The sequence below is a fragment of the Phoca vitulina genome, unplaced genomic scaffold (assembly GCF_004348235.1).
Source record: "Phoca vitulina isolate PV1807 unplaced genomic scaffold, GSC_HSeal_1.0 scaffold39, whole genome shotgun sequence".
Taxonomy (NCBI): Eukaryota; Metazoa; Chordata; class Mammalia; order Carnivora; family Phocidae; genus Phoca; species Phoca vitulina.
In genome coordinates, this window is record NW_022589742.1 from 6,826,258 (window position 1) to 6,898,346 (window position 72,089).

Consider the following 72,089-nt stretch of genomic DNA (forward strand, 5'->3'; position numbering starts at 1 on the left):
AGAGGGAGTCCCCAGTCCAGGGCAGACAAGAAGTAGCAAAGCCCTTACTCTATTTCCCGTGTTCTTCTCATCAGGGCACTCCTCATACCACTGCCAACTAATCAAGAGCCACCTCTAGGTGTCTGTAATGATGGAGGAGAAGAGGAAGGAGACTACAGCTTTGTAGTCTCATCTCAGGCACTCTGGCTTCAGGTAAGAAGTTTAATTTCTGTTCTTACCCACCAGAGCTTAAGTGAGAAACTTAAGAGATCAGGGTTGAGTTGTAGGCTGAAGATCCTTAGTGCTTAGTCAGATGGGGCCGAGGAACACACAGACTGTCACATATATTCTATGAAAGAGAACACTGGCAGACAAAACCGGTTCTGGGGCACTGGGACCAGGTCATGATTTAAAGGTTAAGTAGTGGAATACACAGACAATGGGCAGCCACTGAAGATTTTTGAACAAGCAAGTACCAGAATCAGAACTCTAAACAAGGAATGTTTGTCAAGCAGCAAAGTGCTGAAGACTACCAGATATATATATATATATACACACACACCTACATACACACTAGGACATGAAAGTCTCCCAGTTAAAACAGTAAAAGGGTTGGGATGTGAGTTATGAGGCCACCGTGATCATCCAGGTGAAGTGGTAATGGGGGCCCAGGGATAAGGCAGTGACAGCCCTATTTCTCTACAGATCCAGCATTGGGATGATGATGAGTACTCAGCATGCTGAAAAGCATGATTTTAAACTTCTTGAATGCTATCAGAATACATGAAATAACAAAGATGTTCAGAAGCTAGTTATGAGGAATTGTCCTCACCTAGTAACACTGCTTGGATATCCCAATTTTCTCTCAAAGGCAGCTAAGCTAGTAACTTGGTGGTTTAAGCAAAGTAGGTCCTGCATAGTTTTATCTTTAGCTCCTATTAACACAGTGTGACCTCATTATCTCGAAAGTGGAACCAAGTGGATGGATTATTTTCTAGAGAATAGGAATACATCCATGTGAAAAAAGTCATTAAAAGTAACCACTATATAAATAAATATCATGCAATGATAACTGCATTCTAAGTAAATCACATATAAATGAAGCTGTAGGTCAAAGAGTAACATAGGGACAAAGGAATTACTGTTTCAGGTCTCTTTCACAAGCAAAGAAAAATACTGAAAATCCATTTTTATTCCTTCTCTCTTCTTAAAACCATCATGCTACCATTTTTTGAGGGAAATTAGGTAAAATATCAAAATATTAAAATTTTGCAAAGACAGGAGTAAACTATCATATTTAGCTCTATGATGCTAATAATAATAATAATGATAATAATAGCAACAATTTATTGAGCGCTTGCTATGTGCCAGGCACTGTACTAAGCGTTTCTTATAATCTCATAGCAATCCTATAATGCAGGTATTTTTGACCCCGTTTTACAGATTAGAAACTCAAGTCTGAAATGGTTAAGAGGCATGTCCCCAGTCACATGGCTGGTAGCTGGCAGGGACAGGACTGAAAGCAGGTCTGATTCCACAGCCTCGGCCCTAGGCTGACTTGTCACACCCCAACAACGCAAGGGTTATCCTGCCAGGACTAAGCACCACTCACGCAAAGAGAGGGAGTGCCCCGCCCAGAGCAGACAAGAAGTAGCAAAGCCCCCTTACCTAAGTCCCATGTTCTTCTCATTATGGTCCTCATCACATCACTGCCAAGTGACCAAGAGCCAACTCTAGGTGTTTGCAAAAATGGGTTAATTATATCACTGGCTTTACATAGTAATGCAAGAAAGATGAAGTGCGATGTCTCGAGCACAACTAGATTCATATGTAATTCCTCAACATTCATTGTTCATGGTAATGACATGTACTGTTTAGCCTTTCATCTATTTTCTATTGGATTTTATGGCTCCCAAGAACATATACACTCTGTTCGTACCACAATTTATTTTTGGATTCTTAGGTAAACAAGCATAGCACATTGACATCGAGACCATTAAAAGGTAACTCCACGTAAAGTTCAGTGATCAGTGTATTCCATAGCACAAACATGGTTCACACACTCCTTTCCACTATACACACTCTCCTCGAAGCCCTTTATTAGCATTCAGGTGGTGGCAGCTCTGTAATCCAAATGTGTGGTTTAAAGAGACTTCTCTGCATTTTGAACTTAAAAGATCTTAAACAAACAAAAGCCTCTTTTTAAATGTAATACCGGTTTTCTAATATTCTCTACAAAATTCAGCAACTTGGGCTGTTCTTTCTCCCCACCTCCTTTTCCTTTCTTTTCTTTTTGCCAGTGGTTAAATATGTCTGTAAAGAAGGAAACTGCCATGACCTTCATAATACTGAACACAAGAATTTACCTGAACCATTTGACAACAGGAAGATTCTTCTCACTCAAACTGTGTGTAAAATCTTCTAAAAGAAATTTCAGCTTGTCAATTTTGGGGACTATTCTTAATTTGAAAAAGAAAAAAAGAAACACCCAGTTACATGGCCATGTTGCCATGCACTTCTATTTCTACCACTTAGCCCATACCAACTTTCAAATCTGCCTGTAAGTTCTGCTCACTTGTTAAATTCAGCCATATTGAAATTTTCTGGCTTTTACCCTCATCGATGATACTTCTTAGACTACTTTAACTGGATATTACCTTAAATAAGAATTAGATTTATCTCAATAATTTATTTCAAATGGCCTGGGCCCTAGGCAAACGTTTGCATCTTATCAAGCCAAAGTCTAGGCATTCCTATGACAACTAAACTCATATAATAGTCAGTTACCCATTGTAGCGTTTTCTATTAATGGTTCCCGGTTGCTGCTCTTCAACTTAAATTTGCTTTCTCTAATTCTGGTCAAATTAAGAGAAAAAAGTGCCAAGGCAGTAATCTCAATGAATGGTAAAATTATCAGGAAACCACATTCTCTAAAGGCATATGGAACCACTGATTATACTGGTAAAACAATCATTGACTTAAAACTATTTACCTCTAGATATGATTAAGAATACACCAATTATCCTTGGAACCTTGGAACAGCAACCCTGACAGAGTTCTTTCTGCTTTGGTTTATGAAAACAATAGATACAACATGTTAAGGTGTTTTCCTCATAATATCTATTATTTGCCCCAAGCCCTGTAACTCAGAAGAAAAGTAGCAATTATTACAAATAAGAAGCTCACAGGAGGTCCCCTCTGTCTTTCTTTTCAGGAAATTGATGCTATGTTTGTTTCTCTTTTTTTCTGTGCCTAACTCGCTTTTCTGGAAGGGACTAAACCATGGTCAAACTTGAACCAGAAGCACAATATTTAAAATATCAAGAACACAGCGCAGCAACAATACTACTTACCTTGGTCTCTGTGAAAGGGCTCAGGTACACTCAAAGTCAACCAATGAGACTGATGCAGCTTTCTCTGAAAGTAACAGTGTCAGAGATAGAGGGACCTTAGAGACCAAGTGGTCCTAATCTCTCATTTGACGGATAAGGAAAGAGTAGGGTGCTTTGAATAAGACCATCCATTGAGCTGGTGGTGGAGTCAAAATTTGGAATCAAGGTTTCCTAGCTCCTGGGCCCACTACCATTTGCATTGTATTTTCTAGTACAATTCTGTTTAGACTTAGAACAGCAGTTGGCAACTACGGCTGTATGAAAAAATCAGTTGAGGAGCTTTCAAAATAAACAGATGCTGACCCCATCCCTGATTCAGCACATCCAGGGGCAGGTCCCAGAAATCTGTAATTTTTAAAGCTCCCCAACCTGATCTGGATGCATTGAGAACTACTATGGCTTATAGCAAGCGTGTAAGCTTCTCTGGCACTGTGTGTGTGTGTGTGGGGGGGTCACTAGATCCACAGCACCCGAAAATGAGTTTTTGACTCTCATATGCCTCTTTTGAACCTGTTGAGGAATGTCTGTCATCTCAACTGTAACTATGCAAGCAAGGCCTTTTAACTTTCGTATTTTTTCCCCTTTCCTCTGATCACGTCAAACTCAGGTATAGGTAACCCATCATTCAGACCTCCAGGCTAGGGGTGGGGTGGATTACTGATTTCCACCACCTTTAGGGAAGAAGTTTCAGTCAGAATCACTTTCCCAGAGGATAGTCAAATGTTCAGATCCCCGCAAAGACCAGATATAAGAACAGACAAGATCTATGGAAATGAACTCTAGCAGCTTCTACAAGCTCCTTGATTAGATACCAAAGTAAATGCAGGAGTCCATTCTAAATGCACTGCCCCTCGGGACTGACCAATAGCTACTTCACACAAGCACTGCAAAGCAAGTGCACTGATACCAAACCAGGTAAAAGGCAAGGGTCTGGATTCTTTCTGTTGAAATACAAGTTAGGCTGAATCAGAATTAAAATAAAGTTCAGGATCAAGAGTACAAAGCCAAATTGTACAGCCAAGTAGAGTAGCTCCCCTCCCTAGGTATGAGAGTTGAGTTCCTGAAACCCTCGAAGTAGAGGAATTTGTGTGGGAGGGATTCACAAGCTTTCGGGGAAAACTGGGGCAGGCAAGGGAGTATTAAGACAGCCCAGACAATTGGTTTGTTCCCTCAAATAAAACACCAAGTAAACTGAAGCTTGTTGGTATTTTCCTAATTTTACATTAGCAGTAGTGATTACTAGGCAATTAATTTCTATTTCTCTCTGACCTCAAGGTGAGGACAATCATGGCGTCAATGCAAACGCAGATATGGGGGAAGAATCAAGACCCTTGGGTTTTGTCTGGAGATAAGTAAGCTCAGTCTTCTGCACTACTTTCATCTTCCGCCTTTCTGCCGGCTGTTTGTGGAAAGGGTTGGAATGACGAGGTCCGAAGGTCCAGCCTCTTCTCCCCTGTTGAAGCAAACAGAGAGAAAGGACTTATTGGCCTTCATTTGAAGGTTTCTTATTACTGCTTTATAGGGTTGTGGGTAATCATTTAAATCTTGCCTGTGGGTCAATAAATACTCCGTCGAAGGCTCGCCTTCCTCTGAATCACTACAGCCATTTGATGTGCAGAGGGGCTGCTTCAACATTCTTCGAGTTCTGGATGTTACCCTAAGCTGACCTCTTCCATCATTTTTTGATATGATCATATCTTGGAAAAATGTCTCAACTGTCTTCTGAGGGTGAGAATCTAACAGTTCAGCAAAATGTCACTTCATTCAATGTCTTCAAATCCTACACCCCCCCCCCCCAAATGCTTTGCAGATGCTACAACACTTTCAATTTCTTCTACCAACGGAAGAAAACTTTCACAGTCTGTTACAACCTCGTTCTGAAGTTGCTGCCTGGCTCCATTAGGGGGTGACTGTGTTATTTCTCTCACCAATTCTTCTACTATCGTTAAAGCATTACAAATGGAGAAATTTTGCCAAGCTACTTTCACAGTAAGTTCCGGGATCTCTCTCATCTGATCTGCGAGGAAATCAAATGTACGCCAAGTCCAGGACATCGTGAACAATTTTTAGCACTCCCAGATGCACGGGATGAAGGAGTGGAGTCGTACCTGGGGGAATGGAGATGACTGGAACACGAGGATCAGCATTTACTATTGCACTTTTGTCAGTGGGAGCCGTGTCTGGAATCAGCGACATTTTGAATTCATGATTTTTTCAGTTTAAATATAGTTTAACCTCAGGAACAAAACACTTCAAAAACCAGTCCGAAAAAGAGTTTCTCAGTGGCCCGTATTTTATGGTTTCCCTCCATGTAAACAGAAAAGTGTCTTTAGCATTCTTTTTGAAGAGGGCAAGGATTTCGGAATCTGTGAAGCAACATGGATTTAATCCGAAAAGTCGCCAGAAGCACTGGAACGAAACAGAACTTTGAGCTTGTCTTCTCTGGGCTGGAAGCCTCTGGTCTTTTTTTCATCCTTTGCAATAGATGTGCAAGTAGGCACGCCCTTCCGGTGCGGGGCCAGCTCATCGGCGCTGAAGACACAGCCATTTTCCTCAGCTTCTTCAGGTATTCAGGATACTTGGTGGCAGCTTCACGACCCGCTTCCTCTGCCAGCCATTTCTTGTCACACAGACCACAGCGTTTCTCAAAGCTATCCAACCACCCATTACTGGCGATGAATGTTACAACGTTTGGTCCAGATCGAAACTGAAACTTGCATTTGTGGGATGCTCACTGGCAGATGATGCATACAGGAGGAGGCCTATTCAGCTTTCTCTGCGTTAGAAGCCACCCATGTCCAATTTTTCCATTGTCTCTCCTTTGACATTTCAAGCTATGTATGATTTTCTCAATGATTCTGGTGTGCCCCTCAATACACTGGCCCCAATAGCTTTCTCATTTTTCTTTACTGTGCAAATTATAGATCTATTAACACCCCAAAAACATCCTACAGAGGTCTCAGTTTCACCATTATCAAGCATTTCAAGAACTTTCATTTTGTTTGCTATAGACATCCCTTTTCTTGCCCTTGTTGCTCTTCTTGCGTTTCTATTGTCTGTATTCTTGCTTTGCTGCTTGGATGCCATTCTTACCCAAACTTATGCAAATTTACAAGTATTGAAAGTTTTTAGATCACTGTGCAGCACACGACACTAATCTGTGATGTATACGAAGCCAAGGACAACATTCACAAGACAAAAAAGAAAAGCAAAACAGCTTTTGTATGACAACACGTGTGTGCGATCAATGGCAGCAGAGGGAAGAACAGGTGGAAGACCAAGGGCAGAAGCAAGCAACCCCAGTGTTGGTCTTGTCCCATGAGATCGTCAGCAAGATGACATGATGGTGACTTAAACTTGCATATTGTTCCAAAACTCTCAAAGGTGCACACTAGGTCAACTCAACATTTGTATGAGAATGACTTGCAGTTGTGACAGGACCACGGAACTCGGGAGTTAAGGTCAGGCCACCAGGCTGAGCTGAGAAGCACAAATATCACCATCTAGAAGAAAGCAGACACAAAAATAGGAAATGAAGCCCGGAACAGAGGCAGACTGCCTGAGTAGCTTTCACATTAGCGAGGAAACAGAAATTTGGAAGAATAATAATATATGCCAAATCACCCTTACAAAGGCTGTACCAATTTGTATGCTCGCTAACAGTGGATGAGAGTCTTTTCTCCCATATGTTCACCAACATGAAATATTACCGATCTTTGTAATTTGTGCCAAACAGAAGGTGAATAACAAGGTAGCTCATTTTTGTTTAATTTTCATTTCTTTAATCATCTTTCCATATGGTGAGTCATTTCTATTTCTTCATCTTTAAATTGTCTTTTTATATCCTTTGCCCACATTAGAATGTTTTTCTTGCTGATTTGTAGGCACTATCAGCATATTAGGGAACTCTTATTTTTAACTCTATGTTGCAAACGTTTTATCCGAGCCTGTCATTTACTTTTTAACTTTGTCTTGTGCCATAAAGATGGTTCAAATGTTCTATGTAGTCAAATGTTTCATGCCTTGCTTTGAAAAGGCTTCCCCTCCCTAAGATGATAAAAATATGTTCACATATTTTCCTTCATTATTTTTACAGCTCTGTGGTATTATTTCAAGATATGAGGAAAGGATGGACTACTCAGTGAACGGTGTTTGGAATAACTGAGCGTCCATCTACAAGAGTGTCAGAAGGCCTCTCTCAATGGCATTTCCCCTCCATACTAGAGACAGGGGCTCTGGTAGAGTCAGAGCCCCAAGATGACCAAGTTGGAGGCTCAAGTTGATTCCAGTTGATGGCTCAATGTTCTCTGGAGGTCAGTATAGCTCGAGGAGGGGAGTGTTTCCAAATGAATCATTAACTACTATACATTTTGCTGGCTTAAGTTCTGTTCTGCTACCAGTCTATACTCCTGCCTTCTGTCAACTGAGGGAAAATATCCAGTTCTCAGATCTCTGACCTTCCGATAGTGGCTTCACTAAGAATTACTAGTCACTCACAGTTTTGGCACAACTGGAGAAACTTGGATATGAGTAGGCTGCTGGGTGAGAATAGGTGATTATTGTTAACTCCATTAGGTACAATAACAGAACTGTGGTAATGTCGGCAAATACTTTTTTGGGGGGGAGGGGGAGAGCTGAAGCAAATACACATATAACTAGTCACTTATTTTATGAAAAAATGTTAACCATTGTTCGATCCAGGTGGGTGGTAGGTGAGCATGCATCTCACTATCTCACTTCTCTGTAGATTTGAACATTCTCATAATAAAAAGTGTGTGTGCGTGTGTGTGTGTGCACATGTGTGCATGAGGTAATAATCCCATGCCTCATGGGTACATTTTGGGCACTATCACATAGGTGTCAGTGGCTTTTCAGGTGAAATACAAGATTCAGAATTACAACTAAAGAACAACTGATCACTGGAGCGAAATCACTTTAAATACAATATTTTCCTCGCTTGAAATCAATAGATTAAATACTAAGGCATCACGAAGCCTGAATCCCAATATCAATTTAAAGATATGAGACTCAATTTCCAAGTCTCCTTCTTCTCTACCAAACTTGAAAAGAAGATTTAATAGCAATTTTATCCAAAACCAGATTACCTGAACCTGGGGACTGTTTAACTTTATTATACTAATAACAGCTCTCTTCTATACCATACAGGAGATGGAGATGGGGACGCCTGGGTGGCTCAGTTGAGTGTCTGACTCTTGGTTTTGGCTCAGGTTGTGATCTCAGTGTTGTGGGATTGAGCTCTGCGTTGGGCTCCGTGCTCAGCAGGGAATCTCTGCTTGAAGATTCTCTCTCCCTCTCCCTCTGCCCCTACCCCCACTCATGTGCACGTGCTCTCGCTCTTGCTCTCTCAAATAAATAAATAAATAAATAAATAAATAAATAAATAAAATCTTTTTAAAAAGAGATGGAGATGTATGAAAGGAAATAAGGAGCAAACAAGAGCATAAAAACAGATCACCCAGGGCAGGAGGAATGACTACTATATGTTTAACTAAATCCCTGGGTAAAACTTCATTCAACCAACTTTCAAAGGATAAAATGTGCCTTCTACCCACAACATTCACTTTGGGTCAGAGTTTCACCTTGTGTTCTGTGCCCTTTCTAAGGATATGTCACTTTAGTAAGATGCTGGCATCAAGCTAGTGTGAAGAGTAAAGCCTCTGAAATAAATGTCCTGTTACCTTTCGGTTCTGCGAGCCGTACAGAGCCCGGAAGCTGTTAGGATGCTATTAAATAGCGACACAATCATGTGAACCCCTTCTCAAGTACATGTATCTCAAGGGTTGAGGGTGTCACGTCGTTCTTCTAGCCCTCGTGAGTCCAAGGATGCCCGGCATGTTCTCTCAGGAGAAATAAAGCCTAGCTGATGGAGCTTTGAGTTGAGGTGCACACTGCTCAGGTGCCCAAAAGGGCAGGAGGATCTCAGGATGTTTTTTTCTGTCGGCGGCATTTCAACAGAGAAGGAAGACTTTCTCGACAGGCCCCGCCCTGTGAGGATTTGTCTGGACAACCCGGGATGAGTTCATCACAGCCTCTGCTTTGAAAGGACGTTTGGTCTCAAGGGTTTGCTGTCATACAAGCTGTGCAGAGCGATCGGTTTCCCCCTTCACAAATCTTAACACACACACTCAAGCGGCGAGCTCAAAAAGTGCAGACCCTCTGAATCATTTAACCTTTTCAAGTCTCATACCCATAAAAGGTAGCCAACGGTGAGAGGTCCAGGAGAAATCTTATTTTCTCTCAAAATGTATAAACTACCCACAAGGCGTTTGCTAAGATGATAAGCAGAGCTGTCACGCCGATGACTTTTGAGCCCAAGGAGCCCAAATCGAGCATTTCAAAAGCAAACCCTCATGATAAAAAATTTCAGACATTTTCTCCTCAGTCAACTCATGCTGATCATGTATAAGGCCATGTGAGATGAGGAATAAAGAAATGAACTGAGAAAAAAAACCTGATCTCAAGGAACTTAGTCTCCCAGGGAAGGCAAATATAACACAATAGAAGGTAAAAAGCCACACATTCCATAAGAATTGCAAACAATGTGTTATTGGGGCCTAATCCTCCCCCTTTTGTCCATTTCTACTTCATCTGCCCTGGTTCAGGCCCTTCTCTTTCCTCATCTGAAGAATGGTGTAGCTTCGCAAGTCGTCTGCCTGCCATTCAAACCTAGGGACCGCACTGCCCCCCAAGCAACCTTTCTAAACTACGGGTCTGATCCAATACTGCCTCCATTTTAAACCGCACCAGGAGTCTCGGTGGCTTATCGAAGAACGTCCAACCTCCCTCAGTATGATGGTGCCTGCCTACTTTCCCAGGCTGATCTTTCACGACATCATCGACACGGTAGCCAGATAAGGGGCGATTTCAATCCTCCAGATTTCCTTAACCTTCAACACTAGTTCAAGCACCACCTCTTCCGGGAAGCTTTCCCTGATCTCTCTGGCTATATCCAAAGCACTGGCTGGCTCTGAAGTCCTGACTAGAGCTCTCAGAACCTCCTTCCTGTACTTATTCTGATTTCTTTATGACATTTCACTGTAGTGCCATCTGGTTCCCCGTGTTCCATCGTTTGTGAATGCCTTGGCAGCACTCACAGAAGTCAGGATTTGAATTGGACCTTGAAGAATGGGCAGGATTTCCAGTGTGTGAAGAAGAGGGCACATGCGTGGGAAGTAAGAAGAGGCCATGGTAGAGGCAGGAAAATGCTGGCAAAATGAGATGAGGCCGAAAGACAGGGTGGCTGAAGTGGATAGTAAAGCACAAAGTTGAAAAGTCTGTTGAGGCAAATCACAGAAGGCCTCAGATGGCAGATTTTGTTGGTGAGATGGAGTTAACGTTTAACTGTCCTGCTATTAATGAAAGGGTTTGTTTGTAATAAATAAAAAAAAATCAAAAAGAAGATGTTTCGGATAAAGCAGATCTGTTCTTCCTTGTTACTGGGTCTCAGCACACACATTCCCAGAAGAAAAAGTCCTATTTGTGTCCTAAATAATTTAGGTATATCATGATGATATTTATTATCACACTGCTATTTTTTCTTGCTATTTTAATGTTTGATAACGACAGTTATGAAACATCTTCTTTCCTTCCATGGTTCGATGGGTCATTAATCAAATAGACATCCACAAGTTCTTAATAATAATGTATTTTTCACATTAATATTTCATGGAAAATCATGCATGTTTCTTACTGGATCCAAGTATTTTTTATAGATCTCAAAATTCTACCCGCCCCAAGAAGTCAAACGGATTCTGTATAGCGACAGAGCCCTCTGCTGGCTACAGCGTGGTATAGCTACACCGGGACAGGGAAGGAACGCAACCGCCAAGGTGGTCAGCCATGCGTCCTGCAGGACAAGGCCCCCGGAGTCCGCACTTCCTCAGTTTCTTCCCCTTTGTATTAAGCAGAATGTTGACTCAGTAGCTCCTCGAGGTAAGCAAACTCGTCTCAAATGGCCAGGAATTGGGCAAGTAATCCGACAAATTCCCCTTTTTCCCTGGTCTTTTGAGGGACTGGAGACACCCAAAGCTTCCAAAGATTTTTTTTTAAGAAAAGGTACATAAATATGAACAATAGTTTCCTAATCTCCTTCATTTGCTCTTCCTCTCTACCTCATTTTCACTGGCCTGTGTAAGACAAGAGGGAGGAACCCTTTAAGGAATCCAGCAGTCAGACCTAGTGGCCTTCCATGTCCCAACCTGAAATATAACTAGGCCATCTCCTCAGCCTGGGCCAGATGTGCCCTTTGTCCCTCTCTCAGCCATGAGGACAGCAAACAACACAAGGTCAGCATAAAAACGGTTCTAGGGGATAATGACAATTGAAAGCCCTTTGAGCCAGCACCCAGCACTGTGCCTGGCTGCCGGCTGAGAGAGTTGAATGAGGTATAATAAAGGGGAGATGCACTGTAAAGTATGGAGTGTCATCCTCATTAAAGGTGCCCGTACATTGCAAATTCAGACTGAATTGCAATGCCAGGAAACGCTCATGGCCTGCTGGAGAGGAACAAGGTGTCCCCAAGCACTTTGGATCCCTCTTTCTGCAAAATAATTCCCAAAGCCCTTCCCCACTACTTGTGGTTCCTTTAAAACATTTATATTCAACCCAATTCTGAATGGGTTCCTAAGCCCTAGTTAAGGGAGCACAGCTTCCTCTTGTGCCTTACTTCTGTGGGGTCTTGGTGCCTCCAGTGCAGAGCTTTGCAACCTGGGGCTCCTGCATAAGCTCTTACCTTCGGTCTCCTCCAAACTCCATACTGTTCCCATGGCCTCAGTGAGCCAAGAACCGGGCTTCGCTCCTGGAGGCACAGGGTGGTGAGGCAGCTGGGTCTCCTTCCTGCTGCCCAGCCAGGGAGGGATGTACACAATGAAAACCCAACTCATTGCAGAGAAAGAGCCAATGAAAAATAGGACAGAGGTCCAGGCCTTGGGAGCAGAGAGAGGAGGGAATCACTTCAGGGTTGATTTGCAGAGCCTGGGATTAGGATGAGGTCAGTGTGGCTAAGTGGTGTCACAGCAGGGTCAGATCATGTCTTTATTTCACATTTTCATGTTTTGTTCATCATGTAATGTTTTTTGCATTAACTTTGAATTTTTAAAGATATTGCATTAATTTTTTTATCTTAATTACTGGGTGTCTTGGTGCGCCCCCACCCCACCCCCCGCGCGCGCCTTAAATTTTGCGCCCGAGGTGCCTCACTAGATTTGCCCTAAGCCCAGGCTCGGGGATTGGAGTGAGGGATACGTGAGGGCTTTAATTTTGCAGCTAGAAACGGGGTAAACGACCGCCCCGGGCAGGCGCAGGCGGTGGGAGCCGAAGCCCCGGGCGCCGCGGTTCCGGGGCAGCGGGAGGCCCAAGAGGCGGGCTTGGGCTGGCGGCGCGCGGACGGGCCATCTGTGGCAGCCCCTGGTGAAAGCGGGAATGCCGAAAGGACGCTGCTTTACCAGGCTCTGGCTGCTCCAGCCCCCCCCCCAACCCCCCAAGCTCCTCTCCTAACCGCCAAGATAGATCCGCTTGCTCCCCCGCGGGGACGATGCGTCTCGTCCTCGCACTGCGCCCACCGAAGCCGTGCCCTCCGGCGCCGCCTTTACCAACCGGCTGCCCCGGGGAGAGGCCTGCCCCCAGCGGCCTCCCGCCGCGTCCTGTCGCCCGCCCGACGTCCCCTCCCTCCGCGCCAGGGGGGCCCGTCCCCACGCAGGGATGGGAGGCCGCGTGCGGTCACTCCCCACCCGCCCCGGTCGCCGCGTGTGTTACACCGTTCCGTCCACCCCCTGCCCCGCGGCCCGGCCCGTTCCAGCGGCGGCAGCCGAAAGGCACTCTCCATTAGCCACGTCAAGGCCGAAGTGATGAACCTCCGCAAAGGGTCGTTATTCCACGGCGGTCAAAGTCGCTGATCCGCCTGACCGCTTGGGCAGGCGGCTAATCTAAGGGCAGGATTTAGCAGTCGATGTCTTTTCGTGAAAAGTCAGCAAGCAAATGAAATACGTGTCAACAGCTGCTACAGAAGTGCATCCTAACAGGTGCATACGCAAGAACAAAAACAAGACGTCTAAAGCAAGCTCTACCCATCGCTGCCTTGTGCACACTTGAAATTTCCATCAAGAGGTACGAAAACGTGCTTAGACAAGGGTGGGGTTTCTGCGCGGAACTGGCCGGAAGTAAGCCCAGTCCCCTAGAACACCAGCCTGGGAGGACTGGATTTGTTGTTCCCACGCAACCCTTTTATAAGACCTCAAATTTCTCTGAAGCTCTTCGCAAGTGTCTGTTTACAGGTTACTTGGGTTTCTTACGAAGCAATTAAAATGGCTTGTTCAAGGAGACTGGCACTCGGAATGGAAACAAATACTCCTGGAAAATGGATGTGAGAAACGTGTTAATGCCGCACGGTTGTTGGAATGTGTTAAGGTATGCTGAACGCAACGGGGGGGGGGGGGGGTGAGATGCACATTTCCCTCAACTCTCTAAAGACCTATTTCACTTCAGGAATCCTGCCTTCAGATCTCTGGTTATTTTTCAGGCCTTAGTAAATGAGTGATGGACAAAATCCATAAGTACAAGAAATGCCAGATTTACCAATAAAAAAACAGGTCATGCAGTTAAAACTGAAATCTCGGATAAACAACAAATACTTTGTTAATAGATGTATGCCCTATGCAATACAGGGAACAAACTTTATGTTAAAATTATTCGTTGTTTAGCTGAAATTCAAATTTAACGCGGCGTCCTGTTTTTTTTCTGGCAACTCTAAGAACAATGCATCCACTACTTGAATTCTTTTTTTTATAGTCAGTCTAACAAACAAGACACAAGGCTATATGGATAGGTATGCAAAAATATCACAAGCATTCTCAGGAATTTGTACACGCAAAAAAAAAAATAATAAGCCACATTGAAATATTTATCATGAAAGCAGTAAAAAGTTTATTTACGTTAACTGAGGAGACTGTCAATCTGATAATTATGACTATTAAGGTATTAATCCAGGGAGCTACAAACGACTCCCTGGGAAACAAATCAGGCCTGTTGCCGTTTTTTTGTATGGTCTTTGAGCTAAGAATGGTTTTTACATTTTTAAATGGTCAAAAGAATCAAAAGAAGAATAGTATTTTGTGGTAAGTAAAAGTTATATGAATTTCAAAATTCAGCATCCATAATTAAAATTTATTGCAACCCAGCCAAGCCCACTCATTTTCTTATCGTCTCAGTCTGTCTTCGGGCTTGTAGCCTGCAAAGGCAAAGTCGAGTCCATGCAACAGAAATGGATCGACACGCAAAGCCGGAAATATTTACTCTCCGGCCCTTTACAGAAGCAGTTTGTCAACTCCTGATATGGATGAAACCATTACCTGTAAAGTGGTGTTATAAATAATCATTAAGTCTGGTAGCTATAACTCTGAGTGGGCTAAACACTTCCTTATTTACAGCAATTATTCGCTTAGCTGTCTTTTTTCTCATTAGTCAAAAGGATCGTGTTTTCATAGATACAAAATTTTGGTGAACTGAAAACCAGTGGCGTTTGAATGAGATTTGTTTTCACAATACATGTGGTCTCCGCTCTTCACAAGTTCTAATTCAGCCTTTGTCCATTGCTGCACTGCTGGAATACTGCGGTGCTTCGTAGATCCCTAACCTGAACAGTATTTTACCAAGTGACTCGCCTGCCATCTAGTGGGGAAAGGCAAGAGTGAATGATTATTTATTTATTTAGACAAACTGACTTAACTAGCTGTAAGGGGTAGGACCTTGAATGGTGATGATAATAGTAATTCCTTACACTTGAAGAGCAGCTTGTGATTTACAAAGCATTTCCCCATACAGTATTGTAATTAATCCTCTTTCAGGACAAGGGCTGTGTTCTAAGCAGACCTTTGCCTTATTTTTCTGATGAAGAAACCGAGTCTGCACATTAGCTTACTCAGGGTCATACAGGTGGCTCAAACCCAAGTGCCATGTTCTGTTTGCTAAACTGAACTCCTCTGAACTTAAGTTCCCTTGTTTCTACATGTCTAGCTCTACTCTATGAATGATTTTGAAAGTCTATTTGCCACAAGTACATTTATTTTAGGAAACTTCCATGGATAGTGTTTTTAAACAAACATGAGCCATCCAAAATATCCCTTCTCAAAAAAAAAAAAATTCAAAGGAGGCACATACAACTCTTTTCCAGGCAAATTTTTAATTAGTGTTTATCAAAAACAGGGTATGAGTCAAGACCCATATTCTAATGGAAGGTGCAAAAACTGGGCAGAAGCACTCATTGCTTGACCCTCGGAGGGCTGGCTGTTGATAACTGCCACCGGCCAACTTTAAATCCGTTTTGATTAAGACCTATACTCATAACTTTTCCAGTGCAATACGATTCCCTTACTTTTAGGTCTACAAAATGATGTTTGCATAGAGCTTTGAGAGTGTAAGACACAGAGGTCTCAAAAAGAGATCCATTTTAATTGCTCTGTGTATCAGGAACTTCCAGAGGCTTGTTGTGAATCTGCAAAGGAAATTTTGAGCCTTCTCTGCTAAAGCTCATTTGAGAAGGGAGATTTGTGGGCTCTTCCAGGAGTTACTAAAGTGCTTCTGTCTTACAACAGCAGCCCATGCGCTTAGTGATGACCAGGAACCAGATTCAATAACCAAAGTTTAGGGCAACCCCCTAAGAGTCACATTTACAATGACATCCATCTGCTGGATCTGCAGTTAGACACACAGTGGGAATATACGAAATCCCAGGCCACCTGCTAAATGCAGCTGTACTGCCGAGTGTGTCCAAAAATGCACCAAGTGTCAACACGAGAAAGAACAGTTTCCACAACTTTGCAGATCATGGTTCTCAGGCTGCGCCTGTTTCTTGTGAGCCTGCTCCCAGTGGGAACACTGTAGGATTACTTGCAAATAGCCACAATTTCATACTAAAATTTCAGCTTGAGGTAGGAGTATGAAAACTAAGGCACCTGGGACATAGGCGTTCAATTCTTTGACTGCCAGACTTTCTCACCACCTTCACTTTTTCTAAAGGATTTATTGACCTATTTTAGAGAAAGAGAGAGCATGAGCGGGGGGAGGGGCGGAGGGAGAGAGAGAGAGACTCTCAAGCAGACTCCCCGTTGAACACAGAGCCCGATGTGGGGCTCGATCCCCTGACCCTGAGATCACGACCTGAGCCCAAACCAAGAGTCAGACGCCCAACCAACTGAGCCACGCAGGCGCCCCAGCACCGCCTTCAGTTTAACGACAGGTAATCCCTACTGTTTGCAAGCTCTGCTGACGCTGTGATTTGTATCGGAGATAGAGGAGCTCTCTGCAGCTCTGCCCTGGACATGGTCCTGGACCTGTTTTGTTGGTTGCCCCCATTGTTCTGGAAGCTAACATTCTGGTTGGGCCATTTTAAACTGCTGAGGCCTGGTTATATATGTGGCTAGCACACGGCTGAATGCAGGTATACCTTAACAATTATGCCAAGAGGACAGTATCGATCATTCTTGAACAGCCCCTGAGGATCCCTACTGGTTTCTTCCAGCAAGTCAGGTCATCCTAGGTATGTCCCTACAAGTTCGCAGCACGAGAACTCGCTAAAGTTGCTCCTGTTTCTATCACGGCTGTGCTGGTTACCCCTGCGGCCGCCAACAAGCCACACATGCAGTGTGCGCTCCTGCTATGCACGAGCTAAACCAATCCCCATGGACTGTAGCTGTGGGGTACAGTATTACTGTCATCCCCGTTGTACGGATGTTCAAACCAAGGCCCAGGGACACTAAGAGACTTGCTCAGTTTCTCTAGTAGGCTTGAATGTGAAGGACTGAAGGATGCGGCAATATTTGAACCCCACCAGCCCTAGCTTTAGTTAATGTTGCCCCAATCCCAAAGCAGAGTCAGAAGAAGAAAAGACACCCTGCCTACTCAATGAAGTCCAGTGACCCAGCGCGGCATTCCCTACCGTCCACGGTCTAGCCGCATCTCCTGTTTTCCTCGCACCGTGCCCTCGCCCAGCCTCGTCCACTCTCGCCACTCCAAAGGCCTTCCCAGTAACAGGCCATGCCTGCATTCATGCTCTTCCTGCTGTCTCCTCCCCTCTCTCACCCCTTCCCCTGTTGAACGTCTACTCATCCATTAAGGCCCAGCTGCAATTTGACCTCTTTTTTTAAAAGATTTTATTTATTTGAGAGAGTGTGTGAGAGAGAGAGCGAGCGAGCGCGCAGAGAGAGAGAGTGAGAGGGAGAAGGAGACTCCCCGCTGAGCAGGGAGCCCGATGCGGGGCTCGATCCCAGGACCCTGAGATCAGGACCTGAGCCGAAGGCAGACGCTTAACCCACTGAGCCACCCAGGCGCCCCTCGACCTCTGAGGCCCTGGCTAAAAGTAAACACATTCACCCCTCTATCCTCCCTCACAGCCCTTTGTGTGAAGTTCTCCTAGGGCACTTGGCACCTTTTACCTGGTATGAGAATTATTCACATGCATAGCAGTCACATTCACTAGACTATAAACTCACTAAAGAAAACCCAGCTCAACCTCTGCTTCATCCATGACTCCTTGGCTCCCCAAATATATTAACTCATAGGTTCCCTCAGCACTTTGTTCTTACCTTAATTGTCTAGAATACTTAACCTTACTCCAGGGTGCTATCGTTAGTCTGGGTATCTGCCCCCTAGAAGGTAAACTCCCTGAGGGCAGACAGTGTTTTCTTTGTCTCTGTAACCTCAGCCTAGCACAAGCTCTTGTTCATTTGCTTGTTGAATGAATGAATGAATGAATGAGTGAATGAGTGAAACCCTTCCTGAATTCTCCCAATTGAACACCAATAGCTCCTTGTTCTTCCTTGTGACATTTTTTAAATCTTTGTTAGACTATAAGCATCTTAAGTTTGGAGCTATGCCTTTAGACATCTCCATGGTTCCATCACTTAGAATAATTCCTGGTCCACTGAATGAACTCAATAAATATTTTCTGAATGAATGACTCATCACAATGAATGGAGACCCTTAATGATGGGCTCACAGGTGGTCCCAAAGAATAAGTGAAAGAAGGTTGGAGCACCTGGATGGTGCAGTCAGTTAAGTGTCTGACTCTTGGTTTCAGCTCAGGTCGTGATCTCAGGGTCATGAGACTGAGCCCTATGTCGGGCTCTGCACTCAGCCCAGAGTCTGCTTAAGATTCTCTCTCTCTGGATCATAGGGGAAGGGAGGGAAAAAATGAAACAAAACAAAACCAGAGGGAGAAAAACCATAAGAGACTCTTAATCTCAGGAAACAAACTGAGGGTTGCTGGAGTGGTGGGGGGTGGGAGGGATGGGGTGGCTGGTGATGGACAGTGGGGAGGGTATGTGCTATGGTGAGTGCTGTGAATTGTGTAAGACTGATGAGTCACAGACCTGTACCCCTGAAACAATACATTAAAAGTTAAAAAAAGTCTCTCTCCTCTCCCTCTGCCCCTCCCCCCACTCATTCTCTTTTTCTCTCTCTCTCTCAAATAGGTAAATAAATCTTAAAAAAAAAAGAAGAAGAAGAAGAAGAAGGCAGAACTGGATGGGACTCAGCCATGAAGGCTGAGGTGAGCTGTGTGTGATGGAAGGGCAATGAGCTACGGGACTGGTCACTCACACCCACACAAACTAGCAGCCATCATTTATCACTGTCAGTACTGACGTTAAAGGCAATTCATTATTCTTTGCTTTGCTACTGGAGATATTAGGAAAACAAGCATCAACATCCTCCAAGAGAATAGGACAAAGTGATAAAAACCCATAAAGTAAAAACTATTTTCAGGTTCATACAACACCTGTATACATTCTGTGAAACCATTATGCATCCAGGGGCGCCTGGGAGGCTCAGTCGGTGAAGCGTCTGCCTTTGGCTCAGGTCATGATCCTGGGGTCCTGGGATTGAGTCCCACATCGGGCTCCCCGCTCGGTGGGACCCCTGCTTCTCCCTCTCCCTCTGCTGCTCCCCCTGCTTCTACTCTCTCTCTCTCTGTCAAATAAATAAATAAAATCTTTTAAAAAGTTATGCATCCATTTGCCAGTGTGATGATATTCCAATCCTAGCTGGTATTCCTTTCACATGATTAAAAACACCATCTTAGCACCATAAGATAAGGAAAATAATAAATTAAAAAGCTTGTATTATAATGCAATGGTAGGAAAGTGTTGAAATATCATAAAAAATTGTATGGGTCTCCAGGTTAATAATGGGTCATCTTTATGCCATCAACTGATAAATAAGTGAAAAATAAAATATCTCAGAATGAAGTAATCTTCAAAGCTGAGTTCTTCATAGAATGACACAACTCTAAGATTTAAGAAAAGAAAGAAAAAGAACATTTGCTAAGAACCTTCTAGGTGTCGAGTACTATCCTCAATGCTTTTACCCACATTATCTAATTTATCGGTCTGAACAAAATCGTGGAAGGTCACATAGCTAGTAAGCATCTGAATTGAAATTTGGTCACACGTGTTCTATGTCCTCACCTTTATTCTGCCCCTCCTACTAAGAATTCGGTGCAAATATAACACTTACTGACATTCCTCATCAGTACTGTTTAACTTTATCCCTCCCCACCACAAACAACATTTCCGATGCTATCTGGGCCAGTTAATTGAATTGCAGAGATTCATTCAACCCATCTAAGTCCAAGGGGTCAGGATTTCTCCCATAGATGCCCTATTGTCAATGCCTATGATCTTTTCCTTGAGGTAGTGTGTAAGCCTGTTAATTTACACAGCCTACTAGTGCTTTTACATTTTCTTCTTCTTCCCCAAACACACAGTTTTAGTAGCCTGATGACAGAAAGCCAATCCTGGCGATCCAAATAGGCTGAGCTACAATAGATCAATAACTCACTTGGTGGCCTGCTGCCAAGTGGCCAAACGACCACCATCAGAAAACCTGGCGTCCTATTCTTCTCTAGTCTGCCACTGCTGGAGTGGAGCGGTGACAGTCCCTTCCAGGCAATCCTGGGTGTTAGAGTAGTATGCAACCGACATGGCGATGGGGGACAGACAGCAAACAGTTATCGACAGTTTCAGACTGGGGGAAAGTTTGTGAGGATGTATAACCACAAATTTCAGTAATAGAGTATTCATAGTCAGTTTTAAAAACAGTAAGCACTTGTCAAAATGGCAGAGTTAATTTCTTTTAGAATTAAATGAAAATGAAGGAACAACAATTAAGCATGTAATTATCCACAAAAATGTTTTTAAGATTTGTAATTACAGTTAATTGCTATAAAATATCATGTTGACTTAAAAAGCTGTTAACAAAATTGAAAATAAAATAATGGCATGGTAAATGCATATTTCCTTATGTTCACCCAGGCACAGGGGCTAGGGGAGGGCCCCATCTCACTTTGTGACCCAGTTCCCTGCAATGCCCATTGAGCCGGCCATACATCCAGCCTCCCTCACTCTAGTCGCACCTGTTTTCTCTCTTTCTCACTTTGTCCCTGCACATGTGAGAGGACCTAATGTTCTCTGCTCCCATCCCCCACTCCGTAGAGCTCCTATGGTGGAGACACCAAAAGAAAATGATCTATGGGATTAAGAAAAATTAAAATGGTGCCGTGGAGGGGTGCCTGGGTGGCTCAGTTGGTTAAACGTCTGCCTTCAGCTCAGGTCATGATCCCGGGATCCTGGAATCGAGCCCCGCATCGGGCTCCCTGCTCAGCGGGGAGTCTGCTTCTACCTCTCCCTCTGCCTGCCGCTCTGCCTACTTGTGTGCTCGCTCTCTCTTTCTCTCTCTCTGTCCAATAAATAAATAAAATTTAAAAAAAAATAAAATGAAGCCATGGAGGTGATCTGGCTTTAAAATTCCAGGGGCGCCTGGGTGGCTTAGTCGGTTAAGCATCCGACTCTTGATGGGTCATGATCTCAGGATCGTGAGATCGAGCCCTGCGTTGTGCACCATGCTGGGTGTAGAGCCTGCTTGAGATTCTCTCTCTCCCTCTCCCTCTGCGAAACCCCCTCAAAAAAAAAAATAAAATAAAATAAATAAAATTGGAATTCCAATTAATTACATCAGGGTTGACATTCTCTAAACTGGAGCTAACTTCAAAACATGTCACTTTTACTCATTGTGGCCACAACGATCTCTTAATCCAAGAGGTTTCCAATCTTATTCTTTCCAAAGTCTCATTCAAGTGTCATTTAGGTTATGACTATAGCAAGAAGATGAACTTTCAGAAAATCTATCCTCAGTAAAAAAGCATGATGTTATCTTTTCAAACCACACCTGACATTAAAAAATCTAAATGCCTGGGTCCATGTAATATCTCTTTGTTAAGTTAATATCACTATCCTCTTACAGCTGTTCTTGAAAAGAAAAAGTTGGGCTACTAGTTACCCACTTGCTCTATTTGGGGGGGCAGAGGTTATACAAGCAGTTCAGAGAATCCCACTTTCTTCTTCAAGCACTAAAATGTACATGTTTCAATGTAATATATAATTCCTGGTTACCAATCGAATTCAATGCTTGTCCATTTCAATAGCTCCTTATTTAGTAGAATTTACTTATATTTGGCTATAAAATACCTGTCTTTATCATTTTTCACATCTGAGAACAATTTGATCCCCTAAAATATCTCTGTAACATAGAACATGTACCCTGGCCAGTGTGAGCCTCAAAGCTGATGGCAGAAGATGCTTTCTCTAGGGGCACCTGGGTGACCTGCCTTCGGCTCAGGCCATGATCCCAGGGTCCTGGGATCGAGCCCCACATCGGGCTCCCTGCTCAGCAGGGAGCCTTCTACTTCCTCTGTCTGCCGCTCCCCCCACTTGTTCTCTCTCTCTCTGTCAAGTAAATAAACAAAATCTTAAAAACAAAATCTGTCAAACCACGTTTTTTTTTTTTTTTTTAAAAATATGCTTTCTCTAGCTCTCCATCTATGTCTAGAATCTACTGTATGGAAATGCCAGGGGAATGGAGGTACACTGAGTCTAAATATTTGATAGAGAAGGTGACCGGGCATTAGTAATTAGTTTAGCAGACTAAACCCTGGTACTTGTAGACTGATCCAAAAAGAGGGCATCTCTGTAAGCATGTACTTTGACTGTAATATTCATATTTGTAAATTCATTCATCTATTCACCCCACAAACCTTTCCTCAGCTGCTCTTTTGGGCACGTCACGGTGCCAGGTGCTGGAGATACGCAGAGTGACTCACTAAATCTTCACAGGAATACGAGGTAGGTACTGTGATGAGTCCTACCATACAGCGGAGCTTAGAGAAGTTATTTGCCCAACGTCACATAGCTGGTAAGTGGCAGAGTCACTCCAAAATAACTCGGACAACATAGACACCTTTAACTTAATCTTAAGTCTGGGAAGTGGTATTTAATCAAAACCCCTAGGCAGAGAGAGGAATGGTCAAGCCTCAGGGTACCGTGGACACACGGGATTATTGACCGGAACTTTTCTCTTATTAACTCTCCGGCATCACCACCACTGTCGGCGGCGCCACATTTGGCCATTCATGATCCCAGGGGCTCAGCACCTCTTTTTCAAGCAGCCCTAGAGTAAGGAAGTACTGTGACTTCCCCAGACCCCAAGAGACAATTCAGTAGAGTCTGATTTAAAAGCCGGGGCCTCGCCACAAAGAACTGAGACTCTAATGAGCACTCAGGGTTGACAAGACCAGGGAAGGCAACTCCCAGAATTTGAGGGTCAGGCTAGAAAATGCAGCGTATGATACTAGGAATCAACAAGAACTTGATGGCCGCTTGCTCCATTCTAGAGGGCAGCCTAAGTCCATGAAATTGCCTTTTCTATGTTCCCTTCCTTAGACCCCTAAGGGTCCCCCCCCAAAAAAAAATCTCCTCACTAAAACAAAAATAAAACAAAATAGCCAAAATTTGGCAGGAGGAATTCTCTTAACCAAAGAGATGGTCATACTCCTTGAGCCCCATTTTCCTCTCTGAGAACAGACCAAGCAAAGCCAAGTATCTCCCTGGGAGGCCAGATGGAATGCTATAAGCTGATTTTCAGAACCTCAAATAAGCAGCAGCAGCTAAGACAGAATGAATTCGAGTTCCTGTTTTGTGTCTGTTTGCTTGATTTTTTTTTTAAAGATTTTATTTACTTGACAGAGAGAGACACAGCGAGAGAGGGAACACAAGCAGGGGGAGTGGGAGAGGGAGAAGCAGGCTTCCCGCTGAGCAGGGAGCCCGATGTGGGGCTCGATCCCAGGACCTGGGATCATGACCTGAGCTGAAGGCAGATGCTTAACGACTAAGCCACCCAGGCGCATCTGTTTGCTTGATTTTTAACAACTGAAGGGCTAAGGAGAAGGCCCTTTTGCTCTTAACAACTAGCTGAGGGTCTGAGCGAAGGCTGTTTCAGTGTTGCGTCCCCCTTCATCCAGCAGCTGTCCAGCCCGGGGTCATACGTGTCTCTGGCACTCAACTAACAGAGTCCACCTCTATGACAACACCACCTGTAGCCTTAAGGAAGGAATTCCGAGCATATAAGAAAGATCCCTATGAGTTGTATCAGGTGAATCAGAATCATAAGTTGGCGAGGGGTGGTCAGTATTTTTTAAAAGATCCCCACGTGATTCTAAAGTGAGCTCAAGGCTGAGAACCACAAGGTTAGATGGTTTCAACCGTGGGAGGTTTTTCTAAGTAACTGGAACTCAGGTCCCATGGAGAAGGAGGAACTCTCTAGGCCAGGACTGTCCAAGAGAAATATAATATGAGTCATGGATATAATTGTAAATGGTTTAGATAATACAAAGAAGAAAGTAGAAAGTAACAGGGAAATTAATATACTTTATATAACCAAATATATCCAAAATATTGTCATTTCAACATGGAATCAATATAAAAAAATAATGGAATATTTTTTTCCATTCTAAATCCTGGAAGTGTGCTGGGTATTTTATACATAGAGTATATGCTGTGTCCTAGACAGCACAGCTACAAGTGAGTAAGTTCAAACGGCTATGGTTTCTACCTCCCTGTTGGCTACCATTCCAGGATGGTTACTATATAAAGTCATAAAACAATGTTTCATCTACAGAGTCACTGGAAGGGCCAGAGCTAGAAGAGCCAGTCAATATTTGGTCCAACTCCTTTACATAGTAACAGTGATTAAGGCCCAAGGTGGGAAGGTTTGTACCAGGTGGTCCTGATAATTTGTTATAGCACAAAGGCTCTGCAATCTTGGGCTGTTTTCTCTATCCTGAAAAAGACTGGTAGTTGAAAAGGTGGCATCTGTCCTAATTCTCCTTTTTCTTGATTAGCAAAGAAGTATTTTCTCTAATGCTCAATAAAACAAATTCATCAGAAGCTTTTCATTTTATGTTAGAAATTCAAATACAGAATTTTCACTTTGTTGGGATTTTTTTTTTTCTTAATTTTGGTACAGCAGGCTTTGGACAGCTTATTTGATGCCTCCTCAACTGTCAATTTCAGCACACACAGGGCCAAATTAACTCAAGAGGTTCCCAGCTGAATAGACTGATTTCTGAAACAATCCACACATCTGGCCGGAGCAATCAGAAGCCTCATTAACAGACCTGAGTTAAACAAAACGTTATCAGGGGTGTTAAAGGCCACTTGTTGGTTACACAAACCTCCTTAGTCTTTCATCTGTTCTTTAAGAAAACAAGAGTCAGTAAAAGTTACTTTAATACTAATAGTAAACTGCCTAAAATTCAGGAGTGTGTAGTAACTGCAGTGTTTCCCCCCAAAAAAGATGCCTAGTAACTATCAGCATGCGTTTCCCTAATATGCAGTTGTGTATACCAGAGAGAGCCATGGGTCAATGTGTTTGGGTCTTTTTTTGTTCCTTTAATTTAATTTAATTTAATTTAATTTTCTCTTCCGTGGTTTAGGTTAGGCTTAACCCGGAGACAGTTCTGCCCCATTCAGTACTGGCTTCTCAATGGCTTGTCACTGTTACAGCTCATAGCTGAGCAAAGAGCCAACCCGTAGATACAAACAGACACATGCACACTGATTCTGTCCTTCACACATTTGATTGTTGACTGAGCACCCCTATATAAGGCACTGTACTAGGCCCTGCAAGGGACACAAAGGTAAAGGAGATACACCTTCTACCCTCAAGATGCTTACATGTATGAGAAGGGAATATAAAAATAGCTGAACTATATCAAAAACTCTTAAGTGCTCAAAGACATGCATATGCAATGGGAGGCACATCTTTTTATAGATCTATATCTGAATAATTTGTTTTTTGATCATTTTGACTACATCTGTCAAAATAAGAAAGGGACACACAGATGAGGCAGGATGAAGAGACAGGCCGTTTTGATAAACTCCAACGCTTGAAATCAGCCCTTAAGGATGAAAGCTACAGTTTTGGCTTCCACAGCAATTTTTTTTTCCCCTTTATTCTGCTTTAATTACACAGTGGTGAGAAAATCCCCATTTACCCAGAAAAGTAATGCGCTCTTGCTTGTCCAACTTGACAGTACCCTAGAAGAGTTGGGCTTGAATTTTTACCAAAAATGGGAAAGACAGCCTTCGCAGTCAGTGGTACACTTACAAGACATTCAAGTATTTGCACAGAGTAAGCAAGAAAGTCCTCATTACGGGGCTTGCACAGAGCCCAGCTAACCTGCCAGTGTTCATGAGCCAGAGGAGGAAGACACAAGCCATTGGCTGTGCCTGGGAAGGACTGCTGACGTTAGGGACAGAGAAGCCTTTCCCCACAAGAAAGCCGGGGACCTTTGCTCACCACTTCCTCCTCCTCTCGACCTTGGAGCTGATAAGATGTTTAAGTTTTGCCACTGGGCAGGCAGAGCCAGGAAGGCCGAAGACCACTGAAGATTTTGTTTCTTGTTTGTGGTGGAAGGGACAAGAAGGATGCATTTGAGATGAGCCTTGAAGGAGGGGATGAGTCTGAAGCCAAATGGAGGAAGAGGAGCCTTCTAGGCATGCCAAGGAAGGGCGGGAGAAAAGCCTGCACTTCCAGATCAGGAGCCCTGGCAAGCCCATTCAAGAGGCTGAGCCCCGTCCCCAGAATCAGCAGCAGCCAGGAATGAGAGAGGGGACGAGGGGATGGTATGGCAAAGGTGAAGGAACAGCCACAACAGCCACAAACGTCTCTTCCCCGGGCCCAGTTCCTCTGCCAAAGCTGTTTGGGTTCCCCTTTGTCTTTCCTAAGCCCCCCCCCCCAAGATAATGACTGGCTGTGGGGTGAGTGTGTAGAGGGCTCTCTGAGCCCCCGCAGAGAACTGAATAATAGGGCTTTGTAAAGGAGGGGCTTTAAAAGTCCTTAATCCCAAGAAATTTAATAATATTCACAAACACAAGTTTAAATGAAAGACTTGAAAAGCAAAAAATGCTACATTAATAAAGCATTAGTGGACTGTAATCAGGTTTTGATTTAATCTCTTTAGGAAGCCCTTAATACTCTGCATCAAATACAAAGCTAATCTTCTTGTTTCCTCTGAAACTCCACCTCAGCAAATTGTTCATCCAGCCGTGGAAAGAAACTGAAGCCTCTTCAAAATTTATTCTGCTCACCGGCAAACCAGTTGAGGTTTTCAGATCTTATTTTACTTCACACGCATCTCCCTTTGGACTCACAGTGATGATTTTGTGGATTGAACAGTCCTCTATCAATAGTCATTTTTAAGTTTGGCAGCTTTGCAGTTTTTAAGCTGCGAAACTTAAAATACTTTCCAAGTCGTTACCCACCGATATGATTTCTCTTTCCTCCTCTCCCATGTCTTCCTGTAATTTATAGACACTCTGGGGTCCACTTCCGGTCCACCTGGGCACACACTGACTACTGTGCGTCTCCCTCTTCTTTTGTGTCTGGATCATTCACTCAGCCTCAAATTGCTCTTGTATTCTGGCTCCTCAAGTCTTCCTCCGGGGAACTGATCTCAAGTTCCAGGCATGGGTACCTGTGTGCTTAGAACCCACCCGTTTTCCCCTGCAAGCTGCAATACCTCTTTCCCTAGTTTCCATTATTTTACAAAGTGTGCCAATTTGCTTCTCTTTGAGCCAGGGGTAAATAAAATGCATCACAAAGACTCTCCCATCCCTGTTACCCAGGATAATTAGAGAATTTTAGGAAACTCTCAGTGACAAAAAAAGTTTTATATTCCTATAACTGTGGCCACTCGGGAGATATCACAGGGACTATTGCCTCTTGTCTGACATGTTCTAGGCTTGTCATCTGAGAATTGGGGAAACCACCTTTTCGTATACATCCAAGAAAAGGGACCGATTCTAAGAAATAGGTTGGCATCTAACTCAGTTGAATTATCTTTATCTTTATAAAATATATCAAAAGATGTCTGCAAATGCTATCTAAGAAATGGAAGTACACACTAAAATCTCCAGCTTTAGTCACTTTGCTGGGGCAGTAAAAGCCACCCCTATTAAATATGTTAAGTATTGTTTTCCACATCTGAAAAGTTATCTATGCTTATTACAATTAACAATACTTCACAACTGTATATCACATTAAATTTATGTGTTTATATGTATTTTCTCGCCTGTATTCCCAACAACCCTGTGAGGTAGGCAGAGCAACTATTCTTGTTCTTCTTATTTTACAGATGAGAAAACTGGTAATGAGATAAAGATTACCCAACCAGTAGGTAGTGGAGATGATGAATCCAAGTTTTCTGCCTTCCTGTTCAACATGGGTGTTGCCAGTAAATACTACTGGGCTAAACTGTAATTCTCTGGCATTCAATAATAAAGACGTTCATCATCTGGATAAACTGGATAGAATTACCTCAGGGAACTGGCCCTTAACTGATAGGCTGCGGGAAGAGAAGGAGGCTCAACGTACAGAGGACGAGATCTGTACCCCTCCCAGATCAAAGGCTCTCCTGCTGCCATTAAATTGCAACTAAATGAAATATTTTGCTGCCTCATGGCTTCACTTTCTCTACACAAGAAACATAGGTTTCTGCATATTTAAATTTGAAGCTCATAGCTTTAGTCAAGTTTCGTTAAAACGAAAAGTGAAGTGGTTTCTTTGGGAGTGGAAGTTAATGCTTTATGTTCCTCTATGTCAGCTCTCGATCAATCCAAGTCGATACACCTGCTTTCACAGGCTCACCATGCATCTAAAGTCAGGCCAAGATTCGAAGCATTCCAACATAATTCTTTACTCAGTGGGCCAGAGATTTCCAAACTTTGAAAAAATACAAATTTCAGTTCAGCCCGCCCTTTACTTAAATAAAGCTTTCTTACTGTATTGATTATTTCTCCTACTAAGAAAACTATGCAGGGAAAATGCATTTATCTTTCCTTTTTAAAATGAACAGTTTGGTATTTGAAGCTTACGTGCTGTTTTCTTCAGAATACTTAAGGTAGGACAAAGGCAAGCAAAGAGATTTGAAACTATAGGAACTCCAGTCCCCAGAAGAGAGGAAGAAAGAACAGTTAATGTAGTGAATGCCAAGGAGGTGTGTGAGGGGTGCAGAATATGTCACTGTGAATATGGTACAATGCAAGCAAAGCCTTCACCCATATGGCTCTTCTTTCCAGAACATTCCCAATGCTAAATAGTGTGTTCTACTATGTCCATAAATATATTTGTAGCTATCACCCCTCTTGTTGTAAAATAACCATTGCATAGAGTGTTAATTACATAATTTTAAGTGAGTGATTACTGTGATGTGTGCTGATTATATAAACCAGGAATCTGAACATTCTCAAAAAGTAGTATCACACTGGATCCTGCTTTTATTCATTTATATGAAGCATGAATCTACCACATTACACCTTCTTTATATTCTACTGGGGATTAGTACTGAGTTAATTAGATACAGAACATATCACACTTTTCAGCCCATGCACTAGAACGAGCTTATTAGCTAAAATCTAGAGGAAGAAAAAAATCAAATTGCTCTACTTTTTAGTGACTGAGTCCTCTTTTCCTCTACTTATAGGTAACGTTGTTCATTCCTAAGACTGTGGCAGGGGAGGGGGACATAAAGAGAGAAAGGAAGTTTCAAGCTCACTCCTGCTTCACTGTGAGCAATGCATGGGATTAATACAATTTCTCAACCCCATTAAGGTTCACTGTTCCCTATTTTCCCAGGCTCCCAGACTCCTTATGAAATGATATATACATAAATTAGGGATACGTCAAAGAAAAACAGATACTAAAGCTCTTAACAAAAGACAATACACCTGATAACTTTCTACCCTTCCCTTTGTTCCTCCCTGTGGACCTAATTTTCAATAAGGGAAATATTTTGGTCAGAAGCATTGGCTACCCCTGTAGTTCTTTTTTTTTTAAGATTTTATTCTTATTTATGAGACAGAGAGAGAGAGATGGGGGAGGGGCAGAGGGAGAAAGACAAGCAGACCACGCTGAGTGCAGAGCCCCATGCAGGGCTCAATCCCACGACCCTGTGATCAGGACCTGAGCCAAAACCAAGAGTCAGACGCTTAACCGACTGTGCCACCCAGGCGCCCCTACCCCTATAGTCCTTAGTGAAGCAGGTTTCAGGCCTCTTCAAGGTGAGTTTAGACTGTCTGGAAACTCTGAGTGAGTCAACAATCTGACCATACATGTCATGTGGTCACTAGAGAGATGATACTCAGCTTAAGGAGAAAGCGGTCAGCCTGTGCAAGACTTCGGCAGCTGGTGAGAGGGTGCCCTGACTTTTGGTACCCTGTTGAGAAGGACAATCCAAGGGTAACAGGGGCCAAAAAAGGGTAACAGGGGCCAAAAGTGTCAAATGGGGAATGGCAGAGAGAGACTAACCTAGGCAAAGAGAAGAGTTCAATGAGATAGGCACTGTCTTCCATGATCAAAAGAGCCATGTGTCAGCAGGAAGTGACTTGCCCCAGGGTCAGAATGTGCATCCCAGGGAGGCAGATTTCAGTCCAACATGAGGCAGAACTATAAAGATGGCCAGAGACTGAACGGGCTGCCTCAGGAAACCTGAGTTTCCCATTACTGGAGATGTTCAGGCCAAGGCAGAAGAAACTATTTATTGCAGATTTCAAAATGGAGATATAAGGACAGCACTAAACGGCCTTTAAGGGTTCTTTGCAATTCGGAGACTATATTATCATATTCCCTTCTCTGGTCCTCAGCCTCAAGTGGGGTCCTAAGAGAAACACTGGAAATCTTCCTATATTACAAATGAGATCTTTGCTAAACTCCCAACCTACCTTCGCCAATGGGTGTGGCCTCTCTTGGTTGGTCTGGGATTTCAGGCAGTGCTACAGGTAGCTCAGAAAAGCTCTTATCTCTGGGGGCCTGGGGGGCTCAGCCAGTTAAGCGTCCGACTCTTGATTTTGGCTCAGGTCATGATCTCGGGGCTGTGAGATGGAGCCTGCATCAGCTTCTGCACTGGGCGTAGCACCTGCTTAAGATTCTCTCTCCCTCCCAAAAAAAAAAAAAAGAGTGCTCTTATGCCAACCTGAGTAGAGCTTAATCTAAGTCAGTTACGGATACCTACACAGACACCCTCAAGCCAAGTTGCTAGGTAGCTGGAAATCTCAGATCTGAACCAATCACAGCCCGGACATTGGCTCTCTGCTGTTGGTTTACCAGGTCTTCGGCCCTTGCCATAGACCGGACCTAGTGGGCAAACTCAGATGCAAAAAAAATCACAGTAATGCAAAGACATCCCAGCCACTCGCCCCTGCACTCTGGCACAACACGGTAACCCCTTGTTTCCCAACCGTGCAACCAAACACAGTGTATCCTCTTAGCCAGAAAACAGCCTTCTCCCGGACACTCATTCCTAAAAAGCTACGTGCCTATCCTTGCTTCTGCCCCCCATAAGAGACAGTCTTTAGTGATCCCTGATATATGAAATAAGACAAACTATTGATCACCATGTCCCATCAGTGACAGGAGACATTGCCAAGGTATTCTGAGTGGCATTTTCTGTGACCTCATTTGAAGTGCTAGCTTCACCTCTCTCTACTGCACTATAGCAAAACCCTGCAATTGTGTAAATAAGACCCTGAGGACGTCCCATGGGAGTAACTGACAGGCATTCTTGCATACTTAAAAGCCACACAGTATTTCTTGGCCTGCTCAAGGTCTTTGCTGTGCCACTTTTCCCCTTTACATCAGAGAAAATGAGCTCCTTCACACAATGGAGACAAAAGTTTCCTTTTCTTACTCAGGTCATGGCAACTCTGAATTCACTTCCATCCTGGGCAATAAGAAAACTTCTGTGGCAGTCCAAGGTGGCTAGCACCCTTGGCTGTTCCCTCCCTAACCCCGGATGTAGCTGCAGGTGCCCCAGGGGCTCAAAGGATCTTTCCCAGCTATGATACCTCTCCTCTAGTCTCAACGCTCCAGCCCTGTTGCATATCTGTGATTTCCATCCAAGTGCCTTGACCCGGCCCTTTGGACAGCAAGGTGATGCGCTGCTTGGGCTCTTGAAATATCAGGGGCATTGATGTTCTGGCTTTAGGACCCCTCTGGGATACCTGTTCTATAGTCATGGGCCAGAGCAGCCTCACTGTTGAGCCCAATTCAGGCCTCCAGGACCCCCAGGCAGCTGGTTGCCCCCCAGATTCCATATCGGGGAGGGTAATAATCTTTTACATCTGTTTCAGCCTTTATGGTTCACAAGTACCACCATGGGCATTTCAGTCTGATTCTAAATTAGCCTCATCTGGGGTTAAGAAGGGCAGATGTAATGGCACTGCCATTTTATAGATGAGAAAAATAGAGACACATCGAAGAAACAATCCTAAAATTTATATGGAACCACAAAAGACCCCGAATAGCCAAAGCAATCTTGAAAAAGAAAAGCAAAGCTGGAGGCATCACAATTTCAGACTTCAAGCTATACTACAAAGCTGTAGTCATCAAAAGAGTATGGTACTGGCATAAAAATAGACACATAGATCAATAGAACAGAATAGAAAATCCAGAAATAAATGCACAATTATATGGTCAATTAATCTTTGACAAAGCAGGAAAGAATATCCAATGGGAAAAAGACAGTCTCTTCAACAAATGGTGTCGGGAAAACTGGACAGCAACATGCAAAAGAATAAAAAGGGACCACTTTCTTACACCACACACAAAAATAAACTCAAAATGGATCAAAGACCTAAATGTGAGACCTGAAACCATAAAAATCCTAGAAGAGAACGTTCACAGGCAGTAATGTCTCTGACATCTGCCATACCATCTTCTTTCTAGATATGTCTCCCGAGGCAAAGAAAATAAAAGCAAAAATAAACTATTGGAACTATAAAATAAAAACCTTCTGCACAGCAAAGGAAACAATCAACAAAACTAAAAGGCGACCTACAAAATGGGAGAAGAATTTGCAAATGACATATGCGATAAAGGGTTAGTATCCAAAATACATAAAAAACTCAGACAACACCAAAAAAACCCCCCAAATAATCTAATTAAAAATGGGCAGAAGAAATGAACATTTCTCCAAAGAAAAACATCCAGATGGTCACCAGACACATGAAAAGATGCTCAATATCACTCATCATCAGGGAAATACAAATCAAAACCACAATGAGATTATCACCTCACACCTGTCAGGATGGCCAAAATCAAAAACACAAGAAACAACCGGTGTTGGCGAGGATGTAGAGAAAAAGGAACACTAGGGCACTGTTGGTGGGAATGCAAACTGGTGCAGCCACTCTGGAAAACAGTATGGAGGTGCCTCAGAAAGTTAAAAATAGATCTACTCTATGACCCAGTAATCACACTACTGGGTATTTACCCCAAAGATACAAAAACACTAATTCAAAGGGATACATGCACCCCTATGTTTATTGCAGCATTATTTACAATAGCCAAATTATGGAAGCAGCCCAAGTGTCCATCGATAGATGAATGGATAAAGAAGAGGTGGTATATATACATAATGGACTATTATTCAGCCATAAAACAGAATGAATCTTGCCATTTGCAACAACATGGATGGAGCTAGAGTGTATAATGCGAAGTGAAATAAGTCAGTCAAAGAAAGACAAATACCATACGATTTCACTCATAGGTGGAATTTAAGAAACAAAATAAACGAGCAAAGGAAAAAGGAGAGAGAGGCAAACCAAGAAACAGACTCTTAACTATAGAGAGCAAACTGATGGTTACCAGAGGGGAGGGGGTGGGGGGGGATGGGTCAAACAGATGATGGGGATTCAGGGAGTTTATTTGTCCTGATGAGCACCAGGTGATGTATGTTAGTGTTGAATCACAGTATTGTACACCTGAAACTAATATAATACTGTATGTCAACTATACTGGAATTAAAACGAAATAAAATAAAAATAAAAAATTTGGGGGGGTGCCTGGGTGGCTCAGTCGGTTAAGCATCTGCCTTCGGCTCAGGTCATGGTCCCAGGGTCCTGGGATTGAGCCCCCGCATCGGGCTCTGCACTCAGCAGGGAGTCTGTTTCTCCCTCTGCCCCTTCCCCCACTCATGCTCTCTCTCTCTCTCAAATAAATAAATAAAATCTTTTAAAAATTAAAAAAAAGAAAATAGAGACACAGAAGATGCCGCAGGTCGTATGAATAAATGAGGGAGTCAGTATAAGGGACTGTTGAGTAGTACTACCACTGCAATTACTACTTCTACAAGAATCATTCCTAACAACAACAGCAAAAGTAGCTTATGGGTATGTTTACGAGTACTGACAGAAAGAATTCAGTTTCAGTGCACAACATTAGAAAAGCAATGCTTCTAATTTAACTTTGCAACTTCAGTTCATTATTCTCTGGCAAGTATCCCCTTTTGAACAGGATCAGCCACATAACTGGTAGGGCCTAGTGCAAAATGAAAACGTGGGGACCCTTCTTCAAAATGTATTAAGAATTTCAAGACTATTACAGCAGAGCATTAAACCAAGCAGGGAGCCCTATGAGACTCACAAGTCACAAGTCCGTGAAGCTGGCTCTGCTTTGGAGCCCTTAAGAGATATGTAAAAGTCTTAGTATAATGTTGAACGTAGGGACAATGAAGGAAACATGTATCCGTTCTCTTATTCTTCTCATTTCATGAAAACTTCTGTTTTTTGTTACCATTTGTAAATCTCATATCTTCAAGAGTATCATCAGAATCAGAGATGTGTCACAATTCCTGGACGGCAAATCTAGGGTTGTTTTCATTGATTCTTGAGATAATGTACTTCCTGTGGAGTTTTGATTCATCTCGCGGACCCTATTGAATACTATATAAAACAAGAACTAGAAAAATGGCTCAATCGCCATTCCTCCCCCTCTCAAGCCCTTCAGTCAAGAAAGGGTACAATGAACATGTTAAAATTAAACTAAGCCATGACAAGGAGAAAGGCTCCCTCTGTTAGCCCACTTATGAAGAGCCAACAATGTCTTTGAAGGCACAGCCTCACACAAGACTGGGCTAAGTGGTTCTCACAACAGAGCTGCTAGACCTTTTCAGGCTGGAGAGATCCAGTCTGTCCCCAGCCATACTCTACGCATCGCGATTCCCACCCCCAAGCCGGGAGACAAAGAAAAGAATGCTAAGAAAACCATCAAACAGCTAAGATGAAATGTAGAATGCAATGGTATTCAAGTGCACTGTGATCAATGTTTAGATAAGAGCCACATTTTCTTTTTCACAAATACAGTAATACAGAGAAGAGGGGTTTTCGCTAGGCTGATGTCTTGGGGTTTGCTTTCTGTCTTCCATGGTCCTTCTTTCCTGACAAAGGACTTACCATATTTACCCAATTCTAAGATGTATCTTTTCTTCCCTTTTTCACATCTCTGAAATCAGAATGCGCCTTATAATCAGGTGCATGTTACAGTCACTCTCAGCCGTGAGGCAGCTGAAAGGGAGCTGTCATCACCTGCATACACTCAAATCTGCGCGTGGCTATTGTAATATCATGACATGTGAGAAACATATATATCTAGAGAAGCCAAAAGGAGCTTTCAGTAAGAGAAGCCAAAAAGAGCTTTCAGTAAGTACAAAATCACAATCCTATTGATATGAAAGCATTGCATCATAGCTTATTTAGAGGCGTTTGTCTTCTTTCTTAGTGTTACATAAACATAATTACAGAAAAAAGCATCTCAAATGTGATGAAACACTTCATATCTTTAATAGAAGGCAATATATGCCCCTGACATTTTTGAAGAGTTTGAAAAGCTTCACATGCCCCCACTTAGAAGCCATCCAAAGTTCATACTGGGAAAATTCCTAGGTACTAATAAAAGACTACTTTTTAAATATCCTTAATGGAATATTGAGGGTTTTTTGTTTTGTTTTGTTTCTTTACTTTTTCCTGCTGTATTACAACTAGAAATTCCCCAACCTGAAAACCGAAACACTAGTAAGAGGTCCCGGCTACGTCCAGTATATTGGTATTCTGATGTCAAACAATTTTTTCTGTGGTTATGCTTTTAGAGGAAATTCAAGAGTTCCAACATAAGGTCCTAGAGCAACACTACCATATATAATACATATGATGCAAGCTACAGATGTAATTTTAATTTTCATGTGCAACACTTTAAAAAGTTTAAAAAGTAGGTAAAATTAATTTTAATGATATGTGTTACTTAATGCAATATATCCAAAATACTATTATTTCAACATGGAATCAATACAAAAAGATTAGTGAAACATTTTCTTTATGTTTGCCCTGTCTCTGAAATCTGGTATATACTGTATTCTACACTTAGGATATATCACAGTTCGCACTAGCCACATTTCAAATGCTCAGTAGCCACGTGTGGTTCCCATATTGGAAAATATAGGGCTAGTCAATACATACATTTATCAGCAAAATAAAATAAGCCCTTCCAGAACATCTTGCTCAAACACAGAAGCATTCAGCAGAAATTTAACAGTGGCAGCTATTTCCACAGCACTCTTGTGCATGTGAACTATGATAAATTATCTCGATGAAGACAACAATACATTGTTCTGGAGCAATCCTGCTCAAAATAGTCTAGAGCAATGGTCTTCAAACTAGGTTACTGGTACATGAAATCTTTTCAAGGAGTATGTGAGCAGGGATAGTTTGCATGGGATCCACTCTCAGATTCTTAACTCTCATGGGTCTTCTATACTATAATTGATCTGGCTAAAAACAAATTTTTTTCCACATCCTTAAAATTAAGCATTATTTTGCAACTATTCTCAATACTGATCGCTTAAATGCATCATTAACTGGAAAGAAATGCACCTCCTAACTAATGGCAGTATATACTGTTGATGCTGATTCTTTTAAGTGTAACTAGAATGTTTTCCTATACCACAAAACGTTTACACTGGTAAAACTGACACATAGAAATTGTATGTGATTTCTTTCAGATAAGATACATCATTCAGTTAAACTACTTAAAACCTGTTTTCTCAGATTGTATCTTGAAGTATCTTTTCCAATTAAAGTCAATCCTCATTTCACTTTATAAATAATTATATATTTTCTACCTCCCATTATCAAAAACAAAATATGGTAGTTTCCAGACCAATTATTCTTTAGCTATATATACTTACCTCTTTCATAAAATACGGTTGAAAAGTTTGATTCTGTGGTCTAATAAAATTAATGGATTTTAAAATTTTTGTACATGATTCTTAGTTAATTATTTTCAAAAACCCAATACCAGAGTTCTAAGAACACATGCATACATGTTTACCAAAGGAAATAATGCCTGCCATCAGATTCCTTGTTTTATATACGAATTATAATGTTAGCTACATATTACATTGTTTAATTTAAAATCACATGAGAAACAAAATTATCATTTAATCTCTTAATTTATTTTGAAGTAGATAAAAATCTCATTATAATTTTAATCTATTTACTTTGTTATTAAACTATTTAACAAAAGGTGTCCCATAATTGATTTCTCTGTGGTTTTAATAATGCCCCTCAAAATGCATATCAATTCATTTTTCCAGTGAAAAATGAAGTAGAACACTTTTTGTGAAGGTACAGTTGATTTGGCCGATTATTTTGATATGGACATTGCCTTTGCCAATTAAGTTATATTATAAATATTTTCTATGAAATCAATGATCCAAATCTGCAGCCTCAAAGTTTTATATTTAAAGGATATAATAAATCAAAGGCACTTTATCAAAATGTTTGTATTGGCTAAGGCTTAGTGATCTAAGTATTTTGATTTTTCCAACCTTTTGTAAGTACACTGGATTAAAAATAATGCCTCAAAATGCAAGTATGATAGATATAATAGTCATTTGCTGAAACTTGATAAAGTCATTTTGGTAAACTTACCAGAAACTCAGAAATAAATGATTCAGTAAGAAATCCTTTCATAAATTGGGGCTTCTTTGCTTTCATGGAACTAAAGATAAGCCTAATCAAGTTGTCCATTACAAATTTTAAATTTTAATTAAAAAATTTAAATCATGAAAAATTATTTTTAGTGACAAGTTACTGTGATTTTTGACTTACAATTTGGACATTCATTCCACTCCCTTCTACTTATTTATGGGAACAAAATTTTCTGAGTTCTTATGGCTCTAAAAGTGAAAAATAGGAATAAAATTTATACTGTACTGTCTCATTAGAAGTAACAGTCATCCTCGGAGTCATGAACTGACTTGGAGGAAAATGAACAATCATATGCACTTAAGGGATGCATTTCCAACCAAATTTGAGTTTTCATTTTTGGTAATTACTTATCAAAATATGTGATATTTTATACAGTTCTGATAAACTGTATACTACTAATAATTTAATGGTAAAAAGTTTAATATTTAATAGGCTTAGCATTATAGGAACACTTATTTCAATCCATATATACTTTTCACAGAGATATATAGTAGGATGACCAATGAAAGGTTTTTAAACATAAGAATATATTACATTAGGATACATTACTGAGTGGACTTAAATAGAACAGTGATTTCAAGGAGATAAGATCATGAAAATTTCTGACTGTTCATGTTTTTTTTTTTCTTTGCTTTTAAATTAACAATTATGAGTATCAAGATCCTATGGTATTTTTAGTTCACTGAATGAATGTACAAATGTGATCAAATCATTTTATTTAAAAGTATAAGTGTAATATGCTGGAAATAATAACTACAAACAAACTTATGGTAAGAAATTTCAGATGCCAACTTCAAGATGGGTGATGGAGTTGATAGTTTTCAAAATGATTTTAGCAGGCCTATAATTAGAAAGTTTGAAAACCACTGCTATAGAACACAGTCTCAGTGAAGCCCAGAGGAAAACTAAGTGGGGGAAAGGAAATTTAGAAAGAAAGATTTCTTTTATTTTATTACTATTTTTAATTTCTGAATATACCAGAAACCACTATAAGTTGAAGTATACTAGCTTATTTGCCAGGGCAGTTAGGCAACCCTGCAATGGGTGAAATTTTAGGGATATTTCTGAGCAATCCATAAACACTGTACTTACTCACTATGGTCACTAGGTGACAAATACACACTGGGAACGAAGCCCTCTTCCCCTCTTCCCCACTTCCAAGAGCTCTCTCAATCGTCCAATCTCCTCCTGCAAAAGGGAAAAGGACATGAATAACAACGACAATCACAACAAACAATAGCAAGAAATATTTATTTCCATTTGCCAGGGACAGTAATAAGCCCTTAACATCTCTGAAAATTTCAGAAATGGCCTTGCTTATGAAGGTAATCTACCCTTCATCAATACCATTTACAAATAATGTTAAGACATTCTATGATATAACCATGCAGTTTGACCACAAAACCCAAACCTTATGCAGCTAAGAAATTCACCTGTGGTAAAACCAAAAAGCATCAGCAGCATCTATGACATTCCAAGCACAAGGCTACGACTTTCATTTCACTGAATCTTCAAACAACTCTAAAAGATAGGTGCTAATATTACCCCCAAATTACAGGTGAGAAAGCAGGAAAATGGCCCCAAATCATTGGGTTAGTAAGAAAATGCAGGCTTGGCTTTTTTTTTCCCAATTTAATAGCCATGCCCTTAAGTATTATACTGTGTGATGTTTCAGTGGTGTGTGTGTGTGTGTGTGTGTGTGTACACATGCACGTGTGCGTGTGCATGCATGCATCTACATATCTTCCTGTATCTGGCTGTGCACATTTGTATTTCTGTGCTTCTGTGTGATTCTATGCCTGTGGTTCTGTGCATGTGGAAGTGTGTGTGCTTTCGTGTGGGTGCACACACACAAACACCTGTGCACCCAGATCTTTTAGATTTCTTTCTGGAAATCTCTACATCTGCTTTTATACTGTATAGCCATATAGGGAACTCAATAATTTCCATTTTCTCTTGAAGAGGCTAAGAAAAAGGTACATTAAAAGTCACAGCCTCCTTTGGAAAAGTGTTTATTTGTGTGTGCTTTTTTAAGTACCTGAGTCTCTGTGTTTTCATATGTATAAATCTCTGCTTACGTCTCCATGTCTGTGCATATGTCTGTGTTCCTGTTTGCAGCATGACTAAGTCCATGTATGCATCTATATGCTTATGTTGGCAGATCATTCATATATTTGATGTACATTTAGGATTGAGTGCCACATGGGCATAAGAGTACATCTGTAGATCATTTGTGTGTATGTACACATGTGCCAGTGTGTATATATGTTGACATGTGAAGGTACACGTCTATGCTTTTGTGTGCCTGTGGATATGTGTGTATTTTTTTTTTACCATGTTTAGGTCTGTGTTGTCTGTAGATATATGTGTATGTCTCTTCCTTTTATATCCTGAGGATGTTGTGTATTTCTGGCGGGTACAGCTGGCATCTGAGTGGACATCTGCGTGTGCACTCATACATGTGTATAGGCAAGTGCTTTTACGAAGTTCTGTGTGCACGTGCCTGTAAGAGAGGTTTGGAGTGTGTCACCATCTGAGTGGGTGAAATCTTGCCTTTTTTGGAGGCAGGACTCATGTCTCTCTCTACATACGTAAGTCTGTGGAACTACACCTGTATTCCCATGTGCAGATCTCTGCATCTCTCTCTATGTGGAAATGTTTAGTCCTCATGTTTGCTGCTTGCAATGGTTCATCTGCGTGAGTAGCTGCAAGTCTGTACGTCTGTGTGGACATAATGTCTGTGTGTATGTCTGAATGTCCGTCGCTGTGTCTACGGGCTTCTATATTCACACGTGCAGGCCTCAGTGTTCGTCCATCAGTTCCTCCACCTCCGTTTCTCTGTGTATGTCTGTGTGACCATCTGCATGTCCACAGGGGCACGTGTGAGTGTATCTGCATAAACCCGTCTCCATGAGAATGAATTTCTTTGGATGACTCTCTGGGTGAATGCATACGTGTCTGTGTGCAGATGTTTATGTTGCTGCATAATACAAGGACTCCATCTGCATGAGGATTTTGCATGTCTGTGTGTACATGTCTGTGTGCACGCTTCTGCGGCTCACGTACTCATCTGTTCACATGCATACACATGGCAACACATTCAAGTGTCTGGAAGGTGTGCTGGATTCTGCCAGGGTGTGCATGCATTTCTATGACTATTTGTGCAGATCACCAGACATGCATGCTTCTGTGTACATCTGTGTGCCTCTGTGTTCGGGTGTGTGTCTGTGGGCCTCCATGTCTATCTGTACATCCATGTAGAATTCCTGTATGCATGCAGCTCTGTATGTATGCTTCCTCATGCGTCTGCCCAAGCTTCTGTAGCCATCTCTTTGTGGTTCTGTATGTGTGTGTGGCCCTGCACGCACCTCTCGTGCATGTGAGCGAGCCTTTGTGAGTGCGGATGTGTTTGCCCACATATATTTTTGTGTGGGTCTTTAGGCCTGTGTCTCTGTGGGTAGGTATATGCTTCTGCATAGAAAAGCATGTCTGCTAAACTGTTTCTTCCCTGCCTCTCCCTCTGGATCTATATAGAACACATCTCTCTTCTCTATAAAAGCATCTCTCTCAATGCATATACCACTATCTCTGTGTGTGGATGCATGTAGAAATCTCTTTATGGATCCATCTCTGTTTTGTATCTGTGTGCATGTATATTTCTCCATGTACAAGTGCATTTATATGTGCACACCTGTGTGCTTGTGGATTTCCATATGCACACCCACATGCATGACTATTCCTCTGTGTACCCTCATCTGCATTGTCATGCATGTGTGCGCACTTAAAATGTTCATGGTAAGCAGGGGCACTTATGTGGCATGTGCAGGCATGAACGTGCTTATGCCTGTGTGTTCTGATAACAACTATGCTTCTGTGTGCACAGGCATATGACTCTTTAGGCAGGAAAATGCCAGTAAACACATGTTTAAAACACATGTATCTACCTATGAATGAATCTCTATGTTCCAGTGTTTGGGCGAATGCCTCTGTGTCTGCATATCAGTAAAAACACATACACCTGTGTCTTTGTATGGATGACTCTATGCATCTGTCTATGGGTATGTGTGCACACGTGCAAACACATATGTGTTTGTGTGGGTTCAAGAATGCCTGTCTACATGTCTACATAAATGTCTGGGGATGCCTGAGAATGTGTCTAGGCCTCATGAGCCTCTAGAGGCATCTATGAGTTTTTGTATGTGCATATGTGTGTGCATCTCTGTGTTTGCAACTTTGAGGTTCTGAATCAGTAAATATATCCTCTGGATGCTAGCCAGGTCAACATATATGTCTGCATGCTTCTCTAGGTCTGTGTGAATGTGGATTATGTATTTATGACTATGTGTCGCTCTGTGCCTACATACAGAACTGTGGGCACTTGCGTGGATCCATGTGTATGCATATGAGTATCTGTGTGTACATGAAATGACCCCTGTCGGGACTCTGAGTTTTATGTTCATACTTGTGCCAACCTATGTCTCTGGCTGTGGCTGTAAGAATATATGGTCTGTGGGATTATGATACATTTGGAGGTCTGGGTCAGTGTGAACATCCCTGGCACTCTGTGTGTGTGTGTGGGGGGGGTGTTCTAGTGTATACTTATCTAGGATGAATATATGTGTGTAGATGGGAGCACTTTGTTCCAGAAAGACTTTTCTGGTCATTTCCACCCCTGTTTTTCTATGATACAGCCAAAGGCGCTCAAGATTTTCTTCCTACTCTTGAGGTAGCCAAGAAAATAAACATTAAAATATGGGCTTCTTTGGGGGCGCCTGGGTGGCTCAGCCGTTAAGCGTCTGCCTTCGGCTCAGGTCGTGATCTCAGGGTCCTGGGATCAAGCCCCACATCGGGCTCCCTGCTCCACGGGAAGCCTGCTTCTCCCTCTCCCACTCCCCCTGCTTGTGTTCCCTCTCTCGCTGTGTCTCTCTCTGTCAAATAAATAAATAAAATCTTTAAAAAAAAAAAAATATGGGCTTCTTTGGAAAATGTTGCTGATTGAAGATGGTAATTATGGTATAATAACACAGAGGATTTTTATCATCTGAAGACAAAAAGCAGGTGGCTGCTCAGTTCTTCAAATCCTGCTGCCACTGCAGACATTTCTGTCAAAGACTCTGGCCTGCACCTACCTTCCCTCTCACCTCTGGCCCCAGCCGGAGCCCCCACGCTGCCTCCTGGCTGCCCCAAGCCCACGTCATATCGCCTCCATCCCACCTTCCGCTTCCCCAGGCTTGCCTATGACAAAGGGCCCCAAAGTTAAGACTCCGACTTTCTTCCTCATTCTACTTTGCTTTGGCTAGAAATTCAGATTAAGATACCTGGTGTTATTTAATCCTTACAACAGCCTGGGAGGCAGGAACCAGGGTCAACCCCAGTTTACAAAGGAGGGCTGAAGATGGGGGAATTCAAGTGCATTCTGTAGGTCATATGGCCAACAAACGGCAGGGGCAGAATTCAAAACCAGGCCTGATGGACACCAAATCCATATCCCTTCTGCTCTACCACTGACCATTTCTACTATCGAATGTGCCCGGGTCCCAGCAACCAGTAAATAGGCGCGTCTGCCTCCAAATACTATATTCTAAACCTTGGTTCTTTCTTGAAACGACCTCATTTAATTCCTGGAATGACCTCAAAGGAAGTGCCCTGTCCATGTTTACATGTGAGTATGCAGACTCAAAGAAGTGAAGTCACTTGCCAGAGTACTGTGGGAGCACATGGGCCCTCTGTCCGAACCCTGTGGAGCAACATGTTGAGGCTAAATGTGATAGAGTAAGTATGTGCCTCGTGAAGTGCAGCTCAATGTTCTAGTGTCAGCATACATATTGCTCTGTCCTTCTTGGTGTGTGAGGCCTCCTGAGTACTGTGGAGTGAGTTTGGGTATTATTAGAGGTGTCTGTGAAGTCTGGGGCAAGTCTGGGCGTCGTGGGGTGAACACGTGTGTTGTGGATTACGAGTCTCTGCATATGGCTCTTCTCCGGGTTGTGGTCTGAGTCTCTGAGGACTGTGGGGCAGGTCTGAGGGTTCCGGGGCTAGTTTCTGGGTTAGGTGGCATGTCTCTGGGTAGTGCTGTGAGGCTAGACGTTATGTGGTGAAATGCATCGTGGGTTAGGGGTCTTGTTGTATAGCTAGTCTCTGTGCTATGGCATGAGGCTAGGTGTGGGGGGAGTCTGGTGAGGTAAAGTGAGTCTGAGTGTGGTGGAGAAAAATCTTTCTGTTACGGGGAAATCTCTTTGTACCTGTGGGTGGATGCTACATGTTTGGGGGTGATAAGTCTTATGTTGTAGGGTGAGTCTGTCTGAAGGAATGTGGGTCTAGGTGTTGGGGCAAGTGTATGGGTTTTGTGAAGTATTAGTAAATTGTAGGTCCTATGAGTGAGTTTCTTGTGATGTCAGTCTGCGACTAGTATGATTCATGTGTGCACTGGGAGGTTGGTCTCAGTGCACATTAAGGGAAGCATAGCAAGGGCAGACGAGGTGAAGCAGTGGATTATGGGTTGTCTCTATGAATTATGGGTCCTGTGAGTTCCGAGCTTCTGATTTGGAGTAACTGTGCTTTGTGGGAGTGATTCTGGGTGTTCTGAATTTCATGGCTGTGATTTTTTTGGGTGTACTGTCAGGAAAGTTGGGATTGTGGAACATGTCCTTACATTATAGGGCATGTCTAGGTGTTGTGATGTAGACATCGCAGTCTGTACATTTTGAGATATATCTTGGAGTAATGGGGTGAGACTATGTGTCATGGGTTGATTCTAGAGATTCATAGCAAATTGTTTTGTCATAGGGCCAGTCTTTGCATTGTAGGGTACGTCTGTGTCTTATGGGGAATCTGTGTGGGTTTTTTTTTTTTTTTTAAAGCAGGGGGAGTCTCTCAGGTATGGGGTTGTGTCTGTACATGGTATGGCATTTCTATAGGTTGTGGTCCAATGCTGAGTATCGTGCAGCAAGTGTGTATGATACACACTGACTGCGGATGTGGTGTTGAGTGTGTTCTGGGGTTGTAAAGAGAGTACGGGTTGTTACGGGCAAGTCTGGGTGTGGGGGAGCTTGTGTTTGTGCTGTAGGACTACTCTATGTGCTGTAAGGCATATGTGCTTTATGATGTATTTCTGTGTGTGATGGGGTAGGCCAGTGTGTAATTGAGTGTGTCTTGAGTTGGAGATTTTTATGTTGGGTGATGATTTGTTTTGTGGGGTGAGTTTGTGTGGCGGGCATGTCTATGTATCATGGGGTGTGTCTCTCAGTGGTGTGGGGCAAGTCTGCATATTGTAAAGTTTATCTGCAGCATTGTGGGTCATGTATTGATTTTGCGGGGTGATGTGAGATTGTGATGAGATTTTGTGTGTGTAGGAGAATCTGAGTGCTATGGGGCATATCAGTGCATTGTGGGGAAAACCTGGTATGGGTTGAATTTGTATCCTGTGATTTGATTCTAGATGTTTAGGAGTGAATTTGCATTTGGGATAAAGTCTGAGCATGATGTGGCCATTGTGGGACTGTGGGGAGCATCTGTGTATTTTCAAGGTATTTTGTACATTGTAGGATGCATCTTTTCATTGGAGGTTTTGCCAAGGTGTTGTGGGGGTGAGTATGTGCACCATAGACCGTGTCTAGGTTGTGGATCGAGGGTGCCTTGTGGGGCAACGCTATGTAGTAAAGCATGTCTGTTGAGAAACAAAACTGCGTAATATGTCTTCATCTTGTGAGTTAAGTCTGTGTATCCTCGGGCAATTCTGCATTTGGAGATAGTTTTCCTTTGTGAGGTATTTGTCTTGTGGAGTGACTGTGTGTGTGTGTTGGGGTGTGTGTGTTACATCAGAATGCAATTCTGTGTTTGTAGGAGAAACCTATGTGTTATAGAGTACATCGGTCCATAGGAAGCTAGCTGCATCAACGTATCGCGGAGCCATTTTGTGCATTACATGTAAAACATGTCTTAGTGTCGTATGGCAAGACTGTGAATTTGGGGGTGTGGCTGGATGTATGCCGTCTATTCTTACCACAGTGGAGTAACTTTATGTTGTAGAGTGAAGCTGTGCATTGTAGGGAGATTTTTGCATTGTGGAACTTAACTATGGGTTCTAGGGCATGTCTTGGCGTTATGGGGTAAGTCTGGGCATTGTAGTGCAAGTCTGTTCATTGTAAGTTCATTGTATGTATTGTGAGGCATTTCTGTAGTATTATGGTGCAAAACTGAGTTTTGAGGCCAATCTAGGTGTTATGGTAATACTGAATGCCTATGGAGTAAGTCTTGGCATTTTTTGGAGAATTTCTACATTGTGAGGTAAATTTGTGCATTGTGCTGGAATTCCAGGGGCTGTGGTAGGAGTCTTATGTCATACAGCATGGGTGACATAATAAGTTGGTCTAAAAATTGAGGGGTGAGTGTGGAGGTTGTGGGAGAGTCTGGGTATTGTGAGGCTCATAGACATGTTGTGGAGTGTTTCTTGGTGCGGTGGCACACGTCTGTGTGTTTGGGCACATATCTGGTGGTTGTGGTATGTGATGGGCTAATTATTTGCTTTGTGGTTGAGTCTGCATTGTGGGATGACATGCGTAGGGGTAAAGTCTGTGCACTGTAGGATGAATCTGGAAGTTGAAGAAATTTCTATACAGTTGTGGGTCAAGTCTGTTTTCTGTGGTACGTTTTAGGGCTACTGGACAAGGATGCTGGTGGGGGTGGGGTTGAGTCTAGGCATTTGAGGATGTGACTGGATGTTGTGAAGGAGTCCACTGATTATGGAATGTATGTTTTGAGAAAAGTTTGTAAGTTGTTATGCAATACTGTGTGTTTCTGGGGGGTCCATATCTTATGTGGTGTATCTGTGTATTGTGGGATGTATGCTGTGGGAGAAGCTGTCCATTTTGGAACAAGTGTGTGTTTCTGTGCAATTTGGGGTGCTGTGAGGTGGACATTATAGGGAAAGCTCTGCAGTGTTATTGGATTCTGTGAATTGCTTGGGGGGTATCTAAGCTGTGACTGTTGTCTATACACTGTATTGTGTGTCTGGGCATTGTGGGACAAATGTGAGCTGTCAGTTGGCTCTAAGCAAGGGCAAATCTATGTGCTATGCGGTGTTTGATGCAGGGTGGGTTTGTGTATTTTGGGCTGAGTGTGCATGTTTGGCACAAATTTGGAAATTGTGTGCTAAGTGTGTGATGGGGGAGCCTTCGTTCTCTGGGGTAGGTCTGTGAGTTGTCAGTCATGGTTGTGCATTATGATGCAGTTCTGTACATTGTGAGACAACTCAAAAAATTGTGAGCTGAGTTTGAGTGCCGTTGTTCCTTTCTATTCATTTCAGGGCAACCATGGGCTTGGTGAGGGTGTTTCCGTGGGGGCATATTTTTATATTTTAATATGATTTGGCAGCTATTTTTAGAATCTGTGTGTCATATTGTGAGTTTGAAACGCTATGGGTCAAATCTGTGCAAGTTTGGGTTTTGGTGCAAGTTTGGGGTTTGTAGGGTTAGTGTGCTGTGGGGCAAAAGTGTGTCACGCTGATCTATATCTTGAATAATGAGTTGATGTGCTGTGATGTAATCCTATGTGCTGTGAGAGAAGTCTGTATCTTGGGACACATCTCCACACTGTAGGGTGTGTCTACGTGTTGTAGTGTATGTGTGTGCAGTGCTTGGGCATATCTTTGCACCATGGAGTAACTGTGTTAATTGTGAGGTTGTTCTATATATTGTAGGATGGATTGTGTCTTGTGATGCTGTTCCATGCCTTGCTGGGAGAGGAGGTTGAGTTTTGTCACTGACCCCAAACGTGTTTTGGGATCCGTCTTCTGCTGAGGGGTGTGTGTGTGTGTGTGTATTTTGTATCAACTCTGAGTATTGTGTGACACATCTATGTGTCATGAGTTGACCCTATATAACGCATGGCAAATCTATACACTCTGGGTGGTTTTGTGTGCTTTGGTGTGGGTCTATGAGTGGTGAGCAGAGTCTTGGCTTATATCTAGGAATTGTAAAGAATGTCTGAATGACCGTGTCATGGAAGAGATGCATGGGGGGGCATGTTTCTGCATTGTAGGAAGAGTCTTGGGACATGAGATGCATCTCCCCATTGTGACTTGATACTGTGCATTGTAGGGGGCATATCAGTGCTTTGTGATATGATTCTGTGCTTTTTGGGAAGAGTCTGAGTTGTGCATTTGTGTCTGTGCATTGGGTTTTTTGCAATTCTGTATGCTGCACAATGAGCTAGTTGTTGGTGGAGCTAGAAAGTCTGTGTAATGGGTTGTGGATGCATATTGTATGATGTGTCTTTGTCCAGTAAAACAGGTCTAGGGGCTCTGTTGCTCCTATCCTCCCTGTAAGCCAGGTGTTTTCGTGGCAAGGTGAGGGTATGTTGTAAGGCACGTCTCTGTTGTAGGGCACGTCTGTGCACTGTTGCCCAGCTAAGTGCTTTTGAGGCAAGTCTGCATGCTGTGTATTTCTGTCTGTGCATTAATGATATGGTGTTTCTGGGTACTGTGGAGTGAATCTGGGTATCATGAGGTGATTCTGGATGTTGTGACACATGTCTGTGCACTTTAGGATATGTTTTTGTGTCCGAGGACAAATCTAGGGTTGTGATATTAGATCAAACTGAGGAGGGTGGACCTGCGCTGCACGGGATGAGTCTGCACATTGTGGATTAAAAGTTATATGAGGCATGTGTGTGTCATATACGAAGTGTTCTGACATCTGTCTGGATTGTGGGGCATGTCTATGCATTGTATGGCATGTCCAGGTGTGGACAGGCAAGTCTGTGAGTTGAGGGGCTTATCTATGTATTATAGGGCCTCTATGTGGTAGAGAAGTGGGGGCGGGGAGGATGCTTTGCTGTGAGCCTTGGTGTGGTTCTAGTGTTTTCATTGTGAAGTGACTGCATACGTTGTGGAGCAAATCAGCTGTGTAGAGTGAGTCCATGCACTGTGATTCCAGCCTCTGCATAGAGAGTCTGTGTTGCACGGCACACCTGTGTTATGAGGCAGGCCTATGCACTGTGGGGTTTATCTGGACTTTGTTGGGGTTTATACATGGTTTTGTGGTGCATGACTGTGCTGTGTAAAGCCTATGTGTATCATGTGGCAGTGTGGGCTTTGTGAGGCATACCTTGGCACTGTGTGACTATTCTGTGCATTAGGGGGCGAGTTTGTGGATTAGGGTTATGTCCATACTTTGAGAGGCATGTCTGTATGTTGTGGGGCAAGTTTGTGGGTTGTAATCTGTGAACAGTGAGTTGACTCTGAATGTTATGATGTGAGCGTGGGACATGCAGGCAGACATCTGCATTGTGGGAGACATCAATGCATTATGGGACATGTTTGCAGATTGTGGTATAAGTCTGTGGTTATAGGTTGTTTTTGAGGTTTATGGGTCCTGCATACCTTTCAGGGGACTATGTGGAGACAACTGAAAGTGTTTGGGGCCTTTGCACTGTGATGTAATTGTTCCCTTGGGGAGCTGTGGGTTGTGCGGGTGCTAGAGTGCACAGTGGGACAAGATGGCGCCCTGTGACGCCATTCTCTACTGTGTGGGAGGAATCCGCACTGTAATGCTGGGTCTGTACAGTGTAGGGCATGTCAAGGTATTGTGTGTTGGCTCTGTGTGTTTCCGTATGTTGTAGGTATTGTGAAATGAAGGTATTTACTGGAGCCAGTTCTATGCCTAATACAGGCATTGCCGGGTGCATCTGCTTGTCGTATGATTCTGCATATAGAAGATCTGTTTGTGGGATTTGGGGCTATCTGTGTGCTGAGGCACAAGCTGGTAGGTTGTGGAGCAGGTCTAAATCCTATGGAAAGATAATCTGCATTATGGGGTGAGTCTGAGCATTGTGAGCAATTTGGGGTATACCGGTGATACTTGTGGGTTTTGACAGGGATGGCGTGATACAATTCTGTGTGTTGGAGAAGTCTATGCATTATGGATTGTTTCTAGGGATTTTAAAGTGAGTTCTTTATGTTGAGGGGCCAATGTGCTGTGTGGTGAGTATGTGTATTGTAGAGCCTGTTTATATATATATATATATATATATATATATATATATATATATATATAATATATATATATTGTATATAATGTGTATATATATATATATAATGTACATATATATATATAAATAATGTAATATATATATATATATGGTAGGGTGCATTCAGCTGATGAGTCTTTGTGTGGCTAATTGGTCTGTATCATGGGTATGTTTATGCACTGTGATGTGTGTCTAGGTATTGTGTGATGAGTCTAGGCATTTTGCAGAGACTCTGTGTGGTGGCTGCTTCTGGGTATTATGGGCTAAGTGCCCTCATTATGGGAACTGTAAGCAAAGGGCGGTGACAGTGTGAGTTATGGTGTTATTCTGGGCTTTATGGGGGTATACTCCATGTGTTGTGGGTTGATTCTAATGATTTTAGATTAAGTCTTACCATCATAGTCCAGGTCCTTGTGTAGAAACAACAACAATAATAGCAACAACAAGATCAACTAACATTGATAACACTAATGCTGTGCCGGCATTGTTCTAAACACTGTATAGGCATTCACTCTCTTACTCTTAACAGCCCTACTAAGTAGGTACCATTACTATTCCAATTTATACCTGAGAAAAATAAGGCACAGAGAGGTTACAAAACCTTGCCAAAGTCACACAGTTAGTAAACAACACATGTGGGATTGGAACCCAGGCAATCTGAATCATAAGTGTAAGCTTTTAACCACAATCTGTACCGCCCCTTTGTTTGGGGGTGCGCTGTCCTTGTGGCATGTCTCTGGGCCTTGTGGAGTATGTCTAGGTGTGGGGGCATGTCTTGGGTTACAGAACGGCTAGGGATTATAACATTCATCCAAGTAATATGGGACTTGTGCGTGAATTGTGGGATGGTCTCGTTGAAAGGGCATTCTTTTATATGGTTAGGATGTCGAAGTGTTAATGTTTGCCCTGTGTGGAGAGGCTTTCTATTGTGGGCCAACTGTGTAAGTGGTATGCCAAGCCTCTGCTTTAAAGGAAACTTGTGAGGGAATGCGATTTTGTGATTGTCAAAGGATTTTGTGTGTTTGCATGAGTACCTATTTTGAAAGGTGTGCTTACTTGTGAGTCTAGTCCCTACATTACGGCACGTATCCATGCCTTGTGCAGTGAGTCTGGGTGTTATTGCTCAAGTCTGCTTTATGGGGGAAGTTTGTACATGGCAATGAAGTTCTGTGAGTCATGGGGGGACCATGTGCGCTGTGCAAAATGTGTCCATGTCGTCGGGGTCTCCAGGTATTCTGAGGCTCATTGCTACATGGGGGGGGAGGCGGTCTGTGCGTTGTTGGATGCCTCTGTGTGTTGTAATGTGTGTGTGTGTGTGCACGTGCATGGGTATGTCCTCATGGAATGCATCTATGCATTTTGGGGCCTTTCTGCACTCATGGGAAGTGTCTTCATGTTGTGGAACATGTTTGTGCAATAGAGGCCAGCAAGCATGTTGCGGGGGGATGAGTGTGTGTGTTGTGGAGTGAGGGTGTGTGTTATGTGACGGTGAGCACTGTGAGGCACTGCTAGGTGTCTTGGGCTATGTAATCTGTATCATGGAGTGTTTTTGTGATTCGTGAGGCAAGCCTTAGTTTATAGAAAGGCCTTATGTTGTGGGTTTAGTCTGTGTGTTATAATGTGACTCCATGCATCGTATAGGGTATATGTGTACATGCTGAGCTGTTCTGGAGCAAATCTGTGTACTGTAGAGCATGTCTAGGTGTCTTTGGATGAGTCTGTGTATTGTAATGAGTCTGCATCATGGGGAACCCCTGAATTGTTGGCTGTGTCTGTGTGTTGCAAGAGGAGTCTTTGGATCATGGCACAGTGTTGTAAATTTAGGAGCATGAGTTTAGGAGCATGTTTGTGAATAGAAGATATATCCACACATTATAAAACAAAAATCTGAGTGTGGGAGGGTGTGTTGGTGTGATATACGGTACATCACTGAGTTGCAGGATGCATGCATGCGTGTTTGTGTGTGTGTTGCATTGTGTTGTGTTGTATTGTGTGTCCGTGCCTTGCAGGGTGAGGCTGGGTGTTGTGCATCTGAATATTGTGGGATGAGTTTGTGTAAAATGGAGCAAGCCTGTGCCCTGTATAGCAAATTTCTTGATTGTGATACAGTTCTGTCTTGTGTGAGTGGCATCTGGCTTAGGGTTCTGTCTGTGTTCTGTAGGGTGTGGGGGGGATTGTGGTGGGCTATCTGTGTGCTATAGAGTATTTGTACGTGTTCTGGGGCTAGTCTATGTATCACGTGGTGAGTCTTTGTGTTGTCAGGTTCTAGGTATTTGGGGTAGATCAAATACCTTTTCCCTTTAATAGTAATGGTGGTGGGGTGGGAGGGGTGATAGTAATATAAATTAACAACTGCAAGAGTTCCTATGTGCCAGGCACTGTACTAAGCACTTAACATATCATAACTCATTTAATCCTCACCAACAACCCTTTTGAGTAGGTACTATTGTTATCTTTGTTTTACAGAGGAGCAAACTGAGGAACAGAGAAACATACTTACCCAAGGTGATACAATTAGAAAGGGGTGGAACCTGGATCCTAACCCAGGTAGTCTGTGTCCAGAGGCCTTGCTCTTAACCACTACAGAAGTTGTATCTCTGTCGCAGGCCAGAGTTGTAGCTCAATAATATGGTAAAGTAGGTCTGTAAACTATGATGGAAATACTTGCATTACAGGGGTAATATGTGTGTTGTGTGTCTGTGTATATGCTGGGGAAAGTTTATGTGAACGGTTGGTTTTCCATTCTAGAGTAAGTCCGTGTTATGATGCAAATCTGTGCACTACAGAAGAAATCTATGTGTTTCTAGGCACGCCCATGAATTGTAAGTTTTGTGAGTGTGATTATGTTGTGGGACAAGTCTCTGCCCTGAAGGGCTTGCCTGCACACTTAGGGTGAGTCTCAGTGTTCAGTGGTGTTTGTGTGCATTGCGGGGCAAGTATGCATGTGAATGCGAGAAGCTGTGCATTTTGATGGAATTCTGTGCACAGCTTGAGCATCTCTTGTTTATGGGCAGCAGTGAAACTAGTCTACGTGCTTTGAGGCAGCTCTGGGGGTCGTAGAGCAAATGGCTGCACATGTTTGGGGCACATGTTCGCAACGTACAGCCACCATAAGGAGTGTGGGTTTTGGGAGATGAATCTGCAGGACAAACGCATGTTGTGACACAATTACGTGCACTGTGGGGGTGGAGCACTATGCTGTGGGATGTGTTTGTGTGTTGCATCTGTGTTGTGAAATGAGCGAGCGGAGTCTGGATCATGCCCGTGACTGTGCCCTGAAGGGCGGATCTGGACACTCTGGAGACAGATTCAGCGCGGCTGTGGCATGGGGGTGTCTGTCATAGAGCAAGTCTGTCCAATGTGCATGCTGTGGTGCGCTGCTGGGCACCGTGGGCGGCGTCTATTTATTGCAGCGTGTCTAAGGAACTGGGGGCATGTTTTGTGGACACCAGGCCACAGGGCGCATTGTGTGGAGACCGCCTCATGGTGGAGGTCGAGATGCGGGAGGGCAAGTGAGTGCACCACGAGGCAAGTATTTATATCGCGTGGGAGCTGCATGTGTTGTGAAGTGAACGGGTGCACAGTAGGATGAGCTTGGGTGTTGTGGCCCAATTCCTGTGCACCACGGGGGGATATATGTGCTGTAAGATATACCACTGCATCTCTGTGATGTGGGGTGAGCTTGTCTGAGGGCTGTGGAGAGTGTCTGGGCTGTAGGTTAAATCTGTGTGCCATGGGGTAAGTCTTCAAGCTGTGGGGTGAGTCTGTGTTCTTAGGGGCAAGTCCTTGTGCTGTGGGACAAGTCTGTGTCTTGGGGAGAAGCTGTGCACCCCGGGACCAGTCTGCCTGAAGTGGGGAGGGCCTGTGTCCCGTGGAGAAAGTTTGTGGGGCAAATTTATATGCTGTAGGGAGTGTCTGTGTGCTGTGGGACATCTCAGTTTGTGGGGCAGACTGTTCTATGGGAATAATCTTTTGGCTGTGGGGAGAATCTGTGTGTTGTGGGGAGACTCTCTATGCCATGGGTTTAGTTTGTGTTTTGTGGGGTGAGTCTGTGTGATTTAGGTAGTGTCTGTAACCAATGGAGCAAGTCTGGGTCCTTGTGGGATGGTCTGTGTCCTGTGGTGCTTGTCTATGTGCCATGAAGCAAGTCTGTTGTGGGAGAGTATGTCCCTCTGTGTGGGTCTCCAAGCTGTGCCAGGAACTGTGTTCTGGGGAGAGTCCAGGTGCTCTAGGGTGCATCTATGTGTTATGGGGTAAGGCTGTGTGCCCTGGGCGGGGGTAGGAATCTGCGTGCTCTACGGAGTATCTTTGGGATGTGAGGGGAGTCTGTGCCCTGGGGAGAATCTTGGCCATGGGTTTAGTCAGTGGGGCACTGGGAGAAATCTGTGTGCTGTGGGGAGAATCTGTGTGCCATGGGGAGTCTATATGCCATGGGCAGAGACCATGTTCTATGGTGGGGGTTTGTATCCCGCAGGGCCTGTCTGTGTGAAGTGAGTCTGTATTCGCTAGAGAGACTGTGCTAGGCAAAGGGCCTGTGTGATATCGGGGCAGTCTGTGATGTCAGGGACTGTGTGTGTGTCATGGATAGAGTCTTTATGGAACAGTGAGTCTGTGTCACGTGGGGCAGGTCTGTGTCCCTTAGGTGAGGCTTTTTGCCTTGCGGAGAATATGTGTGCCTTTGGGTAAATCTGAGTGATATGGGGGATGTCTGTGTGCTCTGGGGCAAGTCCTTCTGCTGCGGTACTTGTCCATGTGTCATGGGTAGAGTCTGTGTGTGTGTGTGTGTGTGTGTGTGTGTGTGTGTTATTTGACCAGTGGACAATAGAGGGTACGTTTGTACATTGCAGCGCAAGTCTGTTTCAGGGCAAATTCTCCTTTAATAGCTACAAATGATACCAACACTTACACAGTGGTTACTATGTAACAGACACTGTTCTAAAGGTGCTATTATTAATCTCCATTTTACATCTGAGAAAATGGAAGCACTACATACTATGGTCATGCAACTAGCAAGAGGTAGAGGTTTGAAACCAGGCAGTTTGTTTCCTGTGCCCCCACTATCATGAATCCCCTTCGGGCCCTGGGGGTGTCAGTGGCCTCAAACACTGGGAATACTTCGTGGTCACTGCTGGGTATACTGAGAGCAGGGAATTTGGAAGAAAAGGGAGTAGCTCAAAGCCTTCCAAGTATTAAAAAATAACACAATGCTCTATATACAATAATGATGGCAGTTTAGCCCAGAGAAACTGACATCACGACTGCAGGAGAACTCCTTCAGTGACGTCGGCCCCCACAACAGCCCCCCCCCCCACCGCCGCCGCCACAGCCACATTCAGCCACTGCAGAGGAGCAAATGCGCATGCCCTGGCAAGCTGCTGTTGCCAGGGAAACCAGCCTCCAGTCACAAACAAATCACAGCCTAAATGCACAAGTCAAGAAATGACCGGGGCTCTGGTTGTGAGCCAAATGAGCCCCTTGCAATAAGGGCGGGCAAGGCATCCTTCCACCCAAAATCCCCTATTTTTCTTCCTGAATCAGGAAAGCCTAGAGGCCAGAGTCCGAAGTCAATAGAGAAAGAAGGCTGTGTTGGGAGTGGGGATGGGGGTGGGGCGGTCAACAGTGGGTGGCAGGTGATTTTAATAATCAAAGATTTCTGTGAGCAACATTTAACTCTTCCCCCACTAAGAGTCTGTGTTTCATGCTGGAGCCTTCCGCCTACAGTGAACAGAGGTGAACCACTGGGGTGTGTCTACCTACAAGAGATGGTGGCAGTGATGGCATGGATTGGGACTCATCCTACCTTCTTTGAATCCCTAGATCAGACTACTGCCAGCAACAGGCTGGCAAACATTATTTATTTTTGCTCCTCATACATTTCTTACATTTCCTTCTTATACCATTCTAGAAAATTCCAGGGAATGAGTCCAGACAGCTTTAATTCTCTGAGTACCTGAGAAGTAGAAAAAGAGGTTGAAGGAGGAACCTTAGGAGTAACACTAACCCCGGGGGGAAGTTTTAAACACACAATTAGGATACCAACTGTGTCCAAGAGGAATAGCACATCTGGAACAGTGATTCTATATATTCGGATTCCTCAATTTTAATTTGTAAAAAGCATCTGATAAAAATACAATTTTGGAAAATTTAAAATTTAAAAATCCTGTTTGAAAACCACTGCCCTAAACTGCATGTGCCTAGAATTCTTGAAAGGCATGAGCACGAACATGATGTTTTAGAATGCTGCCAGAAGCTGCAAGAAGGTAGGCGTGGTATTGTGGAATGTGACCATCTTGGGTAGAAAGAAAATGGCCGACCTGTGGACACTATACCCTAGCTAATGGGAGAGCAGTTGTTGCCATTTCAAATCAGTGGAAGGAGGTTGGATTATTCAATAAATGATGCTGAAACAATTGGTGACCTATTTGGAAAAAAAACAAAATTAGATCCTACTTCATATTCATACCACATACCAAAATGAATTCCAGATGAATCAGAGTTAATTGTAAAAAATGAAGCAATGAAATAACTGAAAAAAATACAGGTCAATATACTCATCAAAGGAAAGAAATAAATCATAAAGTAAAAAATTGATAGCTGTGGATATCTAAAAATGTAAAGCTGCAGCATGTAAAAAAAAAAAAAAACCAGCATAAATGATACAAAATCAATAGGCAAACCACTGGGAAATAATATTTTTACCACATATGATAAATAAATTAGGTGATAATGTATAAGGTGGTGGTGGAGGAGAAATCTTAAACTGGTTCATACCATTTGATCCAGAAATTCCACGTCTACGAATTTATCCTAGGGGAAAAAAAAAAAAAAAACAGAAAAGCACACAGAGGTTTCTATGGAAAGATATTCCTTAAATTATAACAGCAAAAACTGCACATATTAAACATTCAATAACTGGACATTTAGTGGGACAACTCTATGATCAGAAATTATGCATCCACGAAACATTGCCTTCTTGTGGAATGCTTAAAAATATGAGGAATTGCTCCCAATATATTGTTGAATGATTATTAAAGCAAGCTGAAAACTACATGTACATATAATTTTCATTTTGTATATAAATATATATTTCTATGCATTTATTTGTATGTATTCAGGAAAGAGGGACTGAGAGTAATTTTTCCAAATTTTAAACAATTAATGTGTGATTTTTTTTATGATAAAGGGGAAAGATAGCCTTTTTAAGAAGCTACTTTAATAAGTGCTAGAAAAGCAGTGGGAGCAAGATAAAGTCTAGGAATAAAGAGAATAAAAACAGCCTAAATGTACCTACGTACCAATGGAGGACCCAGCAAAGCAAACTCAGTACGTACTACATGAAGATTACAGTATTATTTGCATGTTAGCAGGTACAGAATTTCTTATACAAGATGGACTCCTGGAAAATTTTCTTCACTACACCAGAGAATAGTCACATGTCCCTGGATGCGTCAGTCATTCTCTTTGCCGCAGTGCTCAGTTCAACTTCCCCCTCCCTTTGCATTTAGCAAGCTTTCCTCCACTCCCCCTGCAAAACATGCTACCCGTAGACATTTCTGGCTTGGAAAATGGCCCATCTTGTGAGCTTTCTTTTAAGCGTTTCCTTCTTATTTTTCCTCCTTGATTGCTGTTTGTCATCTAACTCAAAAATCTGCCTTTTTTTTCTCCGTCCTCTTGAAGGAACAAAAAACCTGAATTTCAAAGAAATAAAAAGACCACCACTTCAGCTCTTTTTATTTCTTGCAGAAATGGATCTACTAATGTGATTTCCAGGTGAAAGGGGGCACAAAAGCTTACACATTTTCAGGCACATTTCAGAAACAAACATAAAAGCTTTTCTGATAGGAATCTCTGCTATCCTTCTCACAGCCCTTTACAAATAAAGAAGCACTGAGAATATTCTGCCTTTACTGTACAAATTGATGTCCATGAATACAAATCAATTATTCAAAATAAAGGCAGTCACAATATTCATTATTTCTTTTTCATGATTTTTCATCCTAAAACCAAATTTTAATCTTTCCCATTCAACACATGTTCATCTCTCACATGAAGCAATTAAGCTGAACATTACAGGCTGCCCTCCTCATTTTCTCTCCTGTACAGACATCCAGTCACATGATTTTCTTCATTAAAAAAAAAAAATGAGGTATGGTATCCTTCCCATTGCAAAGTAACAGTTTTCTCATGCTCTCTCCATATGGGGACAGGAACTCAGATCTGAGCACATTTTCAATCGTAACCCATTCTATCAAGTCTAATTCAAACATCGTAAGGCTGAGATACTGTTCCGAGTGCACTTTCTCATTTTGGTAACATCTTCATCAAGTCATGCGTTGGGAAATATCTTACCAGAATCACAAGGGGAAAAAAAAAAAAAAAAAAAAAAAGAATCACAAGGGGAAATCTCTATATTTCCTCCTAGCAACTCATTTGCCATTTAAGAAACGAGCTTTAAACTAGTAAAGTGACCATGGAATATTTAGAATTTAAACTAATTCGTTTTCCCAATACTGCTGATTAGAATCAGGAATTCCTACACAGTTCTGTATTATTCTATTCCATCAAAACTTGCCACTTTAAAAGCACATTTTGGGTATCTATTTTACAAAAGATTTCTCAGCTACTTACCGCTGCCTGCGCTCTGCCTCTCCACCAGCTCTGAGGCCGTGGCGCCGAAGAGGAGGGGGGAAAAGGAGCAGCAACCACTTGAAAATGAGCTGTGCTCTGAAGAAGGGATTCGCTCTATGGAAAGAAATGAAATGCCCTGGAATTATCCTCAAATTCCTCCGAAAGGATAAAATCATATTAAACGTTACATGCTAAAAAGTACATGTTCATCAAAGAACAGATTTTAATAGCAAAACCTCTGATCTATAACCTACTTAAATTGTCTTGATTTCCAGTGGAACCCCTACAATGTCATGGGCTTTTGGCTCTCCTGTCTCCTAGCAACAGTCTCATTAATATTTTTTTTTCTGCAGTGGTCCTACTAGGCATCAGAGAACATTGATAAGGTCTAGTCTCCGGGAGCATTTCGTTGTTCAGTATGTGTTTTCCCCAGGCAAGTAATAAGGAGTGTCAGGCCTTCAGTAACAATTTCTCCAGAGGAAGATTTTGGATTGGAATGACATTCCATTCAAATGACAGAGACTGTTCTTCTGCCCTCCCTTGGTGCAATACTCTCATTAGACCCCTGACCTAAAGATGGGCCTAAGCAAAAGATGCCTAACCCCTTCTGCAATCCCCAAATTACACACAGAAATTCAGGCCCTAAACCAGTGTTGTTATTATCCACTATGCTCAGAAAAAAAAAAATGCTCAGAATTCACCTGCGTCCTTAGCTCTGTTATCATGACTCCCACCCATCAGCATGGCTACTAGAGGTATATGGCATAAAAACAGTGGATGAAATATAACTAGATCAAAACCCACTTATCTGTAAATATTAACATTAATATGATAAAATATTGACTACATGTTACGGAAATGAGGGCAGGTTATTATACAATATGTACAATGCAATCACATAACTTATGTGGATAGGAATAAATGTGCGCAAAAAAGTCTGGAAGGATACTACACCAAAATGTTAAGAGTGATTATGTCTGGGTTTTCTATGGATGGTAGAATTTGATGGGAGTTTAGATCATTTTTCTTTTTGGTGGTCTATTTAATAACTTTTCTGCAATTAACACATATCCCTTAGGTTATTAAAAAAGAACCATGCCCGGGGTGCCTGGGTGGCTCCGTCATTAAGCGTCTGCCTTCAGCTCGGGTCATGATCCCTGGGTCCTGGGATTGGGCCCCGAATCGGGCTCCATGCTCCGCGGGAAGCCTGCTTCTCCCTCTCCCACTCCCCCCTGCTTGCGTTCCCTCTCTCGCTATGTCTCTCTCTGTCAAATAAATAAAATCTTTAAAAAAAAAAAAGAACCATGCCCAACAATGTGAATGTACTTATTGCCACTGAACTGTACACTTAAAATAGTTACAATGTTAAATTTTATGTTATGTATACTTTACCACAATAAAAAAGAGCAAATCATTCATTCACTCCACAAACATGTACTGAGTCTCATACTGTGTGGTGGGCAGAGATTATAAAAATGAATAAAACACAGTCTGTTCCCTTCTAAAAGCTCATAATCTAATGAACGACTACCCCAAAAACTTCTATATGGGTTTTTATCATACATGACATATGGAATTGCTGCCTTTAGAAATGGAGAGATTTTATTAACATATTTTTTCTATTTCATCAATTTTGGGTAACATTTATAATTAGGGTTGTTACATTGTTTGCCTATAAAATACTGGACTCCCAGGGGGTGGAGGAAGTAAATAAATACATATTAAATATTTGAATATGCTATTAAGTATTTTAATATGTAAATAAATATATACACCCATCTGTATAAAATTGTCATATTTTTTAAAGGATGGGAAGGGAACCTGTTCTAGATTAAAAAGATATGGCCAAAAAAAAAGTATGATGACCAAATGCACTATGTGATCTTTGATTAGATCCTGTATAGAAAATAAAACAGCTATAACAGACATTTCAGGAACAACTGAGACATTTTAATGCAGACTAGATAATATTAGATCAATGTAAAAGTTGTTTGGTACAATAATATAGGAGGATGGATCTGTTCTCATGAGATACATGTTAAGTACTGAGAGGCAAAGTGCCATAATGTCTACAAATTACTCTGAAATGCTTTAGAAAAAATCGTAGTGAGAGATAGATAAAGCAAATGTGGCAATATGTTAATAATTGGTAAATCTAGGTTAAGTATACACAAGTTTTTACTGTATTATTCTTTGGTCTAAAATCCAGAAAATAAAAAATAATTTTTAAGATCTTTTTTTAAAGATTTTATTCATTTATTTGACAGAGAGACACAGCGAGAGAGGGAACACAAGCAGGGAAGCGGGAGAGGAAGAAGCAGGCTTCCCGCTGAGCAGGGAGCCCGATGTGGGGCTCGATCCCAGGACCCTGGGATCATGACCTGAGCCGAAGGCAGATGCTTAATGACTGAGCCACTCAGCGCCCCTGGAAAATAAAATATTTTTAAAAATAATTATTGCAGGGGTGCCTGAGTGGCTCAGTCGGTTAAGCATCTGACTCTGGCTCAGATCATGATCTCAGGGTCCTGGGATCAAGCCCCACGTCAGGCTCCCTGCTCAGCAGGGAGTCTACTTGTCCCTCTGTCCCCCCACCCAACTCGTTCTCTCTCTCTCTCTCAAATAAATCTTTTAAAAAATTATTATTGCATAACAATTGTATTTAAAGTTAAAATTCATATACATTTTGGAATCAATGACAATTAGGTTTATAATCTCTCATTTAGGGGCATCTGGGTGGCTCGGTCGGTTGAGCAGCTGCCTTCAGCTCGGGTGGTTATCCCAGGGTCCTGGGATTGAGCCTCACCTCTGGCTCCTTGCTCAGCAGAGAGCCTGCTTCTCCCCTGCCTGCCATTGCCCCCTGCTTGCGCTTGCTCCCTCCCTCTCTCTCTCACTCTCTTTCTGTCAAATAAATAAATAAAATCTTAAAAAACAAACAAACAAACAAAAAACTGTTTATAATCTCTCATTTAGAGAAAGCTTTCCATACTGACCAACTGGATGATGAATTTTGTCATGCGCCATCTAGTGGTAAAATTCTGACTTACCATCATTGAAGGATTTCTAGAGAACACAATTTGACAACTGACCCATTAAATATTACTATAATGTTACTGTAATAAACAAATAAAAGTAAAAGTATTTTATTACTGTTTATCGATACAGTTAAAAGTTTTCCTTAATTTTCATTATTTGTCTTTGGTTAGAGGGGAATGCCTCTGCTCAGGTGTCCTAACAACCTGGAACATCTCCATATCGGTCCCATCAGCAAAGCTCAGCTGCAAGCTGACCTAAGTTTTGGTGAAATGCCCTGGGATCCTCCCTGGAACAGGGCAAGACAAGCAGTCTTGTGAAGACTGTTTCTCACTACCTTCCTATTTTGTGGGGGGCTGCCAAGAGGGAGTTTCTTATCCATCTCCCCAATTTTGGTGAGGCATGGGACTTTCCTCCTTGCTTCCTCCCTTAGGGTACAACTTCAGGCTATACAACCCACTAGATGTAATACGGAAACAGCTCCTCCATGATAGAGTGCCTCACTGCTCCTGTCATCTGTCATCTTGTCCCTCTGGTTATCATTCTGTGGGATCAGGTATGTGTAGAGCTGACACCATGCTGACCTTCTGATCTTGCTTTTGCTGTACTCGTAACACACTGTCTGTCCATTTGGCTCACTGTCTGTCACCAAGCCTTCATCATTGCTTGGCAATAAAGTATCTACAGGGGCCCCTGGGTGGCTCAGTCAGTTAAGTGTCCAACTCTTGATTTCGGCTCAGGTCATGATCTCAGGGTTGTGAGATGGAGCCCCGCATCGGGCTGTGTGCTGGGTGTGGAGCCTGCTTAAGATTCTCTCTCTCTCTCCCCCTCTGCCCCTGCCCCCCTCACTTTCATACACTGTCTCTCTCTCTCTAAAAAAAAAATTTTTTTTTTAAGTATCTACAAATGTGCATGGGGGCTGGGGTAGGGGTAGTGTTGTGTGTACATAGAAAGAGCACACAAAAGTCATACATTCTGTTGAAATGCCAAAAAGCTTTCTTCCTGAAATTGGAAATATGATGAGTGATGTCCACTTTAATAACTTCTGTTCAACACTGTGCCAGGGGGAGGGTGGGGTACGGACAGTGCTCAGTGTAGTAAAATTACATAGAGAGGTAAATGAAGAGTAAATATGAAGAGATAAACATAGGCACCCAAGTAATCACTCAGTCATAAATAAAAGAGTAACAAATCATGAAGAAAAAATTGTATGGCTTCATTGTGAGTCCAACATATTGCTTCAGGCCAAGTAAGTAGAGTTGGCCCTCAGCAACCACCCCTTTTCCCCCCCAGACATCCCATTGTAGTAGCTCTTGATTTGACCTGCCTGCTTGGTTACCTGATGGAAACTTCCAGACCCATTCAAAAGCCACCATGAAGGGGCTCCTAATAAACATTAAAAAATGCCTGAAATGACAGCAATGCATCAAATATGTAAAAATCATAATTAACCCCTTCAAATCATTGGTCGGCATTGGTAGTTACTAAGGTAACATCCCCTTACTCTTAAAAGTTGATAACTAAAGGGAACTATTCGAGGATTTATCTTAACTCTCCTGTGTGGACTGCATTTCAACAAAATCAAGTAGTTAATAAGGGGAAGCTCATTTTTTAAGCAAATTTCCAGCTAATATATACGGAAGGAATGAAAAAATTAGGAAAAAAAACTCATCATTTTGCAACCCTCAACAAAACAGTGGATCCAGGCAACAATTTTCAGTAGCTGCCAAAACCATTCAGTGAATGATTGATGAGAAATTTCTTTTTAAACAACAAAAATAACTTCTCAGGCCCAACCTCCCCAATATCTTTTATTATGGTATTACAATTGTGATATCGACTCTGGGAACAGATAGCAGGAGAAAGGGAAATTACAGTTTTATCTTGTGTTCTAGAGTGTTACCATTTCCAAGTAAGCTATAAATATATTCACTGGAGAGTTCTGCAAAGAATATTTACACCAAAGGAGTGACTCTATTCTAGGCCTGATCTAAATCATTTCCTGATTAAAATGCAATCCAATTTAAACAAAATATTTGAAATAAACTGTTTAGGAAGGATTGTCAAGAGAGTAATTTTGGACTCTGGATTGTTCAGGCAGGTCATCAACGGCATGGTGTGAGGTACATGGGTCTTTGGAGCTGACCCTTGGATCACACTAACAGACTCAGCAACAGAGCCACACTCGCCACGCCCACTGCAAGGATTAGTCAGGACATATTTCAGTGGAAAAATAGGAACCAGTATCTGGAGAAGGACTGGCAGAATTGGAACTACATTCCAGTGAGGTTGTATCCTGTGCTGTTGATGTTCCCACACCCGGTACTGCTATGAAAATGGCTCTAATTTATTTTAAATCAGGAGATATGAGAAAAGATGATGGTGTTCGCAACCTAATGCCTAGGAAATAGGAGAATACACTTAACTACTTTTTTGCATAAAAGGAAATTCAATTGAATTTTCCAGTTATTTGCATCTATCAGAACATAGTCTCTAGCATGAGATCATACAGTGCAAGTACAGCATAAATAAAATCACAGAAGGCTGCATAGGGAAGCTCAACTCTTCTGCTGAGCATTTAGACAAAAGTGCACTTTTCATCTGAATTCAAAGGTTTTCATTATAAGGAGAAAAGAAGGCCCAGAATGGGAGTTTATTTTTTTTTAAAGATTTTATTTATTTGTTTGACAAAGAGAGACACAGCGAGAGAGGGAACACAAGCAGAGGGAGTGGGAGAGGGAGAAGCAGGCTTCCTGCGGAGCAGGGAGCCCGATGCGGGGCTCGATCCCAGGACCCTGGGATCATGACCTGAACGGAAGGCAGATACTTAACCACTGAGCCACACAGGCGCCCCTGGAGTTTATTCTTAACCCAACTAGAAGCATCAATGACTAAACATTGGGGAGGAAGTAAGAGAGCAGAAATGAACAAGAGAGTAATATCACTGGTGGTGAACCTGACATGGCTCTCCTCAGTCTGTCCTTCTCCAGACTAAACGCCGAAATTTCATGACCTGTTCCTCATTAAGTTTCCAAATTTTTCACCATGTTGAATATTCTTCTCTGGACAGAATATTACGGGATAGTGGGGAAAGCCAAGCATTGCTCTGGGTGCTGTGGTACAATAAATCAGGCAGACAAGGTCCATGCCCACAAAAGAGCTTACAAGTTTAATAGAGAAGAGAAACCAATACAAGGAATCAAACAAATAATAAGAACATAAGATCATGATGAGTGGCAGAAAGAAAATAAAAGAGAATAACATGACAGGGCATCCTTGGGTGGTCAGGAAAGGCCACTCTGAGAACGTGTCATTGAGGTGAGACCTGAAAGGTAAGGAGTAAAGCAAGAAATTATATGTAGAAGTGTTTTCTGGACTGAGAGAAGAGCTAATGCAAACGTCCTGAGAATGAATGTGCCAGACATGTCCAGGAACAAAAAGATGGGAAAAGGTAGGAAATAAGGCCAAAAAGGTGGACAAGGGTCTGATCACTCAGCACCCTAATGGAAATGGTAATAAATTCAGATATCTAATTGCAATGGGAATCTATTGCAAGGACTTAAGCAGGGAAACTGCATGATATGATTTATGTTTTTAAATTATAATTTTGGCTACTGTGCTGAGAACAGACTATATCTTGGCAAGTTGTGAAAGCAGGGAGATCTGTGAAGAGTATCTTTCAAAAGTCCAGGCAAAAGATATTGATGGCTCAATTCAGGTAGAAGCAGAAGGAGTGGTGAAAAGAGTTCAAATTCAAGACATATTTTGGAGGCAGAGTCAATGGGGTGCTAGCACTGTAATAAGGGAAAATAAAATCTAGGTAAAGGAAGAAAGAAATGTAGGATGACTCTTAGTTATGGACATAAGTAACTGGGTGAATGGTGGTGCCAGGTCATTGATGGGGAGACGGAGGAGGAAGAGATTTGAGGGAGGAAGGTATGAATCAAGAGCTCTCTTTCGGAAATACTGAATTTGAGGTTCTTTTGGAGACGTAAAGGCTGGATAGAGTTTCACAGGAGAGGTGCAAACTAGAGATATAAACTGGAAGTCATCACCCTATAAATGATAATGAAAACCACAGGAGTATTTGAGGATACCTTGCACGCCTTGGGCAAGTCACTGCACCTCTCTGAACACCGGTATCTTCATCTATAAAAGGGAGTTGATACCTATTAATGTTTGTGCCATATTGAATTGTTGTAAAGATTAAAGAAAACCGATGTAGCCTAGGATTGCTTAAACTATTTTTAGTAGCTGTGCTGTTGTACGTACGTAAGTAGATCTGTGTTGAACTCAAATTTCCAGAGCTTTTTCATGATACCCTTCTGTTAAAACAGTTATCCTCCTCCATTTTGTACTAGTGTAATTGATTTATTTCATCAATCTATGATGATGCCTCTCCTCTTTGCCACCAATGCCTCTCCTCCATCTCCGGCCTCAGTCTTAGGCCAGATCCTGCGGTCTCTCCTTTCCTACACGCCGCATGCTCAGGTGTCTTGCCTATGGTCCCCCTCCTCTGGCCGCAGAATGGACCACACTTCAGACAAATGCACTACAGTGGGCTCAGCCACAGCCTGGCAAAACACCAACAACCCAGGAGAGCTGGGCACATATCCAAACAATTCCAGACTATAACGCTTAATCTGCTCATAGCAATTTAGTGAGGCACAGGTATGAATTAGTATTATCCTCCCATAGGACAGAAGGTGCAAAGATCATAGAAATAAGAGTAATAGTGGCAAAAAGAGGGTGGGAGCCAGATGACAGAGACCGAACAAGCAGAAAAGTAAGGAAACAGGAAGGAAGCAAGGTGAATAAGGAAAGAGTAGTGTTTAGGTCCAGCCATATGGACTTTAGTTCATGGGCAGGACTTCTGTTAAAGAAGAAGAATTTTTAGGGGCACCTGGGTGGCTCAGATGGTTAGACGTCTGCCTTCAGCTCGGGTCATGATCTCAGGGTCCTGGGATCGAGTCCCACATCGGGCTCCCTGCTCCTTGGGAGCCTGCTTCTCCCTCTGCCTTTCTCTCTCGCTCTGTCTCTCACGAATAAATAAATAAAATCTTAAAAAAAAAAAAAAAAAAAAAAAAAAAAAAAGAAGAAGAATTTTTAGGAAAAAGGCAAAACCCTACCCCTGATGGTGGTGAAGCCAGGCCATGGATTCAGTCAGTAGCACAAAGAACAGATAGGAGCTCGGTTAAAATAGCCAAGATTTATGGTCAAAAGCCGAATTGTACTGAAGCTAGCAAGTGTTGCATAGGGGTACAGAGGCCCTTCTAGTACCCTCTCTGGGGGCCAGACTGGTCCGAATCTGGAATGCACCTGAGACTGTTTGTGGGAGGTTGTAGCCCAACTGGAGAGAGTGAAGGAAAGGAAAATGCATAATTAATCTTATGGCAGAGAATTTACCCTAAAGGGAACCCTTTCCTAGAAATAAGAGAAGTGCTTTGAAAGACAGAATGGATAAGCTGCACCGATAAGTTGAAAGATTATTTTAAGAGTTTCCTCATCAGTCACACAAAGAGGCCAGACCATATCAGGGGCATCAAAATCACTAGGAAAAGTATTTTTCAAGTACATATATGCAGTATCTCCCTAAAGACATGGAATTAGTAGGTCTTGGGTGGTTGGTATCGGAGAATCTATATTTTAAAGTTCTCTACAGGATTAGGATGTATTGGCAGGTTCAGAAATCACTGGACTAGAAGATTCCCAACATACTATTATCTGCAGTGAACTGTTTTATATATCACCTATACAGCATTACTTTATCTCAAGCCTGTTTACTAAAGCCTTACCTCTGGGGCGCCTGTGTGGCTCAGTCGGTTAAGCATCTGCCTTTGGCTCAGGTCATGATCTCGGGGTCCTGGGATCGAGCCCTGCGTCGCGCTCCCTGCTCAGCGGAGAGCCTGCTTCTCCCTCTCCCTCTGCCTGCCACTTCCCCTGCTTGTGCTCTCTCTTTCTCTCTCTCTGTCAAATAAATAAAATCTTTTAAAAAAATAAAGCCTTGCTTCTAACTACAGAGGGATTATAAAATGAGATAATAGAATCAAATGGCCCTCTAACCCATGCTTCTCTCTACCCCTCTGTCAATATCATTAATACAGAGTCATATCCTTGTAGGTAGGTAGGGCTAGCCAGCTAGGCTGAGGGCATGGCATATTAAAGCCAAGGGACGGACCAAGTCTAAGGGGAGCAAGGTGCTCACTGGACCTTGGAGGAATTTGGAGAAACTGAGTATCATGTTTAGTTAGCTTTATGTGTCAACTTGGCTAAGCTACAGTGCCTAGCTATCTAATCAAACGCTACTCTAAGTGCTACTGTGCAGGTATTTTGTAGATATGATTAACAATCCGTTTATTTTAAGTAAAAGAGATTATTCTCAACAAAGTGGGTGGGCCTCATCCAATCAGTTGAAAAGCCTTATGAGCAAAACTGGGGCTTCTCTGAAGAAAAAATTGCACCTGCGTAAGCCAATTCATAGATAGATAGGTACAGATATAGAAAATATGTATGTGATATCTCCTATGTAGACAGAAGATACACGTGTGTGTGTGTGTGTGTATGTATATATATATATATGACATCTGTTTCTCTGGTAGAATGCTAACTTATGCACTGATTAAGTCAAAAGGGAACAAAGAGCAGGATCAGTCCAGGTCTAAAGGCAAACCAGTGTGGAAGGAATGAGTCAGAGGTGTAATTCTGAGAATTCAGGCCAGACACAGAGTTAGGACCAAGGCCTCACGTAGGTCATTCACAGCCAGAGAATGAGGGGAAGAAGACAGGAATGGGGTGTTGGAGGAAGGGTCCAAAGACCTACTGGCTCACTTCCTTCTACATGGCCTGAAACTGCTTTGGGCATAATGAGAACTTCTGGATGGGGCCAGGGTAAGGGCCAACAACCTCCTTGGGTGCCATCCACTTTTCATTTCCAGTTTCACATTTTGGGATTATCCAATTTGTTGCCACAAAATAAACTGGGAGGTAGCCACTTGGGTTTAGGTCTCTGAATAACACCTCAGAGGTTAAAAGTGCACGGAGTTGTTGATTTCCTATGCATGTAAGTATTTCCATATATAATAGAAACAGCTGACATGTGTTCAGTGTCAGACAGTGCTCTGTGAACTTCACATGGATTATCTTATTTAACCATCACAATAACCATATGCAGGAGGTACTATTTTTATCACATTTTATAGATGAGAAAATTGAGACTCAGAGAGCAAATAGCTAGCGGAAGGTCAACTAATAAGTGAGGGACGAGGATTGGAATCCAGGCATTTTGAGCATAGAATCCATCCTCTTGACATTCTACTCCCTCCTCTATCTGATTCTTGTGATGTGTGTCATCGTGAATTATCACTGCTACCTGTCTGCCTTCTGTTACTGAACTATAATCTGAGGACAGTCTAGTCTCATTACCCTATATCCACAGGCCCTACGCAACCCTTTAGGCCTGCCCCTTCATTCTCCCAGGCACCCCATTGGCTGGCTTGATTCTATGAGGTAATACCATTATGGTGATAGGAGCTGACCTCATATTAGTAGTGGCTGTACTTCAGAATCCTGAAGGGAGCAGAGCACCTTTGATCAAAGGATAGAGAAAGGGCAGATAACTGGACCACAGTTAAACTTTTTCTGATAGTAGAATTAAAATATTTAAATGATGGAGAAAATGCCGAAGTTATTTTATTTTTTTATTTTTGTGTTTTTAGTGGAATGCCAACTTCATTTACACTCGTCTTATTCCAGTAAGTGAAAATTAACTGAACAATAAGCTTAAAAAGTAACACTAGCCACTGGGGAAGTAAAATTGTATCTTGGGGTAATTACATTTTCCTGGTAAAAGTAAGCAGTCAAAATAGTAAGCAGACACAAATATTTTGCAGTACCCATAAAACTCAACGGATTGCCAAATGAACCAAATGAAAACAATGAAAGCTATGAAGACAGTGAATATACATCAAAATACTCAGGCAAATCAATGCGATATTCACATCCAGTGGGATTATAGTTATTTCAAAAGAAAATGAAGGCTAACTCTTCTTTTGTATGTTATGTGATCCTGTCTTTGCCTGTGTATTGCTTATCAGCCTTGGTCATAAAAATTAGATGAGTATTTGCTCAGAAGTTAAATACTATAATCTTCTGTGTCTTTAAGCTGAACATTCTCTTTAGGGGTTACTGCTTTCCTTTCTTTCCTTTTTTTTTTTTTTTTTTTGGTTGGCACACACAAAATCTTCATTCCTAACCTGCCCATACGAACATGACTATAATTGTAATTTGATGCACATATTTTGGGAGCAGAGAATATTAGTCCAGACATAGATGATTTGCAAGTGTACAGCTTCCTTTAAAGTTATTTGTCTTTTGCTTTGCTTTGCTTTTTTTTGTTTGAATGCTAGTGAGAATTCTGTTTATCTCAAAAGACAGGAATCAATACCCAAAAATCTGTACAGTCTGAAGGTGAATATTTGTTGGAGATATGCAGCATGCAAAAATGATTCAATTTCTTATAAAGTAAATAATATCTACATGATATAATAACATTTAACTAGTGTTAGTCTTGACCCCTCCCTGAAACCGATTTTCTTATCTTCTGATGAAGAGGCTTCTTAACCTACAATAAAGCAGACCAGAAACCAAAAGGACTCTATCCTTACTGTTCTTTATTAATGATGGCAAATATTTGATGTGAATATTTGCAAATACCGTAAAATTATTCTACTGGACGTGGAGTAGATTCCATTAATTTCATTAACATTTAACATTTTAGCTACAGGAAAACATTTCCGGCTCCTTCTATGACTCCAAGTTATTTCCTAAGCTCCCTAAACCTATCTCTAACCTGTCACCTCCCTCAGATCTCCTTCCACAGCCTTCTAACTGGGAGCCCTGCCTCTCGGGACATCAGGGGAAGTTGAGGACCTGGGAGGGTGGGTGAGGACCCACAGCCATCGCCAAGATCACTGCCGCATGACTGCAGAGGGCACCAATGTGGCCACCACTAGCGTACACAGCACTTTTGTGCAAATTAGAGAAATGTACCCCTTCAGGACAAATTGATTTGGGAGAAGGTGGCTGGTTTAACGAATGAGTCACACACACCCCTCCTCTTGTTGGACATTTAAGAAATGAGAACCCTCTCCGGACTTACATAGCCCTGTGGGCTCCTGGCATAGCAGACAGAACACAGGCTGGTTTTCAAGCCTTACTGTCCACTCTCCCCCACTAGGTACCTTTGTGCTGCACACAAATTACACAACCACACACAGCAGTCCTAAGAGCAGCCCTTCTGGCAGTTTCTCTTCTGTCTTGGCCTACTCTCCTGAAACTCTAGAAGACCACTTGACTCGGAGTACGAAGAGCCAGGAAGCCACCACTGTGCCTGCCAGTTTGCTCCCCTCCTGGAAGGTGTCCTTTCTCTTTCTCCTTTGTGTATTCGCTAACTGCTGGCTAGGAGCAAGCCACACTGCTCCTCATCCATCATCATCCATCACAAACACACAGGCTTGTTCATCTTCCTAAAGCTCACACGTGAATGGTTCACCACTTGCCTGCTCCAAAACCTTTGCCTTCCCCACGCACCAAGCACAGAACTGGACTGGGTTATGGTCCTTATTCTGACACTTACTTGTTTCTTGTGAGCTTAGACAAAACCAAACACCTCTTCTAAGATCTTTGCTACCCTGAGCTGCTGGGGGTCCCAGTGTAGGTTGAGTCATGGAGACAGAAAGTAGAATTGTTTGCCTCATAAGATTGAGAGGTAGTTCCCTAGAAAAATCCAAATGTCTCTCGTAACTTTTGACTTGTAATCATATGAAAAGATGCTTACCTCGTGTATACTATTAAAATTTAAAAGTACACCAAAATAAGAGTTTTCAAATATTATATTGAAAGAGATCAAAATGTTTGATAATATACTGTGTTGGCAAAGGAACAGGGAAACAGGTGAGCTCATATTTATAAGAGTAGAAATGGGTCCAACTTTTATAGAGGTAAATTGTATCTTTCAAAAGAAAAGAATGCATACTATTTTTGCCCCAGCGTTTAAATTCTAGCACTTGTTTCATAAGAAATATACTAGTCCATTTTCCCAGTCCATTTCCTCTCCTGATCTAGAATCCTCATGCACTTTCCTCTCCTCTCAAATCCCTAGTATATTTTCCAACAGCCTCCCACTCAAGTGACGGTCTTGTTTTTTTTTTTTTCTTTCACTAAGAGAGAGAACTTCCCCAGCTCCCACAGCTCCACCCCCCCTTCTACCTATCCTCTGCCTTCCCTCCTGTTGTCACAGATGAGCTAGCCACGTTAAGGCCAACCCTTCCACCCGTGCACAAAATTCTGTCCCCAACACATTATCCTTTTCCTCTCTACTGGATCACTTCCATCAGCACATCTGCCATTATCCCCCTCCCTCAGTGCCCCCTATATGCCCCGTTTCCAGTAAACTTGTTGTCCCTTTATGGTAAGGTTCCTCCAAAGTGCTGCTAAAACGTGCTACCTCATCTGTTGCTCTTGGGTTCAATGTTTACCAACAGCAATTCCTGTGTTTTTTTTTATTTCAGGTGGAATGAAAAATGAAAGTATTATCAAAGAGACAAAAACCCAGAGAGATGATGATATAGCATATGCTATACCAAAGCGATACATCAAATGGAATATAGAGAATACGGATTTGTAAAATTCAATCCAAAAGTGCCCTGTAATCCCCTTTCATATGGCACTACACAACTTGAAACAATAAATGCATCATTTAATCAGAAAAGTATGGCTGCTGTTTTTTCAACCAAATTTGTAGCAAGTGTCA

At 42.4% G+C, this 72,089-nt stretch overlaps 1 protein-coding gene and 1 long non-coding RNA gene across 4 annotated transcripts in view; one reads left to right on the top strand and one right to left on the bottom strand.

Moving 5' to 3' along the window:
* Positions 1-1,641, top strand: part of CDR1 (cerebellar degeneration related protein 1) — a 4,803-nt gene extending 3,162 nt beyond the window's left edge. The window contains 1 exon segment of the mRNA XM_032428237.1: positions 1-1,641. This exon segment is cut by the window's left edge and continues 2,145 nt beyond it. The gene's annotated coding sequence lies outside the window, so the exon portion shown is untranslated.
* Positions 1,642-4,920: 3,279 nt separating this feature from the next.
* On the bottom strand, positions 4,921-58,554 carry LOC116647208. 3 transcript variants are annotated; one of them, XR_004302297.1, is made up of 7 exons: positions 58,504-58,554; positions 58,250-58,363; positions 56,393-56,428; positions 55,936-56,039; positions 52,122-52,270; positions 38,690-38,785; positions 4,921-6,874 (listed from the first exon to the last, which is right to left on the bottom strand). It is a non-coding gene; the product is annotated as an uncharacterized LOC116647208 (long non-coding RNA). The 3 variants fall into 3 exon arrangements; XR_004302295.1 differs by having other exon boundaries at positions 52,122-56,039; XR_004302296.1 differs by lacking the exons at positions 52,122-52,270; positions 55,936-56,039.
* Between the last annotated feature and the right edge of the window lie 13,535 nt (positions 58,555-72,089).